The 72,089-nt window shown below is 40.6% G+C and overlaps 3 protein-coding genes and 2 pseudogenes across 3 annotated transcripts; 4 read left to right on the forward strand and 1 right to left on the reverse strand.

The window, feature by feature from the left end:
• The first annotated feature begins 3,159 nt into the window (after positions 1-3,159).
• On the forward strand, positions 3,160-3,756 carry RNASE11 (ribonuclease A family member 11 (inactive)). Its single transcript, XM_020898365.1, has one exon. It carries the CDS (start codon positions 3,160-3,162, stop codon positions 3,754-3,756), a length of 597 nt encoding a protein of 198 aa, XP_020754024.1.
• A 10,900-nt stretch (positions 3,757-14,656) lies between these two features.
• LOC110140090 (V-type proton ATPase subunit e 1 pseudogene) lies at positions 14,657-15,920 on the reverse strand (annotated as a pseudogene).
• A 2,675-nt stretch (positions 15,921-18,595) lies between these two features.
• Positions 18,596-19,657, forward strand: LOC110140092 (inactive ribonuclease-like protein 9; annotated as a pseudogene).
• Positions 19,658-30,386: 10,729 nt separating this feature from the next.
• LOC110140100 (inactive ribonuclease-like protein 9) lies at positions 30,387-31,013 on the forward strand. The gene has a single exon (XM_020898366.2). The coding sequence runs from the start codon at positions 30,387-30,389 to the stop codon at positions 31,011-31,013; it is 627 nt and encodes a 208-aa protein (XP_020754025.2).
• Positions 31,014-47,271: 16,258 nt separating this feature from the next.
• On the forward strand, positions 47,272-47,910 carry LOC110140093 (inactive ribonuclease-like protein 9). Its single transcript, XM_020898354.2, has one exon. It carries the CDS (start codon positions 47,272-47,274, stop codon positions 47,908-47,910), a length of 639 nt encoding a protein of 212 aa, XP_020754013.2.
• Positions 47,911-72,089: the final 24,179 nt, after the last annotated feature.

The raw sequence follows: 72,089 nt of genomic DNA on the forward strand, positions 1-72,089 counted from the left end.
TAATAGGCAAGTAAGGGCCAGGTTATAGGGTCACTAAATCTGAGCTATGACAGTTTAATCCTGTGAGAGCCAGACACTCATACACTGAGCTAAAGCAGACACAGGCAATGCGTAAGCTTTAGAGGGCCTGGTCTGTTCTTATCTTTTCAGTTGAGAGACTTCAAACTATTCCATTATTTATTTGTACTTAATTCAAGGTCAGATCAACCTATGCTAGTTGGTAACTCTGTCATTGTTAAACATCAAGTTCTAACAGACTGGTGACATTTTTGGAGGAAAGGGTGTGACAATCATTTGTAAAGAACACTTGGCAACCTTGTAAGTAGAGGCTTACCTCTCTGGGGTAGCCCTTTTGCAGCTGAGTTCCATTACTCATTTCTCTGCAAGTGATGAATCTCATGGTCCTTGTTTTTATGAAAGCATGGGTGTCACCAGGGAAGCAGAGCCCCCATTGTCAGAACAGATGCTGAGAGGGACTAGCTGGCCCCTACTGTGTGACAGGTTGGGTCCTGGTAGCAGAATCATTTCCTGGGAAAATGTAGCTGAAATGGGGTTTTGCTTTTTGCTTTTTTGAAATGCTTTAAGCCTATGTTTCTATGTTCTGATTTCTGATTCCTTTTTCTCCCTCTCTCCCTAGGCTTAATTGTCCTTTCTTCCCTTCTCAGTACTTTTCCTTCCCTTTCTCCCCTAACCTCCTTCTTTGTATTTAAAACCAAAATCTTGCAGATAATGCATTCTCATTAAAGTAAGTAATTATCCTTGGAGTATTTTCATTTTCCAAGCATCAAATCCCAATTCAAATGAACTGTGACATTTTAGACATTTGTAGTTTGAAAGGAGTCAGGTGCATATTTTTTAAAATAGGTACCAGCAACCCCAATCAAACCCAAGTGGCTGTGAATTCTTCCCATGTAAAATGTTTTTAGAAAAACTGGGTGTTTCTGTTCTGCTCTTCTTGTTTATTTTTATCCTTGTTGTCTCCTGTTTTCCTATTAGCACCTCACTATTGATGTGAGCTGAAACTCCAGTACTTTGGCCACATCATGCAAAGAGTTGACTCATTGGAAAAAGCCCTGATGCTGGGAGGGATTGGGGGCAGGTGGAGAAGGGGACAACAGAGGATGAGATGGCTGGATGGCATCACCAACTCGATGGACATGGGTTTGAGTAAACTCCGGGAGTTGGTGATGGACAGGGAGGCCTGGCGTGCTGCGATTCATGGGGTCGCAAAGAGTTGGACACGACTGAGCAACTGAACTGAACTGAACTGAACTGATTGGTATGGTGGTAGAGGATATTTAGGAAGCAGTTCAAATCCTTCTTCCCTCCTCCCTTCAACCTGTACCAAGTCTGTGCTCAAGGCACACACATGAAAACATCCACTGAATCCTTAATAATCTATCAATAATCAACCAACCCAATTACTAAGGCTCATGTATTTTTGGTACTGGGTGTTTGCTGTAATTTCACACACAGGACAGAATAGGGTGTACTCACAGGAGAGTGGGTCACACTGATTTGACTGGAACAGGTGTGTATACCAAAATAATGGGTGGTCATCCTTGAGAGGCAGGTTGGGATTAGATCAAATATCATTTTGACCAAGTGGACTCGGAAGATTAGATTACCTTGAAGAGACAATGAGAAATATCTCAATGTTCCTGAAATAGTGTCACTGCAAGTGTGTTTTTAGAAAAGTAGCATATTGAAGGAATTGGAGGGGCAAGGACTAGTGATTAGGAGATAATACAGTAGATACACGTATAAGGGAAGGAGGCTTTTAGAGGTGGGAGAGAAAAAAAGAGGGAAAAAAAGGGGATGGTCATTACAGAGCAAGAGAAAGAATTATTACCCCAAATAAGCATTCCTTCTGGGATTCTCACTGTGAATTTTCCAGCACTGACCTCAAGTAAAGGACTTTCTACAGTAGTCAAACCATGTTATGTTGTTGGCAAACATTGTGAGAAACTAGGACATATATAGTTCATTCTCCCTGTAGAGAATGAAAAGAAGCAGAGGCTATTTTCCAGGCTCAAGAAATTTCTAGACTCCAGGAATTGGTGACGGACAGGGAGGCCTGGCGTGCTGCAATTCATGGGGTCGCAAAGAGTAGGACACGACTGAGCGACTGAACTGAGCTGAACGGAATAAAAAGGAGAAAAACTATACCAACTAACTTCAAAAATTTTAAAAAATGTATAAAATCAAACGCAATGTTATCTATGCTGTAGGGTTTCCAAAACAACAAAAATTACTCTGGGTTGAAGTGGAAATAAACAAAGAAGATTTCACAAGAGAAGAAGCAATGGTACTGCCCAAGGGCACTGGGGTTCTGACAGCCAAGTGGGCACTGCATTCAGTTCTCTGAGCATCACTGGTTCCACTTTGTCTCCTCCTTCTATCGCAGACAATTCTGCCTTCTCCTTCTTGCACCCCCTTCCGTTGTTAGACCTAGTAAGAGGAACTCCCAGGAAATGAATACAATTTCACTTCCTGCCTTGCAACAAGCTGGAATCTTTCTCCACAGGATCAACTTGCCAAAAGAACTGGTAAAGACAGAAATTCCATGACTGAGAATCAGTGGGAAAAGAAATGAGAGATGGGAAAATATCATGGTGGTTTTTTCACGTGCCTGCCATGCACCAGGTACTGTGTGAGGCTGGGGGATCCACAGCAATAGTGAGGAATATGTTAAATGAGATCATTGGGACCCACTGCAGAGATTACAGACTTTACCAGTGAGATTATAGATGGGGTGAAAAGAAAGAGAAATGACTACTTGGTTCTGGGTACTTTAAACGTATTATCTTATATAATTCTCATATTTTCTTTTTTTTCACAAGAGGAAACTGAAGTTAGTTACATGAGGTGGAATAAATTGCTTATTACTGGATAAACAGGGATTTGAAGTTGGATCTTCAGACTACACAGCTGATTGTCTTTTTCCTATCTCATCCTTTCTTTAGTAGATGTAGGTGTCTTAGCTTACATGTAGGAGTCAACCCTGGGAATGTCATAAGGAAAAGACATTTTAATATTTTAATATTAATATTTTAATATTAATTAAAATTAAAATATTTTAATATTTTAATATTTTAAATATTTTCTTCATTTTTATCTTTTAGTTTTTACTGCAGAAGAGTTTGCCCTAGATCTGAGATGGAGATCTTCTTTCTGCTACTACTTGGCCTGGGGGTGATTTTTGCAGGAGTTTCAGAAAGTATAATGGAGATCATTAAAGGAGAATTTTTAGAGAAAGAAGTGCAATATGACATGGCAAAAAGTGACCAGGAAAAACAGACCATTGAGGTATTAATAAATTTGACTGTGTTATATAGAAACACCAGCCTCAGCATGTCCAAAGATGTGTCTTCCTCATTATTGACCTTCAGAAGATTACATGATAGCTTGCCCCCCAAACGCAATACAGGTAATAACAAACATTATTGCAATGACATGACAGTCTGGAGAAAAGTTTCAGAAGCTAATGGGTCATTCAACTTGAGCAATAACTTCATCCATGGCTCCATGGAAGTGGTCGACGGGGTCCCCAAAGCCCCCAGCTGCAAGTGTGGACAAACTTCATGCATAAGCTGCTCTGAGACTCCAGAACTAAGGACCACTACATGCCAGTTCACTGTGGGCAGACAATCCCCCAGTTGCCAACACCATGGTGTTACTTCATTAAAGAAAATTTTGGTAGTGCTGACAAGTCATTCTCTGATGAGCTGGTTAGTTAGTATCTCTAACTTGTAAATCCCACAGAACTTTTCATTATTGGTTATTGCTTTCTATTATCCACATCTATCCTTTCAGCACTATAGGAAACTTAATTATTTATAGCAACTGGAGAAATGAAACAAATTCACAGTTGTAGATAATTCAGTTGAAGGGTATAACTGATGCTGGAGTGTAGATGCATTCTCTTTTTCTCTCTCCCATATACATATATGCATGTACAAACTTTCTCTGAACCAAACTGAATTCCATCCTCACTCAGCTATAAAGCCAAGAAGCAGAGTTTACCCAACTTGACAAAATTAAGGAGAGAAGGCTCCAAACCAGTACAGAATATTGAAAGGTAACTGTACTGCCACTGAGATGATTCAGAGAAATAGTGAATGACAGGGGGATATTATTATCATTGCTTCTCTTCAAAGAAAATGTATGTTGATGCATGCACACAAGTGTGAGTGCCCACCTATGTAGCCATGGGATCTGCCTGCATCTAAAAGATGCCAAAAGAAAAGATCCTTTGGTTTAGCTGTTGCCTTCAGTCAACAGCTCTAGCCCTATTCAATCGCCATTCCTCCATCTTTTCCCCTATTTATTTCACAAGTTGCTACAGAGAGAAAAAAAAGCTTCCATTGTAATTTTTACTCAAGCATAGTCTTGATTTCCAGGGTCCCTGGGAGAGGAATGGCAAGCCATGGGGGGATAAAGGAGGTAGAAAGATGGGAAATAGCAAGTCTATGCCAAGTCTGTTTGTAAATCCTTATGGTTCAACACTCTACATAAAACTGGACAGTTATCTTGTTCATAAACGTGTGTGTATGCATTCTTGATTCCTCATCATACATCCTCCCTCTATCCTGAGACCCTTTTTAATGTCCTAATTTTATTTTAAGGCAAGGAATAGTGACTTTATTCAGAAAGCTGGCAGACTGGGAAGGCAGCAGACTGGTATACACAAAAAAGCATCTTCAATGTCCTAATTTTAAATAAATGCATGTAAATAGAATGTTGTACCTCACTCTCTCTATAAATTTTCCTAATGTTTTTCATATCTGGTACAGAATTCTCATTATACTGAAACTGCAAAACTCTGACAATCAACCAATATGCAACATTAGGGCAGATGTTTTTCTATCTTTTAGCTGAATTTTCCTTGTCAGTATGATAGCTGCTTAAATAAACAATCACTATGGTCTTGGCCAAATACTGATAGTTATGTTATCAGCAATTATTTTTCACTTGGCAGCTGGAGAAGAAACTTATAAAAGTGCCTGGAGTTTGAGATCCTCTTCTCTGTGGGAGGAGAGGTGTAGGTGGCCCTGGAAGGGAGCCATATCACTGGGTTCCATTCTAGAGCTAGTTCCATGTAGCCAGGCTGGAGCTACCACCCACTCACCAAACGTGAGATGGGCTCTGTCTGTAGTGGAGCAGTCTAGTAGGTCTCCCCTTGGCTCAAACTTGGTTCAAATTTGAGTAACTTCTTTCCTACTATAGAGTTCAGCTCTGGGAGGTGGGCATATTAGCCCCAGAGACAATAACTATACTAGCTCTGAGAGAGTTTTTTGGTAATATGTAAGAAAAAGTAAGGCGTCTCTTGTGGCTCAGTGGTAAAGAATCTGCCTGCCAATGCAGGAGACATCAGTTCGATCCCTGGGTTGGGACGGTCCCCTGGAGAAGGAAATGGCAAACTGCTTCAGTATTCTTGTCTGGAGAATCCCATGGACAGAGGAGCCTGGTAGGCTACAGTTCACGAGGTTGCAAAGAATCGGACATGACTTAGTGACTAAACAACAAGAAAAAGTAAATTCAGCCTAGTTCAGAATCTATTACAGATTTCTTCCTTTACCAGGAACTAAGAACAATGACTCGGCAGAACAGATACCACTTTCCAGGTCGGGAGCATTTTCTAAAGGGCCTTAATTAAGACCAAACCTTTCCAGTTCTTGGAAGAAATCAGGAGCTCTTGGTTCCAAGTCTTTGGTGCTTTGATCTCCCAGAATCTACCTAATCATCAAACTATGAAGTCTGAAAGATGTCAAATGTGAAGATGCCATAGACTGTCAGACCTTCCGAGTGCTAGCATTCCTCACCCTCAAAGTCAGTCACCCCTTCAACACGATAGCATCTGAAGATCCCTAATGGTGACAACAGACAGAGGATTTCAGATTCTACAACATTAAGTTTTCATCATGTTCCTTTTCTGCTTCCAAACCACAAGGGCCCCTGCTCCACTCCCACCCCCCGCCCCCTGCCTTTGTCTGTGGAAAAATTATCTTTCACAAAACCAGTCCCTGGTACCAAAAAGGTTGAGACTGCTGATGTAGATGATGATTTGTTTAAGGAATAGCCACAGAGAAAGGGGAGCAAAAGCCCATGCGCCCAAACAATTGTGTGAGGCAGAGTTATTTGGCAACCTGGATTGTTCAACTTGGGTCTGATATATGAGAGAAAAATCCACTGTACTTTGAGATTCCATTCCATCCTCTTAGCTTTACCCTAACACATTTTAAAACTTAAGGAACTGATATTAAATACAAATCCCTGGGCCTCAATGCAGAACAATTGAGTTCTGTATATTAGAGATAAGATTGGAGTTGCTCTGATGACTTTGAGTGTGGGACCTCATGGGCGAGTTTGAGTAGACCGTGGGGCTTGTCTTGCATAAGGTCAGAGAGCAGGGCCAGGTAAGCTGGCAGAGCCCTGGGCATGTGAGAGCTGCAGGCTATGCTGCTGGCGTGTTCTCTCCTTGTCTCCCCAGCTCAGGCTGTTCCAAGAATCCTGTGTTCTTCGTGATAGGACTGTGGGCTGAGCTCTTTGTCCTGCCACATTCACTGCCCTTTCTGAGAGCTCTGCTGGGCACGGGAGGCAGAGTCTGTCAGTGGAAGTATTGGGGGAGCAAAGTTGGGAAAATGGGCTCCAAAACACACCTCCACAAAGAGTAATGACTCTTACTTCTACCTTTCATCTTCTGTCCCTTCCTCACCTACCTTTCATGTTTTCTTCTGTTGATCAGATTGTGACCTCAACTTTCCTTCTCCCTTTTATGCCCTGTGTGTCTTCTGCTTATCTGGCTGCCAGGCTTTGCATCACTTAACTCTCTGTTTTCTTCTGTGTGTGTCTTGTATTCAAAGTCACTGTTCAGATAGAGAGTGACGAGTTGGACAGATTTCTAGAGCCAGGCCAATATTCAATCTGGCCTGGCTTTAACCCCAGTGGAGCAACCTGTTCATCCAAAGCTCATGGAACACATAGCCCTGAGTTGCCCAGGTGGAAAAGGACAAGAACAGTGCGGATTGCTGAACTCCCTCTGGGAACACATCCAGCCCTTTGAGAGGAGTGCCTCTGAATTGCTCCCAGGCCTGCTTTGGAGCAGGCCTCTCTTGTCTTCCTTTAGAAAATTCTGAAATTGCTCAGCTGTCTTTATAAAAACCATATTCATTGTTAACATTTTTATGAGTTGCTTCCTTTGGGGCCTATTTACCAGGCACTATGATAACAGCTGACTCATTTGAAAAGACCATGATGCTGGGAAAGATTGAGGGCAGGAGGAGAAGGGGACAACAGAGGATGAGATGGTTGGATGGCATCACCGGCTCAATGGACATGAGTTTGGGTAAACTCCAGGAGGTGGTGATGGACAGGGAGGCCTGGCGAGCTGCAGTCCATGAGATCGCAAAGAGTTAGACACGGCTGAGCGACTGAACTGAACTGAACTGATGATAATAGCGGGGCTTCCCAGGTGGCTCAGTGGTGGAGAATATACATGTCAATACAGGAGACACAGGAGATGCAGTTTCAATCCCTGGGTGAGGAAGATCTCCTAGAGGAGAAAAGAGCAACCCACTCCAGTATTCTTGCCTGGGAAATCCCATGGACAGAGGAGTCGGACAGGCTATAGTTCATGGGGTTTGCAGAGTCAGACACAACTGAGCACACACACATGATAACGGCTGTGAACATCTCTTAATGTGTGGCAAATTACATTGATGTAAATTTAATCACAGTTCAAAAATACATTCATTGTATTTTTTTTATTTTCTAGTTTTAGTCTCCAAGTCAGGCAGTCACCTGTAAATTATAAAAGTGAAGGTATGTTCATGTAGGCCTAGAGTGGCTGAGTAGACCTTTGGACCCAGTGGGGAGAAATGTGATGACATTATTTGAGATGGCCTGTTATGGAAGCACAGTAATAATAGAATGGTTAATGAGTAAAATGTATTTACAGGCAAGCAATTGAGAAACATTCATACGTAAGGCATTATACCAGCTACTGTGGGAAAAAGGCATAATGAAAGAAATGTGTACCTGGATACAGGCTAATAAGATGGTACCTTAAGAGAGGAACCTATCTCTGTTGCTTGAAGTGATCAATGCAGGCACTTGTGAAAAAAGACTTAAAATCTTGAACTTGTTGGACAATCCATTAAAATAGCTAAAAAATGAATAAAGAGAAAACAGTACTAGGAGTGGGAAGAAACATATGAAAAGAGTGGGTGGAAATATAGTTGTAGATAGATGAATGCTAGAATAAATAACTTGAATGATTTTTTTTCCTCCTAAGATTGCAGAAGGCCGAACGGCTCTCAAAGATATCCAGGTCCTAATCTATAAAGCTGGTGAACAGGGCTTCCCTGGTGGCTCAGTGGTAAAGAATCCACCTGCCAATGCAGGAGACAAGGGTTTGATCCCTGATCTGGGATGATCCCACATGCCAGGGAACGACTAAGCCTGAGGGCTGCAACTAGTAAGCCCGTGCTGCACAGCCTGAGAACCACAACTGCTGAGGCCTCATGACGTAACTACTGAAGCCTGTGTACCCTAGAGCCTGTGCTCAGCAACAAAAGAAGCCACTGCAATGAGAAGCCTGAGCACTGCAGCTAGAGAGTAGTCCCCACTAGCTGCCCACACAGCAACAAAGACCCAGTACAACCAATAAATAAATAAATAAAAATTATTAAAAAATAGAAATTGTCTCTGAAGTGTTGGGCACTAACCCCATTCATGAGGGCTCCATCCTCATGTCCTAATCACTTGCCTAAAGCCCCATCTCCCAATGCCGCTATATTAGGAATTAGGATTTCAACATATGAATGGGGAGTTACATAAAGATTTAAGTTGTTTAGATCTCTTTTTTCTGTATCCCTTTCAGTGAGGTTTTGTCATACAGTCAGATTTGAAATGTGGTCAGATTCACGCTATAAAAATTCATGTGCAGGTTTTTATGTGAACGTAACTTTTCAGGTCAGTTGGGTAAATACCCAGAAGCATGAATGCTAGGTTGTATGGTGGATCTCTGTTTAGCTTTGGAAGAAACTGTCAAACCATCTTCCATCTGTCAGTTCAGTTCAGTCGCTCAGTTGTGTCCAACTCTTTGCGACACCATGAATAGCAGCACGCCAGGCCTCCCTGTCCATAACCAACTCCCAGAGTTTACTCAAACTCATGCCCATCAAGTCGGTGATGCCATCCAGCCATCTCATCTTCTGTCGTCCCCTTCTCCTCCTGCCCCCAATCCTTCCCAGCATCAGGGTCTTTTCCAATGAGTCAACTCTTCACATGAGGTGGCCAAGGTACTGGAGTTTCAGCTTCAGCATCAGTCCTTCCAATGAACACCCAGGACTGATCTCCTTTAGGATGGACTGGTTGGACCTCCTTGCAGTCCAAGGGACTCTCAACAGTCTTCTCCAACACCACAGTTCAAAAGCATCAATTTTTCAGTGCTCAGCTTTCTTCACAGTCCAACTCTCACATCCATACATGACCACTGGAAAAACCATAGCCTTAACTACATGGACCTTTGTTGGCAAAGTAATGTCTCTGCTTTTTAATATGCTATCTAGGTTGGTCATAACTTTCCTTCCAAGGAGTAAGCATCTTTTAATTTCATGGCTGCAATCACCATCTGGAATGATTTTGGAGCCTCCCAAAAATAAAGTCTGACACTGTTTCCACTGTCTCCCCATCTATTTCCCATGAAGTGATGGACCAGATGCCATGATCTTAGTTTCCTGAATGTTGAGTTTTAAGTCAAATTTTTCCTCTCCTCTTTCACTTTCATCAAGAGGCTTTTTAGTTCCTCTTCACTTTCTGCCATAAGGGTGGTGTCACCTGCATATCTGAGGTTATTGCTATTTCTCCCGGCAATCTTGATTCCAGCCCAGTGTTTCTCATAATGTACTCTGCATATAAGTTAAATAAGCAGGGTGACAATATACAGCCTTGACGTACTCCTTTTCCTATTTGGAACCAGTCTGTTGTTCCATGTCCAGTTCTAACTCTTGCTTCCTGACCTGCATATAGGTTTCTCAAGAGGCAGGTCAGGTGGTCTGGTATTCCCATCTCTGGAAGAATTTTCCACAGTTTATTGTGATCCACACAGTCAAAGGCTTTGGCATAGTTAATAAAGCAGAAATAGATGTTTGTCTGGAACTCTCTTGCTTTTTCAATGATCCAGGGGGTGTTGGCAATTTGATCTCTGGTTCCTCTGCCTTTTCTAAAACCAGCTTGAACATGTGGAAATTCACGGTTCACGTAATGCTGGAGCTTGGCTTGGAGAATTTTGAACATTACTTTACTAGTGTGTGCTGCTGTTGCTGCTAAGTCGCTTCAGTTGTATCCGACTCTGTGTGACCCCATAGACGGCACCCCACCAGGTTCTGCCTGGGATTCTCCAGGCAAGAACACTGGAGTGAATTGCCATTTCCTTAGTCAATGCATGAAAGTGAAAAGTGAAAGTGAAGTCTCTCTGTCGTGTCTGACTCTTCGCGACCCCATGGACTGCAGCCTACCAGGCTCCTCTGCCCATGGGATTTTCCAGGCAAGAGTACTGGAGTGGGTTGCCATTGTGTGAGATGAGTGAAATTGTGCGGTAGTTTGAGCATTCTTTGGGATTGCCTTTCTTTGGGATTGGAATGAAAACTGACCTTTTCCTGCTCTGTGGCCACTGCTGAGTTTTCCAAATTTGCTGGCATATTGAGTGCAGCACTTTCACAGCATCATCTTTTAGGATTTGAAATAGTTCAACTGGAATTCCATCACCTCCACTAGCTTTGTTCGTAGTGATGCTTTCATTATTTTGCATTCCTACTAGAAATGTCCTAATTGTTCCACATCTTCACTTGTATCCCTTGAACTTTGACATCTCTTCTCATTATTCAGAAATATAGTGTTCAATAGTGAGAAAATGAAGTAGTGAATGCATACACTGGATGTAATACACTCTGTTTTAATCTTTTTTTTTTTCAGTTTGTTTCCATAATCAAACAGTAATATTCATTGAAGGGCCAGGACCTGGCAAAGCCTCTCTTTTTCTTTCTCCCCAAGGAAAAAGGATTAGGTAGTCACCCCTTTGAGAGTAAAGGATTTCCATTCCCTACTTTACTTTTTAACATATCTATGAGACTTTTGAATTATGTGCCATGTTGACACCCAATTGACATCTACACATAATTTATATAACTTTCATAGTCGTTCCAAATATATAGTCATCTGAGACATATGCTAATTCCTTTTATGATATATTTAAAGCTTATTTTTATTGAGTTTAAATTATAAAGCAATGCATGTTCACTGTAAAAATTTCAAAGCAGGAGAAAGTAAATGTCTGGTTTCACTCTCACATCTACTCTGGTGTCTAATTTTAAAATAGTCATTCTGGTTACTGCTCATGTCATTGAGCTTTTAAACATTTTGAAAATAGCTCCTGGAGATAATCAGGTCAATATGTTTATTGTGTATAATCATAGGCCTTTTCTTCCACATATGCATAGATTGGTGTACTCTCAGATAGATTTTTTTAAGCATAAATTGGATCATATTATACATTTTTAATTCTGAGACTTGTTTTTCCCATAAAAATATGTCCTGGTGCTCTTTCTACATCAATGGGAAGATCTATTCATTCACTGCTTTAAATTTATCATTTAAAAAATAATTTTAAGTCATAGGAAGCTGAATGATTGTACACAATCCCAGGTCCCTTTCATCCCAGCTTCCCTCAGTGGTAGCATGCTATGTAACTACAGTGCAATATCAAATAACAATACTGTTAACTAAACCGTAGGCCTCATTCAGATGTCATCAGTTTTTACATGCAATCAGTGTGAGTTTTAAGCAGCTTTTTGACTCTTCTCCTTCACTCTTATCAAGAGGTTCTTTCGTTCCTCTCCGCTTTCTGCTGCTAGAGTGGTATCATCTGCCTATCTGAGATTGTTCACATTTCTGCAGTCTTGATTCCAGCTTGTAACTCACCCAGCCCGGCATTTCACATGATGTATTCTACATATAAGTTAAATAAAAGGGTGATAATATACAGCCTTGTCATACTCCTTTTTCAATTTTGAGCCAGTCAGTTGTTCCATATAAGGTTCCACGTAAGGGTCTAAACTAAGATCATGGCATCTGGTCCCATTACTCCATGGCAAACAGAAGGGGGAAAAGTGGAAGCAGTGACAGATTTTCTCTTCCTGGGCTCAAAAATCACTGCAGATGGTGACTGCAACCACAAAATTAGAAGATGCTTGCTTCTTGGAAGAAAGGCTATGACAAACCTAGACATTGAATTAAAAAGCAAAAACATCACTTTGCTGACAATCGTCCATATAGTCAAAGCTAGGATTTTTCCAGTAGTCATGTACAGATGTGAAAGTTGGATCATAAAGAAGGCTCAGTCCAAAAGAACTGATGCTTTCAAACTGTGGTGCTAAGAAGACTCTTGAGAGTTCCTTGGACTGCAAGGATATCAAACCAGTCAATCCTAGAGGAAATCAACCCTGAATACTCATTGGAAGGACTGATGCTGAAGTTGAAGCTCCAGTACTTTGACCACCTGATACAAAGAGCTGACTCATTGGAAAAGACCCTGATGCTGAGAATGACTGAAGGCAAGAGAAGAGGGCGGCAGAAGATGAGATGGATGGATGGCTTCACTGATTCAATGGACATGAACTTGGCAAACTCTGGGAGATGGTGAAGGACAGGGAAACCTGGTGTGCTGTAGTTCATGGGGTCACAAAGAGTCAGACATGACTGAGCCTTGAAAGACAGATGTGTGAGTGTGGGTGTAGTTACATGTAATTTTATCTTGTATATAGATTCATGTAATCACTATGATAGTCAAAATACAGAACTGTTCCCTTACCACCAAGGAACTCTTCCACCCTTGGTAACTACAGATTTGTTCTCCATATCTATGATTCTTTAATTTTGAGGTAAAGGAATGCATATAGTGTGTAGCCTTTCTGTTTATGTTTTTAGGTTAAATATTTTATTTTGGGATTATTATATATTTACATGCAAATGTAATAAATAATCAAGAGTAATCTATGTACTGTTTACCTGCTTCTCCAATGACAATATTATGTAAAACTGTAGTACTATATCAAAATTGGGATATTGACATTAACACAGTCAAGCTACAGAACATTTCTGTCACTGCAAATGTCCCTCATGATCTCCTTTTATAAGCACATTACACCTCCCCTCACCCTGGCAGCACACACACACACATTCACATGTATTTTTCCCAGCTTTGTTGGGATATAATTGACATAAAATGTTGTGTGGCTTTAAGGTACATTTAAGGTCCCTGAATATCTTTTCATGGCTTGTTAACTTTTTTCTTTTTAGTACAGAATAATATTCCATTTTCTGGATGTACTACAGTTTATTTATCCATTCATCTATTGAAGAACATCTTGATTGCTTCCAAGTTTTGGCAATTGTGACTGAAACTGCTATAAATATCTGCATGCATATTTTTAAGTAGATATCCATTTTCATCTCCATTGGGCAAATACCACTGAGTACAACTGCTGGATCATATAATAAGTATGTTTAGTTTTGTAGGAAATGTGAAACGTCTTCTAAAATCATTGCCATTTTCCATTCCTTCTGGCTGCTCCTTTTCTTCTAAGGGATTCTTTCCCACAATAGTAGATATAATGGTTATCTGAACTAAATCCACCCATTCCCATCCATTTTAACTCACTGATTCCTAGAATGTTGATGTTCATCCCTGCCACCTGTACGTTTTCTTTGGAAAAATGTCTATTTAGGCCTTCTGCCCCTTTTTTAATTGGGCTGTTTTTTTTGTATTGAGTTATATGAGTTCCTTATACATTTTGGATATTAATCCCTTACCAGAAATATCATTTACAAATACCTTCTCCCATTTAATAGATTGTCTTTTCATTTTGTTGACAGTTTCCTTCACAGTTCAAAAACTTCAAAGTTCAGCCCCATTTGTTAACTTTTGAAATTTTTTTGGATCAGTCTCTTCAGACAAGAGAATCAATAGCAATGACAAACCTAGACAGTGTCTTGCAGAGACATCACTTCATCAACAAATGTCCATATAGTCAAAGCTCTGGTTTTTCCAGAAGTCGTGTACAGATGTGAGAGTTGGACCATAAAGAAGGCTGAGTGCTAAAGAACTGATGCTTTTTTCCCCCCGTAGAAAGCAGAAAAATAATTTATTCCAAAAAATGGCAGAAATACGAAATTTATCCTGAAATTCATTCATACTTTGGTATAATAAACTTTGCTATAAGTTTGTGGGACACCTACTGACTGCCCCACTGGAGACTTATAATCATGTAACAGTTTTTAAGCATTTTGCTGATTCTCGTATTGTGAGCAGGCAGGAGCCATCTTTAAATCCACAGAATTCCAAGGAGAGAGTAATGTTATTTCTCAGAAGAACAGCACTTTCGATCTCAGAAGAGTATACATAAATATTTTACAGAGGCAGCATAGTTTAGATTAAACAGGCACATCGTTCATCAAAGTGTAAAAAGGGTGACAGGAAAAAATTACTGTATTGTAGATTATGATATTCAAATGTGGGTGAAAATTTAAGGCAGCTGATGGCCACAGTGGGCGAGTCAAGGGTTGTGGTCTGGGTATGGAGGTGTTTTTTCATCTAGATGAGTTCTCTCCATGATCTCAATGACTCAGTACCGGTGAGCAAGCCAATTCCCCAAGGCCAATGATACTTGAGGTACCAGAGTGTTTCATTTTCAACTGTGGTCCAAAGAGAGGGTTGAGTTGGGCCTGAATTGCAATCAGCCAAAAGAGATAGCAGCAAACGGAACAGGTCACCAACATAGCGATAACAGCTCCCCGGTTGGGATCCTTAGGGATGAACCAGAGCATCTGGAAAGCCAATGATGCCCCAAAACACACTCATCATGGTAAGAGACACAGTGAGGCCAGTATATGCCGTGGTCGCTGTGGAAGGTGCCAGCCCTGCCAAGGTACTCACTTTAATCCCATCCTGAACTGATGCTTTTGAACTGTTGTGCTAGGGAAGGCTCTTGAAGAGTCCCTTGGGCTGCAAGGAGAACAAGCCAGTAAATTCTATAGGAAATCAACCTTGAATATTTATTGGGAGGACAGATGCTGAAGCTGAAGCACCAATATTTTGGACACCTGATGTGAAGAGCTGACTCACTGGAAAAGACCCTGATGCTGAGAAACATTGAAGGCAAAAGGAGAAGGGGGCAGCAGAAGATGAGATGGTTAGATAGCATCACTGACTCAGTGGACATGAGTTTGAGCAGCGGGGAGCAGCACTGGAGCAGGAGATAGAACAGGAGCCCCATGTGTGTTGGAAGGCATGCCAGATAGGTCCTGGCAGGCTGGTCAGAATACTAGGCAGTTAGTTATCAGTTTGGTGTCTCTGCACTGGGACTGAAAACAAGAACGTCTTTGTTCTGACTCTTTTTTTAAAAACATTTCTTTACTTAATTATTTAGCTGCACTGGATCTTAGTTGCTGCACGCAGGACCTTCGATCTTCATAGCAGCATTCAGAATCTTTGAACATTCAGAATCTTTGAACATTGCAAGCTCAGAGTCTTAGCTACTGGATCACCAGGGAAGACTCTTTGTTCTCACTCTTCAATAGCGGAAACTCAGTTTCTTAGCAGAGGACCAAGTCCCACTGGTTTTCAAACCAGCTAAAGGGGTTCATCTTTTCAGTGTCAGGCCCCAGTGCTAGGCTGTGTAATATATGACTCATTCTGTCCCTCCTCTGAGAGGATCTTCAAGTTTGTGATATCTCCTTCCTAGTCTGTGTCACTTACAGGTCTTGACGAGATTTGGTGCTGAAAGCTCAGCTTCTGTCTGCACCAGTGCCAAATCAAATCTCAGAGACAGTTTTGGTTGCCCTTTGGATAGCTTCATTACTTTGCCAGGCAAAGGGGAACACAGCTCCTGGCTTGAGAAACTATGTGTCCCCACCCAGGAAGAGTTGATGAAGAGTTTTATAACAACAGTCCTCAAGGATGGGGTTGCTGACAAGATTAGGGTGTGTGCAGGTCTCAGGGGGTTGGGTCTTTTAATCTTGATGAGTTTCTCAAGTCTTCAGGCATTTTCTTGGCTGCTTTTACCTTGATAACAATTTCTTTCAGATAATTTTTAGCAGAAAGAGAAACTGTGATAATGTCAAGCAATATTGACATAAAAAAAGACTAAATTTTCTGTTTTAGGACAAATTCAGGTGATGCGATTTTCCTAATTACGTATAAAAGAAAGAAGACACACAAATAAGAACTGAGGTAAATGCTGCCACTGTTGAGCTGGATTTTTGATGCAGATATATTGAGTTTATAGAAGAAATTTGTACTTTCCTTGTATTTAAGTTTGGAAAGTAATTTCGTATTATACATATTTAAGAATTGTTTTCTAAGCTAATGTTGGTTTTCAAAATTCAATTTTGGTGGTTTCTGCCATTAGAAAATATTGTTATGCAATATGTTTCAGTAAGATTTTCTGTGTACTCATGTATATGGGTATGTAATTCAGTCTATGTGTGTGTAAGGAAGTCTTTCATTCTTTATCTTTAATTTCTTTATTCTTATATGCCTGTTTTGTGTAACAAAGACATTCCTTACTAATTCCAAAATTATGAAAAATACCATAACATAATTGCATTAGTATCTTTAGTATTGTTTTCTAAATATTACTTTGATCTCTAGTCCACTATATATTGAGGAGTGAGTTTTTGTGTGTGTTTGTGTGTACGTGTGTGTGTGGTATATGGAATGAACACTGGAACCTGTGTTACTTTTTCTTGATATACAACACTTGTCTCACCGGATGTATTTTCCTTTTCTCAAGAAAATATGATATCCTCTATCCTAACATATTTGATACTTTCATATTCCTGCTATTCCTAATCTGTCAAGGAGCAAATTATAAAATCAAAACAAACCAGTGGCAATATCTTGGTCTGTACCTTATAAACTCACTTTGACACGATAGAGGAAAAAAATCTTTAAAATATTTTTCAGAATCATACAGTGAGCAACTAGGCAAGGCATGAGTGAGTATAGATTTGCAGGAAAATGCAATCAATTGAGAGATTTTTTTCATCTAAGACCTGGTTTTGATTCCATTTTGCTAAATAAGATGTTGAAATTACTCTGCATTTGTGCTCTGAAGGTTGATTTTCAGTTACTGGAGGCTTCTTATTTTGTGTCTGTCCATTCTGTGTACCTCTGCAAACTCAGATACTCAAGTCTTCACAGTGACCCTAAGGGGAAGACATGTGCTGAATTATGAGTCATGAGAATGACATTTCCTTCTAGGTTTTCTCAAACTAATCCCGTTTTCACTTTGGTTATAGATATGAAGGTCTGAAGCATAAATATTGCCTCCTTATGTTTGTGAAAAGTAAATTTAAAGCTGCCGAAGTTGCGATTTTTCTTCCTGAACTGAATGGAGAGATACTCTGGGATTTACTCACAAAAGTATGTCTGATTATAAGGATTGAGTGTTTGGACTGTCTTTGCTCAACCACTTAAACTAAGGAACTGATGTTTCCTGATGCTGATAAAGGATGGGAGTTTACTAATATAAAAATGTGGCATTCTGAGAAATTGGCGCTTGATATTGGATAACACCCAAACCAGCTCTTAAAGATACATGTCTTCAATGACACTTCCTCAGAATTATTTATTTTAACTTTGAGAATTTGACAACTTTCAAGACCACAATTAAAAATTAACCCTTCAGAAATAGTAGTTGAATAAGGTTTTGTTTAGGGCTCCCCCTCCTTCACCATATAATCTTTATTTTCATTATTTGGGACCAGGTTGCAGATTTTGATTTTTCCTTGACTTTTTCAAATGAGCATTTGCTGCTTTTGTATTTGTATCCATTCCTTTGTGGAGAAGGCAATGGCAACCCACTCCAGTACCCTTGCCTGGAAAATCCCACGGACGAAGGAGCCTGGTAGGCTGCAGTCCATGGGGTCGCTAGGAGTCAGATGCAATTGAGGAAACTTCACTTTCACTTTTCACTTTCATGCGTTGGAGAAGGAAATGGCAACCCACTCCAATGTTCTTGCCTGGAGAATCCCAGGGACAGAGGAGCCTGGTGGGCTGCCGTCTAAGGGATCACACAGAGTCCGACACGACTGAAGTGACTTAGCAGCAGCAGCACAGTGGAGTGAATAGACGTGGAGACACACACAGAGGAAAGGAAGGTCATGACTGTGCAATCTCTGATGATGAGATTTATATCTTCATAAGGGCACACAGGTGGGGAAGAATTTAGGAGTAGAAAACCTGAGAAGAAACCATGAAGTCTAACTTAAAAAAAAAAACAAAAAAGATGGGAAAAACACTCACAAGGTCAGTAATGCACCTTAGTGGAAGAGCTCTTCTGAGCAAGAAGAGGATGCAGAGGAGACCACAACATGGACCCACAATTCCAGGCAATGAGGTGATGGTAAGGGTATGGACACCAATCCACACAGCATTTGGTGCTCATGTGACATGATGGGTCTTGTTTGATCCCTTGTAAGGGCATTGATGGTCAGAAATGAACAAGAGGAAGAAGTCATAAGATCAAGAATGGTCCTCAGAAGAGCAGGATTTTGGTGAGGGAAGTGGGGATCAAGTCCACCTCTTTTCGGCACAAGTTCTTAATTCCAGGAAGAGAACAGATGCATTTACTTCAAAAGGAGGGAGCACATGGGCCTCCTCTCTGCCTCTCACCCCGCTGCCCTCTCCACTGCTTGTCCTTCTTTACCCTTCCCTCCTGGCCTTCATCTTCCTCTTGCTGTCTTCCTCAGTTCTTCCTTGTTACCTTCTCTCTCTCTCTCCTCACCTTTTTTCCCTCTCTCCCCCTTTCTCCTTTACTCTCCTTCTTCCTTCACCTTTCCTTCTCTTACCTACAGTCTTCTAGACTGATGTCCTCTAAGGTCACTTTTATTTTACAGGTATTAAAATAGATTTTGAGTTGTCAATTTTAAAGCAGTCAAAAGTCTTAGAGCTCAGAACAGCTAGAGGTAGTAAAAATGGGTCCTGCGCAGTGACAGAAGGCACAGCCTCACAGCGGACATAACTCCTTCTCTCTTGTGTTCCCTTCAGGGAAACATGGGGGCTCTGATCAACATGCAGCCCCTGTTTCTGCTCTTCCTGCTGCTGAAGCCACTGCAGTTCATGAGGATATATGATGAATCTTTATCAGACGAACAACGAGAAAGATTAGAAAACTTTTTTATACTTATACGCTACAGGGCTTATGAGACCACTTGCCAAAGAAACATTCAAATCTCATGTCATTATTGATTCTGAAAGAACCATTAACTGATCCAGGCCACTATAATGACGAAATGAGATGGAATGTGTTCACAATAGACTTCATTGTGTTAAAGAGCATTTCTTCCTCCAAGCATCACATGAGGACATCCAACCGATCTGTCACAACACATTTGTGCAGTGTAGCAGTGGAATTAGGAAATGTCACAGGAGCTGGAATGTAATAACCAGAGTGCATTGTGTTTTAACAAGTGGGATCATGATGTCATTTTGTGAATACACAGGGAGGGATGGGTCTTTATCACTTGTCAATGGAGAAATTATGTTGGAGGAATTATTCCTGATTCTGTAATTGATATTATTAAAATGTAAAGTGTCATCTACCAAGATAGTATCCTCTCCCTACAGTTCTAGAAATATATTCTTGAAGATGTTAAAGCAAGAAGATAGAATCTTATCCTTACTGATCCTTACAAGTCAAACTTGAGAATGGAAATTTTGATCCCATTCACTTTCATCATTCACTGCCTGCCTTTTTTCTCCTTAGACCAGGCAAAGTGGGCTGGATTAAAAGATAGTGCTCTGAGATGTGGTTTTAAACAGGTCACAGAGTTTAGCACATTTTGAATGTGATTTGAGGATGAATACCTGCAGGGAAAAGATAAACAGCACCAAGAGGAATTGGAAATGATTGCTGAGGTATGCTCCAAAGTTGTATTCATGTGAATTGTGGTTCAATAGAAATAATAAAGTGCATTGACATAGTGAAGTGTCTCTGGTATGCTTATGTGGAGTTTCTGGGTTTGGACTGATCTTTCTCTGTGACACAGTTTGAAACAAGAAGAATTGGGAGACACCTGAGAAATTGTGAAATTCTTCCTCCTAGTGCTACATTTGTAAAATTTCCACTTGTTTTCTTCTTTCTATACAACACAATATTCATGGAAACAGGATAGGATAGATTCTAACAAGAGCCATGTTAACATAAATACCTAAATATTCAGAATAGCAAACTCCCCAAAGTACTCTTACTGTCCAGTGCTACTTTCGTGGATTCCCACATTTTGTTTTAGCTTAGACATCACTGTTCACAAAACTACACACAATTCCTCACTTTCTGGCATAGTCACATTTATTCACTATTTCTTCTCCTCAGTTTCCTGTCACTGTGGCTTCATCTGAGAATATTCCACTTCCAAAAGAGACTGGAGATCCAGTGTGAGAAAAGAAATCAATCTGTCCTGTTTCAGTAATAACTTCTCTCTCTTTGTAAAACTCTTTATTATCTTTTTATCATTATTCTCTATAACTTACTGAAAATGGGACAAGGCATAGTGAGGAGAGATGGAGTGCCTGTCTCTCTTGCATGTTTCATTACAGTCCAATCTGCATGTATCTTCCATTCCCTATCCTTATCTTCAGACTCAGAGCTAATGTCCTCATTTATCAGTAAGGACCCAGAGCCTAGGGCCCAAGGCTACCAGACCCCATTCAGTGACTAAGTAAAGGACACCAGAAAATCAAGTCTCTTGATACAACTTTTCACATGGAAACTCAAGACTTTTGATTGTAATGTCTAGTGAATGAGGACCCCACCACCCTTTTGAGAATCACCATGACATCCTCTAGAAGTCAACCTTCTAGACATCAGCTGAAGAAGTTCTCCACATAGTCTAGCTTAGGTATGTGCTGTGGACTATCTCATCTAGGCCATATTCACCTCAAAATCTTGGGGTTCTGCAACATACAACATTCTACAACATACAAGAAATATATTTTTGAGAATATGGTGTAGTAACTAGTTATAGTAGTAACTAGGCAAGAAACCATCAAAATATATCTCTTTTTCTCAAGATGAAAGATCAGATCTTTACACATTCTATAATTAGAGCCATGGAAGTAGAACAATGATTATTTACACAGATTGTTCCTTTTATCTATTATAACAGATTATTCTTATTGCATAAGAAACCAGATCTTGGCCCTGACCTACTAGATTTTCTAAGATAGGTATAAACAGTAATTTGCAGCTTTATGCATATTAAGATTGCAATAGATTATTGTCCTCTGCCCATTAGCAGTCTCTCCTTGATAAAACCACACTAATAAAGTGAACATTATCCTTTCCTTAATTCCCGTGACAATTTATTTTTTGTTAAGAGCCCCTTGAGATAATGCACATTAATTTTACTTAACTGTGGGAAAATCATTCCTGCTTTTGTGCTTGTTTAGGTAAGCATTTCCTTCCTTTTGAGGGCTAAGATCATGGCATCCAGTCCCATCACGTTATGGCAAATAGATGGGGAAACAATGGCTGACTTTATTTTTCTGGGCTCCAAAATCACTGCAGATGGTGATTGGAGCCATGAAATTAAAAGACGCTTACTCCTTGGAAGGAAAGTCATGACCAACCTAGATAGCATATTAAAAAGCAGAGACATTACTTTGTTGACAAAGGTCCATCTAGTCAACGCTATGGTTTTTCCAGTGGTCATGTATGGATGTGAGAGTTGGACTGTAAAGAAAACTAAGCACCAAAGAATTGATGCTTTTCAACTGTGGTGTTGGAGAAGACTCTTGAGAGTCCCTTGGACTGCAAGGAGATCCAACCAGTCCATCCTCAAGGAGATCAATCCTGGGTGTTCATTGGAAGGACTGATGTTGAAGCTGAAACTCCAATACTTTGGCCACCTGAGGCGAAGAGCTGACTCATTTGAAAAGACCCTGATGCTGGGAAAGATTGAGGGCAGGAGGAGAAGGGAACAACAGAGGATGAAATGGCTGGATGGCATCACCGACTCAATGGACATGGGTTTGGGTAAACTCCAGGAGTTGGTGATGGACAGGGAGGCTGGCGTGCTGCAGTTCATGGGGTCACAAAGAGTCGGACATGACTGAGAGACTGAACTGAACTGAACTGAATATTTTATTAAATATATATGTCACATGTTGTTTACTCATCCTTCCACTGATGAACACTTCAACCATTTGTTTATTGTGAATAGTGCTGCTTTGAACATGCATGTACAAATATCTGTTCACGGTCTTGCTTTCAATTCTTCTGTGTATATACCAAGAAGTGAAATTTTAAATTAAATTTCTTTCATGTTAGAACCACTAACAGAACCACTGACTGTAACTGCCCACCCTGGTCCAGCATCGTAGTAACCACTTACAGGAGTTATCTTAAACTAGAGGGTCTAGTAAGGAATGCAAAACCAACAAGCTACCACCAACCAGAATTCAGGAAAAATCAAAAGGAGAGATGAGACTCCTGTCCATAAGACCCAGCAACCTCCCAGAATCCTTGCTGGACTCCATCTTGACTGACACATGTTCCACCAGGAAGGATCCAAAGGTAAGCCCAATTACCATAAAGCCCAACACTGCAATCCCATGGCAGAACATTTCTCCTGGGTTTCCTTACCCTACTACTCTCCATCCAGGCCCCTCTTCCCAATAAAGTCTCTTGCTTTGACAGCACATGTGTCTCCTTGGACAATTCATTTCTACTTTGTGTCTGTCCATTCGGTGCACCTCTGTAAGCTCAGATACTCAGGTCATCACAGTGACCTGAAAGGGAACACATGATTTGAACTGAGGAACAACTGTGTTTCAGGGGAACCATTGACCCTCTGGGACCTCCAAGTGGCACTGATGGTAAAGAATCCACCTGCCAATGCAGGAGACTTAAGAGACACAGGTTCAATCCCTGGGTTGGCATAATGCCCTGGAGTAAGAAATGGCAACCAATTTCAGTATTTGTGCCTGGAAAATTCCATGGATAGAGGAGCCTGGCAGGCTACAGTCCATGCGGCTGCAAAGAGTTGGACATGACTGAGCACACACACACACACACACACACACACACACACTTTGACCCGCTAATGATCCGTAAGGATCACATTGTTCTCCAGGTTTTCTCATTCTGACCCCATTCTCAGCTCAGTTATGGGTATGAAGGCCTGAAACATAAATATTGCCTCCACATGTTTGTAAAAGCATAAATTTAAATATGCCTAAGGTGAGACTTTCTTCCCCTGAATTTAATGGAGAGATACTTTGGGATTTATTCACAAAGCTAAGTCTAATTCTAAGGACTGAGTGTTTAGACTCTCTCTTTATTCAACCATTCAAGCTAAGGAACTGGCATTTCCTGATGCTGATAAAGGGTAGGAGTTCGCTGATATAAAAATGTGGCATTTTGAGAAACTGGCACTTAATATTGGAAAATATGCCCAAATCAGCTCTTAAAGGCACATTTCTTCAATGACACTTCCTCAGATATGTTTATTTTAACTCTGAGAAACTGACAACTTTCAAGATCACAATAAGAAATAAACTGCTCAGAAACAGCAGTTGAATAAGGTTATGTTTGGGGCTCCCCCTCTCTCACCATGTAATCTTTATTTCAAACATTATTTGGGACCACATTGTAGATATCTTCTGTGTTTTGATTTTCCCCCACCTTTTCAAATGGACATTTGCTACTTTTGTATTTGGTGTCCATTCCTTTGTTTGTATTGCAGGGGAGCAGCCTTTTGTCAGCAATTGTCAAGGTTTTAACTTTGCGGTTTTTCCTTTTCTTCTGAGAAAAAAGCATGAACTTCAGATGGACCGAAAAGGGGAACTCACATTCCTGGATTTATTCACATGACAAAAATGAGACCAATCAGAAAGGTTATTTTCTACGTTGGATGAAAGTTAGAGAGGATGGCACATCTTTCAGTGACCCTACATAGTCTTATAAAGGTGGTTAATGATTTACCCTGCCATTCTGTGGAGAGGCCCTGCCTGCACATGAACTTAGCATAGAAAGCAGCGTGGAGTGAGAGAGAAAACAATAGTCTAGTGGAGGATTGGATATCTTCATCCTGCTGTGTGTCCTGGACGTCTGTCTCTGTGAGTCAGTACAGGTCCTCTTGAGTTTGAGTTAATTTTTTGCACTCCTGCCCCTGGTCTGGTTAAAACCAGACATTCCCTTTGCTGTATTATGAATAATATTATGAATATTCTGCATCTGTAAAATTTCATTGATTAATATATTTGTATATTCTGGAAAATAATCCATTTTAAGAATCTATAAATTCAATGAATATAGAACACTGATTATCTCAAATATTAGCTCTTACAGTCACAACTGTAGTGGTGTTTTTGTTGTGTCCATGAATACATCCATGGCAACTTAAACTTTCCTTAAATTCTTGGACATTTATGTTTTCGAAGTTGAAATTTTTGTTCCTATGCAGTAAAACTTGCTGTCCATATCGCCATCTAAAATACGGTACATAGAATTCAAGCTATTGAAATTGGGGGGAAAGTATCAGATTAAAAAAAAATTTTTATTACACTTGCCAAAGTTTTCACTATAACCAGAAATATAGGATTGTTCCCCTTATTACACTCTCACCAGCAATGAATTTGGAAACTGTAATCATTCTTACCAGTTTGAAGGATATAAATTTCACTTTTATTCTGTGGTTGGGGCTACAAAATGATTTTATGATTATTGTCCATTGATGCATCATATTAAGCTGTATTTACAAATCCTGCTTTTCTTCTTTAAAGAGATTTACACTGAAAACACTTAATGACCCCTCATATATATATATATATATATTCATGTACCTAAGGAGTCTTTGACTAGTCTCAATTTTTTTAAAATTGTAAATAGAGTTCTGACCTGGGAGTCAAGACTCACACTTTAGGAGAAAATGCTCTAGACAGATAGCCTCTCTCAGGCCCCTCCCAGCCTATAATCTAAGCTGCCTTAACACTCCCAAACAAGTTTAAAAGTAAAGAGGAATAACCTTGTGAATTTGTTTAAAGCGCAAATTTCTGGGTCCATTCATAGACACAACAAAACGCTTTTTCACTCTCCTCATTCACCCTCATCAAAGAAGCTCTTTAGTTCCCCTACGCTTTCTGCCATTAGTGTGGTGTCATCTGCATATCTGAGACTGTTGATAGTTCCCCCGGCAATCTTGATTCCAGCTTGGGTTTCTCTAGCTCATCATTTCGCATGATGTACTCTGCATAGAAGTTAAATAAACAGGGTGATAATATACACCCTGGAGATACTCCTTTCCCAGTTTTGAACCAGTCCATTCCTTGTTCTACGTCTGGTTCTAACTGTTCCTTCTGACCTGCATACAGGTTTCTCAGGAGGCAGGTAAGGTAGTCTGGTATTCCCATCTCTTTAAGAATTTCCCACAGTTTGTTGTGATTTCACAGTCAAAGGCCTTAGCGTAGTCAAAGAAGCAAATGTAGATGTTTTTCTGGAATTCCCTTGCTTTCTCTATGATCCAATGAATGTTGGCAATTTGATCTCTGTTTCTTCTGCCTCTTCTAAACCCAACTTGTATGTAAGATAAGTTCTTGGTTCATGAACTCTGAAGCCTAGCTTGAAGGATTTTGAGCATTACCTTGCTAGCATGAAAAATGAGCACAATTTGAACATTTTTCAATGATAAAATTGAAAATTTTTAAATTTAAAAATTAAATTTACTATTTAAAAAATTTGTTTAAAGGTAGTTTGAACACTGTTTGACATTTGCCTTCATGTGTTTGGAATGAAAACTAACTTTTTCCAGGCCTGTGAATCACTCAGAAAAAGAATTATCAAATACATAAGTGAAAGTGTTAGTCGCTCAGTCTTGTCTGACTCTTTGTGACCCCATGGACTGTAGACTGCCAGGCTCCTGTTTCCATGGAATTCTCCAGGCAAAGATTTTGAAGTGGGCAGCCATTCCCTTCTCCAGGGATTTTCCCAACCCAGGGATAGAGTTGGGTCTCCTGTTTTGCAGGCAGTTTCTTTACCATCTGAGCCACAAGGGAAGCCCCTTTAAATACTTAAGGTAACTTTAAAAAATTAATTTATTTTTTAATTGAAAGATAATTGCTTTATAGAATCTTGTTGCTTTCTGCCAAATATCAACAAGAATCAGCCATAGGTATACTTTTGTCCCCTCCTTCTTGAACCTCCCTTTCATCTCCCTCCCCATCCCACCTGTCTAGGTTGTTACAGAACATAAGGCAAAATTTTAACTTAGAGGTGAGTGAATGAACTTTATTCTGCAAATAATCAGTACTGAAATTACATATAAACCACGTGAAAAAAAAAAAACCCACCACCTCTTATACTTCAATATAAATTCCAGATGGATGAAAGGCTTAAACTTTCTGAAAATCCATAAAGACATAAGATAGCGTGTGAGTGAAAACACATATACTTGGGGGTGAATGAAGATTTTAAGAAGCCTGAAACCACAGCATGAACTCATAAACAGAGGATGAAGAGCTCAGAGGACATACAAAATGAAGGCTGTCCTGGCCCTGGTGCTACAGGAGCCTCAACTCCACTGCCCATGCTCACCCTGTCCTGCTCTCTCCAGCCCAAGATGCCACAGAGACTCCAGGCTCCCCTTTCTGGGAATGTGTACAGAGGTCCCTGGTTTGTCCCAGTGGGATCACTCTGCTGAAGAGACACCTTGAGGAGGCTGATGAGAAAGTGAAAGCAGGAGTGTGAGGAATGACTTCTGAACGTGCTCACACACAGAGTGCCCTCTCTCACATCGACACTTAGGATCAGTTGTTTGTTTCTTGGCCTAATCTCCGTTTTCCCGTCTTCAGATTTCCTCTTCTCTCCACCTTGTGATGTGTGTCCCCAGATCGACCTGATTGCAGCGCCCCCAGATCGACCTGATTGCAAGGGGCTACAAACTGGATCCACCCTGGAGTCAAGTATTGATATCCGTCTCCACCTGTGTCATGGTCTCCGGGTTATTTTCGGTATTAGAAAATAACTTGAGTTTGCCGCATTGGAAGACTTCTCTTCTACCAAGAGTACAGTAGAGTAAACAAACAAAAAAAACCCCAGCAAACTGCCCTGCGCAGCACAGCCAGGCTTTGTGGGGAGTGGATCTGTTTTTTTACAGCTCTCCTGTGGCTCAGAGAAAGTTTTGTGCTGGCCCCTTTGGTGGTCTGTGTGTTTCTGGTAGTCTCTTCTAGAGTTACAAAGTCAGCCTAGGGAAGGAGGTGCATTCTAGAGTCAGGTGGGGAAGCGAGACTGAAGGAAGTCATACAGTAGCACTGAGGAACAGAGATGTGAAAATCAGACTGACTTGTGAAAAAGGTTTGAACCAAGATTCTGCCAGACCTAAAGTAAAATTTGAAGCAATGTCCCTTCACAAAGAGATACTGTTTACTATCAAAACAAAAACAAAACTATAAGAATAGCTTTATCATAAGCTTGTTTGGATGATGATGTATGTTAGTGCTGAACTCAGGGCTTGGTGTATACTTGCCTACAATCGTAGGCATTGTTATTTATGATTTTTATTTTTACTTTAAGGCAAGAATGTACTTAATTCAGCCGTTCAACTTTGCTCTTCTCTTTTTCTATTTCAAGCTCTGGCACTCTTACGGGAGGTCAATATTCCCAGTATCAGCATGTCTCCAGCCCCGTCCTGAACATATCCACTCTCTGAAGCTTTGACCATACAGAGAATAAATGAGGCAAAAGACCATGGGCAAAGATAGGCCAAGAAGCCTGCTCTCTAGTGTACCTAAGGTACTTGCCTTCCCCTGGGAAGAAAGCCTCCTTGGAGAATTGTTGCTTAACAGTCAGATCTGGACAGGGATAAAAAGTGACCAATAGACCCAAGAATCCTCTATAAATGATGACACTTTTCACTAAATAGTAGACTGTGCCCTGTTGTTTAGCACTTGGGCCTATTTTCTGGACCACAGGTCACTACTGCTCAGGCTCCCTTGTTGTTGACATTGTTGTTATTGTTGTTTATGGTCACCTAGTCATTTTCGACTCTCTGTGGCCCTGTGGACTGCAGTAAGCCAGGTCTCCCTGCCATTTACCATCTCCTGGAGTTTGCCCAAGTTCATGTTCATTGTGTTAGTGATGCCGTCCATCCATCTCATTCTCTGACACCCTCTTCTCCTGCTCTCACTCTTTCCTAGCATCAGGGACTTTTCCAATGAGTCATCTGTTCGAATCAGATGACCAAAATACTGGACATTCAGCTTCAGCATCAGTCCTTCCAGTGAACATTCAGGGTAGATCTCCCTTGAGATTGACTGCTTTGATCTTGCTGTCCAAGGAACTTGCAGGAGTCTTCGCCAGCACTGCAGTTTGAAGGCATCAACTCTTTGGCATTTTGCCTTCTTTACAGTCCAACTCTCACAACCATACGTGACTACTGGGAAGACCATAGCCTTGACTATATGGACCTTTGTCAGCAGAGTAATGTCTTTGCTTTTGTCTCTAGATTTGTCATCACTTTCCTGCCAAGAAGCAATTGTCTTCTGATTTTATGGCTGCAGTCACTGTCCACAGTGATTTTGGAGTCCAAGAAGAGGAAATGTATCAACTTCCATATTCCCCCTTCTATTTGGCATAATAAAAGGGGAAATTTTCTCATGGGGCCACGTGCCATGATCTTAGTCTTTTGTTTTAATATTTAGTCCTAAGCTGGCTCTTTCACTCTCCTTCACCGTTATCAAGAGGCTCTTTAGTTCCTCTTCACTTTCTGCCATTAGAGTGGTATCATCTGCATATCTGAGGTTGTTGATATTTCTCCCGCCTATCTTGATTTCAGCTTGTAACTCATTCAACCCGGCATTTCTCATGATGTGCTCAGTGTATAGGTTAAACAAACAGTGACAGAAGACAGCCCTGTCTTACTCCTTTCTCGATCTTGAACCAATCAGTTGTGCCATACAGGGTCCTAACTGTTGCTTCTTGACCCCCATATAGGTTTCTCAGGAGACAGGTAAGATGGTTCCCTTAAGGAATGTTTTTCTTAAAGTTCCTTAAAGTGATTAGCATGAAGTGTTAAAAAGATGTGCCTCAGAAGTAGGTGCTATATTAAATATTTCCATTTATTTTTAAGTAGTAGAATTCTTGAAAAAATATAAGGAACTACCCAGTTTCCCATATTTGTGTGGTAAAGACACTTGTTCATGTATATGACAGGTATTGGGGAAATACTAGTGCAGCCTCCAGTGGGGTGAATAGACATGGAGACACACACAAATGGAAGGAAAGTTGTGACTGTGAAGTCTCTGATGATGAGGGTACCATGATGGCACATAAGCACACAGGATGGGAAGAATTTAGAAACAGGAAAACCTGAGAAGGAATCATGAAGTCTTCCTTAAAGAAAAGATTAAAAAAAGGCTCACAAGGTCAATAATGTACCTTAGTGGAAGAGTTCTTCTGAGTGGGGAGAGGAGGCAGAGGAGACTGTAACATGGACCCACAATTCCAGGCAATGAGGTGATGGTAACAGTATTTACACCAATCCACACACATTTGGTGCTCATTTGACATGATGGGTCTTGCTTGATCCCTTGTGCAGGGGTATTGGTGGTCAGAAATGAGCAAGAGGAGAAAGTCAGAAGATGAAGAGTGAAGTGAAGCGAAATCACTCAGTAGTGTCCAACTCTTGCGACCCCGTGGACTGTAGCCCATCAGGCTCCTCCATCCATGGGACTCTCCAGGCAAGAGTACTGGAGTGGGTTGCCATTTCCTTCTCCAGGGGATCTTCCCGATCCAGGAATCAAACCCGAGTATCCTGCATTGCAGGCAGATTCTTTACTGACTGAGCTATGAGGGAAGCCCAAGATGAAGAATGGTCCTCAGGAAGGCAAGATGTTGGTGAGGGGGAAAAGGGGATCATGTGCAGCTCTTCAGAGCAAGTTCTTAACTCCAGGAAGAGAACAGATGCATTTACTTCAGAAGGAGGGTGCACGTGAGCCTCCTCTCTGCCTCCTGCCCCACTGCCCTCTCGACCTCTTGTCCTCGCTTACCCTTCCCTCCTGCCCTTCAGCTCTCTCTTGCGCTCTTCCTCAGTTCTTGTTTCCTTCTCTCTCTCTCTCTTCACTGTTGTCTCTCCCTGCCTTTCTCCTCTTCTCTCCATTTTCCTTCACCTTTCCCTCTCCTACCCACAGTCTTCTAGATTGAGTATAGCTCCCCTAAGGTCACCTTGGAGTAAATATTTTACAGGTATTGAAATAGATCCTGAGTTGTCAATTTTTAAATGGGCCAAAGTCTTAGATCTCAGAACAGCAAAAGGGGGTAGAAATGGGCCTGCCCAGTAACCGAAGGCACAGCCTCACCGTGGACATAACTCCTTCTCTCTTGTGTTCCCTTCAGGGAAACATGGGGACTCTGATCAACATGCAGCCCCTGTTTCTGCTCTTCCTGCTGCTGAAGCCACTGCAGCTTGTGAGGATAAATGATCCATCTCTATCAGATGAACGACGAGAAGAATTAGAAGACTATTTAGAAGACTTATATGCTACAGGGCCTACCAAACCACCTACCAAGGAAATGTTCAAAACCCATGTCATTATTAATTCTGAAATGCCGTTAACTGATCAAGACTACTGCAATCAAGAAATGAGGATGAAACGTGTTCACAATAGGCTTTATTGTGTTAAACAGCATTTCTTCCTCCAAGCATCATATAATGACATTCAAGAGATCTGTCATAACATTTTTGTGCAATGCACAAATGGGGTTAGGAAATGTCACAGGAGCCAGCAAATAATATCCGGAGTGCATTGTGCTTTAAAAAGTGGGACCATGATGCCATTTTGTGAATACACATCATCTTACAGAGAGGGATGGGTCCTTATCACTTGTCAATGGGACGATATTGTTGGAGAAATTATCCCTGTGTCTGTAATTGATATTTTGGCCATATAAAGAATCATCCACCAGGAAAATCTCTTTTCCTCCACCCCTCTAGAAGTATATTCTCTGAGATGTTACAGCAAGAAGATAGAATCCTATCCTTACTGATCCTTACAAGTCAAACTTGAGAATGGAAATTTTTATCCCATTCACTTTCATCATTCGCTGCTTGCCCTTTTTCTCCTTACACTAGGCAAAGGAAAGGTGGGCTAGATTAAGAGACAGTGCTCTGAGACGGATTCAAACAGGTCACAGAGTTTAGCACACTTTGAATTTTTTATGTGGGTGAATGCCTGCAGGGAAAGGCTGACCAGCACCAAGAGGAATAAGAAATGTTTGCTGATAAGTGTAAGTGAAAGCCCCTCAGTCATGTCCGACTCTTTGTGACCCCATGGACTATACAGTCTGTGGAATTCTCCAGACCAGAATAGTGGAGTGGGTAGCCTTTCCCTTCTCCACGGGATCTTTCCAACCCAGGGATTGATCCCAGGTCTCTCACATTACAGGCAGATTCTTTACCAGCTGAGCCACAACAGAAGCTCCAAAGTTGTATTCATGTGAATTTCTGGTTCAGTAGAAATAATAAAGTGCATCGATGTAGTTAGGTGTCTCTGGAATGCTTATGTGGGGTTTTTGGGTTTGCCTGACCTTCCTCTGTGACACAACTTGAAACAAAAAGAATTGAAGGGACTTTCATGGTGGTCCGGAGGCTAAGATTCTAGGCTCCCAATACAGGGACCCTGCGTTCCAGTTCTGGTGTTGGAATTAGATCCCGCATGCCGAATCCAAGAGTTTACATGCTGCAAATGTAAACATGCCACAAGCTCCAACTAAAAATTGGATGTCACAAAGAAGATCAAGATCTCAAAAGCTACAAGAAAAACCTGGCACATTAAGTAAATAAATAATTTGTTTTAAAGAAGAGTTGGGAACCCCCTCTGACATTGTGAAATTCACATTCATAGTTGGTATATTTGTAGAATTTTCACTTGTTCTCTTCTTTCCATTCAGCACAGTACTCATGGGGACAGAAAAATGTAGATATAACAAGAACCATCTCAGTATAAATACCTGATATTCAGAATAGCAAACTCCCCAAAGTACTTTTCAGCTGTCCAATGCTGCTTTTGTGAATTCCCACATCTTGGTTTCTTTTCTTTTCACTATTTATTAGATTATAGTTGATTTGCTATATAAATGTCAGTTACTTTCAGGTATACAGAAAAGTAAATCTGTTACGCTTATACATAATATCCACTCCTTTTAAGATTCTTTTTGCTTATAGGTCATTATAGAGTATTGAGTAGAGTTCCCTGTGTTATACAGTAGGTCCTTATTAGTTATCTACTTTTTATAGCAATGTGTACATGCCAATCCCAATCTTCTAATTTGTCCCTCTCACATCTTTGTTTTAGCTTAGCCATCACTATTTATACAAATACAAACTTTCTGGCATAGTCACATTCATTCACCATTTCTTTTTCTCACCTTGCTGTAGCTGTGGCTTCATCTGAGAAAATTCCACTTCCAAAAGTGGCTGGAGATCCAGTATGAGAAAAGAAATTTGTCCAGTTTTGGTAACAACTTCTCCCTCCCTTTGTAAAATTCCTTGATATCCTTTGATCATTATTCCCTATAACTTACTGAAAAGGGAATAAAAAGGAGTGGGGAGAGATGAGAGGGAGAGTGCCTATCATTCTTACACATTTCACTGCAATCCAGTCTGCACATGTCCTCCATCCCCATCTCCACAGGGACATGCATGGAACATCCCCATCTCCATGTCCCATTCCCTATCCTTGTCTTTAGACTCAGAGATAGGTCCTAATTTATCAACAAGGGCCTAGGGTTCAGTGCTGCCAGACCCCAATTCTGTGACTAAGAAATTCAAGCCTCTAGACAGCACTTTTATGTGGAAACTCATAACTTTTGATTGTAATTTCTGAGGGAATGAAGATTCCATCAAACATTTGAGGTCACCATGATACCTTCCAAAACCACCTTTCTAGACATCAGTTGAAGAAATTCTCCACATAGGCTAGCTTGCGTATGTGCCCTGGACCATCTCATTTGCGTCATGTTCATCTCAAGTATCTAGGGGTTCTACAACATACAATAAATATATTTATTTTTAATGTAATCATCATAATGTATTTCTTTTTCTCCAGGTAAATTATCAGATCATTACACATTCTGTAATTAAAGCCATGGAAATAGAACAATGATTATTTACACAGATTGTTCCTCTTACAGAATATTGCATAAAAATCTAGATCTTGACTCCTACCCACCAGATTCCCTAAGATAATACAGTTTGTGAGGATATTTGATGAATGTTTATCAGATGAATACATTTACTTTCTGCTGTGTCTTTGTACTAAACTTTTGAATAAAAGAGGAATGAATGTGGATTGCTTCATTACATATTCACATTCTTTATTAATAATATTCCAGCTTTATGCATCTTAAGATTGCAAAAGATTATTGTACTGTGCCCGTAGCACAGTCTCCTCTCAATGAAACAAAACTACCAAGGTGAACATTATCCTGTTACAATTTATTCTTTTTGTTAGTGTCCCTTGAGATGACGCATACTAATTTTACTTAACACATAACATATGTTGTTTATTCTTCCATTTACTGATGAACACGTCCACCATTTGCTATTGTAAATAGTGCTGCTTTGAACAGAGATGTACAAATGTCTGTTCCAGTTCTTGGTTTCAACTCTTGTGGGTATATACCAAGAAGTGAAATTTTTAGATTTTTATCTGTTTGAAATGTGAGAGTCAAACAACACTACGTTCAATATACTGATAATTTATAACAGAATGAGAAACTGTAATGATGCCAATCAAAATACACACACACAGAAAGAAACTGAACTTTCTGTTTTAGTAACACAAATTTCAGATAATTTTACTTTTTAAATTATGTAAAATAGCTTGGACGTGAAAGTCACTCAGTCGTGTCCAATTCTTTGTGACCCCATGGACTATACAGTCCATGGAATTCTCCAGGCCAGAATAGTGGAGTGGGTAGCCTTTCCCTTCTTCAGGGGATCTTCCCAACCCAGGAATCATACTCAGGTCTCCCACATTGCTGGTAGATTCTTTACTAGCTGAGCCACAAGGGAAACCCAAAATAGGTTGAATGTGTGTATGTGAAGGTCGCTCAGTTGTGTCCGACTCTCTGCGACTCCATGGACTGTACAGTCCATGGAATTTTCCAGGCCAGAATACTGGAGTGGGTAGCCTTTCCCTTCTCCAGGAGATCTTCCCAACCCAGGTATAGAACCCAGCTCCCCTGCATTGCAGGTGGATTCTTTACCAGTTGAGCCACCAGGAAAGCCAAATATTTTGAAGGAACCTAAAATAACAACCAAGGTGAATTTTGCTGCCACCCTTGAGAGTTGAAATTTTGATGCAGAAATGTTGAATTTAGAAAAAAATTCACACTTTTCTTGCATCTGAGTTTGAGAAGCACTTTCACACTGCACATATTTTAAAATTAAATGCAATTTACTTTAAACCAGATGTAACTAGGTTTGTAAAAATTCTTTTTGGTGTCTTTTGCCATAGGAATCATTATTATTATGTGATTTGTTTCAGGTAAAGTTTTCTGTGCACTTGTGTATATGGGTATGTAATTCAGTGTCTGTGTGTAAGCAGGTCTTTCAATCATTTTCTTAATGCCTGTGCACCTCTTTCGCATAATAAAGACATTCTTGGTAGTTTCCTGGTAGTCTAGTGGCTAGGATTCCATGCTTTCACTGCCATGTTCTGGGTTTAATCCCCAGTTGGAAAACTGAGATCCTGTCTGATGGGCAGCATGGCCAAAAGAAAAGAAATGAAAAACATACCTTACTCAATCTTAAATATGAAAAAAATATGCTACTGTATTTGTATCAATATCCTTAATGTTTTCTAAATATTACTTTGATCTCAAGTCCAACATACTTTGGGGAGAGAGAGAGAGTGTTTGTGTATGGGCTACATGGAATGAACACTGGAACCTATGTTGGTGTTTTTACTGATATGCAGCCAATTGTCTCACTAGATTTATCTTTCTCTTCCCAAGAAAATCTATGGGATAATCTATCCCACCATATTCCATACTTCTATTTTTCTACTAATCCTAATCTGTCAGAAGGACAAGATAATGAAATCAGTCAAACCAGTGGCCATGCCTTGGATATCTTAGTCATTTCCTTCTAAACTCACACTGAAGGACATTTCAGGTGCTCTAGGCTTTTGGCTCAGACAGTAAAGAGTCTGCCTGCAATGCAGGAGACTCGGGTTGGGTCCCTGGGTCCAGAAGATACCCTGCAGAAGGAAATGGCAACCCGCTCCAAAATTCTTGCCTGGAAAATCCTGTGGATGGAGGAGCCGGGTAGGCCACAGTCCATAGGGTCACAAAGAGTTGGAGACGACTCAGTGACTTCACTTTCATTTTCAGTGATTAAAACTCAGCACTTCCACTCCAGGGGGCACTGGTTCAACCCCTGATCAGGGATCTAAGATCCCGCCTGTGCCTGGCATGTCCAAAACTAAATGAATAAATACTTACATTGTCATCTGATCTACAAAAATCCTTTAAACTAAATAAATTCACATTTACATTACATGAAAATATAGTAAATATCAATACAGCAAATCTATAAACATTTTTGCAAAATCATACAAAAAAGGCTAAACAGGGTATGAACAAATATAAATTTGCAGAAAGCTACAACCGAGAGAGAGTTCTGTCATCTGAGACCTAGCTTTGACTCCATTATTGCAACATAAGATGTTAAAATTACTCTACATTTGTGCTCTGGAGGTTGATTTTCAATTACTGAGAAACTCTTACTTAGTGTCTCTCTACTCTCTGCACTTCCGGAAGCTCCAGATACTCAAGCCATCATAGTGACCCTAAGGAGAAGAAATGTCTTGAATTCACCAAAAGGTGTGCATTTCAGTGCACCCATTGATCCTCTAATGGCCCGTAAGGATCACATTGTTCTCCAGGTTTTCTCATACTGATCCCATTCTCAGTTTGGTTATAGGTCTGAAGGTCTGAAGCATAATTATTGCCTCTGCTGCTGCTGCTGCTAAGTCGCTTCAGTCACGTCTGACTCTGCGACCCCTTAGACGGCAGCCCACCAGGCTCCCCCGTCCCTGGGATTCTCCAGGCAAGAACACCAGAGTGGGTTGCCATTTCCTTCTCCAATGCGTGAAAGTGAAAAGTGAAAGTGAAGTCGCTCAGTCATGTCTGACTCTTAGTGACCCCATGGACTGCAGCCTACCAGGCTCCTCTGTCCATGGGATTTTCCAGGCAAAGTACTGGAGTGGGTTACCATTGCCTTCTCCAGTTATTGCTTCTATATGATAGTAAAAAGTATAAACTTAAAGTTGCTTAAGGTGAGATTTTTCTTCCAGAATTTAATAGAGAAATACTCTGAGGTTTACTCACAAAGGTAAGTCTAATTGTAAGGACTGAGTGTTTAGACTCTCTCTTGTGTTTAACTATCCAAACTGAGGAATTGACATTATCTGAAGCTGACAAAGGGTAGGAGATCGCTGATACGAGAATGTGGCATTCTGAGAAACTGGCACTTAATATTGAATAACATGTCCAAACAGGCTCTTAAAGATACATTTCTTCAATGATGCTTCCTCAGAATTATTTTAATTTTGAGAAATTGACAGCTTTCAAGATCACTATAAGACATTAACCTTTCAGAAAGAGCAGTTGAATAAGGTTATGTTTAGGGCTTCCCCTCCCTCACCATGTAATCTTTATTTCAAACATTATTTGGGACCACGTTACAGATATCTTCTGTGTTTTGATTTTTTTCCCCAGCTTTTTCAAGTGGACATTTGCTACTTTTGTATTTGGTGTCCATTCCTTTGTTTGTGTTGTAGGGGAACAGCCTTTCTGTCAGCAATTGCAATTCTACTTGGGTTTTAACTTGTGGTTTTGCCTTTTCTTCTCAGAGAAGGATCTGAGCTTCAGGTGGACCAGTCAGGGGAGTTCACATTCAAGGATTTATGCATGTGACAGAAATAAGGCCAATCAAAAAAGATATTTGTTATGTTGGATAAATGTCTCTGCTAGTCTGTGGAGAGGCCCTGCCTGTACGTGTAGCTAGCATAGAACGCAGAGTGGAATGAGAGAAAAAACAAAGAGTGAAGGATTGGATTTCTTCATCCTGCTGTGTGTCTCAGACATCTGTTTCTGAGTCAGTGCATGTCTTCCTGGCACTCCTGTTGCTAGTTTCTTTGGCACTCCTGTCACTAGTTATTTTTTTTTTCTCTCTTAATATATATATTTTATTGAAGCATAGGTGACTTAAAATGTTTCAGGTACACAGCAAGATGATTCAGTTATACATATACACATATATTATTTTTAAAATTATTTTCTACTGTAAGTTATTACAAGATATTGACTATAGTTTCCTGTGCTATACAGTAAACCTTGTTGGTCATTGCATATCTATTTTTTTAATTAGAAATCTGGCCTTCTGTTCATACTAAGTCAAACAAGTGGAATCAAAATGTCATAAAATCTTTAGTTAGGCAAAAATTTATAAGTTTTCTAAAGTATATATTGTACATATTATTTATATATGTGTATACAAAAGCTTTTCTACTACTCTTCATAAAGGCTTGAGAAAGAACATTAAAAAAAGAGTTATGATTTGAGAAAATAGCATTGAAACATGTATATTATCATGTGTGAAATAGATCACCAGCCCAGGTTGGATGCATGAGACAAGTGCTCAGGGCTGGTGCACTGGGATGACCCAGAGGGATGGGATGGGGAGGGAGGTGGGAGGGGGGATCGGGATGGGGAACACATGTAAATCCATGGCTGATTCATGTCAATGTATGGCAAAAACCACTACAATATTGTAAAGTAATTAGCTTTCAACTAATAAAAATAAATGAAAAAAAAAAAAAAGAAACATTTTCCCCTGTGGTGACTAAGCACTACAAAGGATCCATGTATCGGATGTGGATGTGGAAGAACTCAGGGCAGAGGTGGTGGCAACATCATTGACTGTGGAGTTAGAGGACTTGGGTCGAATTCTGCCTTACACGTGTGGCTGTGGGCAAGTCAGTCAGGCCTGTGGCACCTCAGTGATCCTCGCTATGAAACAGGACAAAGAATTCAGGCCCTCACTGAGCTGCTGTGTAGCTCCAACCAAGTAATGAATACTGAACAGCTTTGTAAACTGAAGACACCTTACAAATATTTAACCAGAAATATCCTGCACTGTATGCACACTTAAGTAGCTGCTACATCTTATCTATAACACAGAATGCTAAGAAAAACCTTAGGCTGGGAAAAAATTCAAATATGTTAATTATCTTAACATAAATAAACCTATCATATTGTTCAATATATAAAAAAATAAAAATAAAAATAAATTAAAAGTGATTACAGGTTTTTCTGTTAAATCGTAGTTTTGGTGATATAGAGTTCTATTATTTTTCTGTTGATCAATTATGATACAATGGTATTGAGTAGTAGTTACATAATCACAATAGGAAAAGATATTTATCAGTTTTCACAATCTATATCCAGACAAAAACAAAAAGTAATAACAGTTGCAAGCCATGATGGGAACATGATTAACCTAACAATATAAAATAATTGCATATAATTTGGGGGGTCAAACAGAGTGATATGGTAAGTGGAAGTGCGCACATGCACGTTTTCATCTTCCCAGCTGGTCTCCGTCTTTTGGTTGGTGCATTTAATCCATCTATATTTAGGGTAATTATTGATATGTATGATCCTACTACAGTTTTCTTAATTGTTTTGGGTTTATTTTGTGTAGGTTTTTTCCTTCTCTGTGTATCCTGCCTAGAGAAGTTCCTTTAGCATTTGTTGTAAAGCTGGTTTGGTGGTGCTGAATTCTCTTAACTTTGCTTGTCTGGAAAGCTTTTGATTTCTCCAGCAAATCTGAGCAAGGGTCTTGCTCAGTAGAGTTTTCTTGGTTGCAGGTTCTTCCCTTTCATCACTTTAAATATATCCTGCCATTCCCTTCTGGCTTGTAGAGTTTCTGTTGAGAAATCAGCTAATGGGAGTTTCCTTGTATGCTGTTTGCTGTTTTTCCCTTGTTGCTCTTAATATTTTATCTTTGTTTTTCATTTTTGTCAGTTTGATTACTATGCATCTCAGTGTGTTCCTCCTTGGGTTTATCCTGCCTGGGACTCTGTGCTTCCTGGACTTGGTTGACTAGTTCCTTTCCCATGTTAGGGAAGTTTTTAGCTATTATCTCTTCAAATATTCTCTCAGGTCTTTTCTCTTGTCTCCTTCTGGGACCCCTATAATGTGAACGTTTGGTGTGTTTAATGTTGTCCCAGAGTTCTCAGGCTATCTTGTTTCTTTTCATTCTTTTTTCCTATATTCTGTTCTGTGGCAGTGATTTCCACCATTGTGTTCTCCAGGACATTTATCTGTTCTTCTGCCCCAGCTATTCTGCTATTGATTCCTTCTAGTGTAATATTCATCTTTATTTGCTTGTTCTTTAGTTCTTGTAAGTCTTTGATAAACATTTCTTGCATCTTCTCCATTGTTTACCCAACTGTGCCTCAGTTATATCTGGGACATAACTTTCTCCTTTTCATCATGGTTAATTTTCTGTAATGTGGTTTTCATTTTAGTTGCTGTGAGACTGTGCTTTTTGCTTCTTCTGTCTGCCCTCTGATGGAAGAGGTCAAGCAGCCAGTATAAACTTCCTGATGGGAGGGACTGGTGATGGGAAAAACTGGGTCTTGCTCTGGTGGGCAGGGCCTTGCTCAGTGAAGCTTTAATCCAATTATCTGCTAAGGGGTGGGGTATCACTCCCTCCCTGGCAGTGGTTTGGCCTGAGGCTCTATGGCAGGGTTAATGGCGACCTCCAAGAGGGTTTATTCCAAGGGGGACCTTCCTGGCCTGTTGCTGCCAGTGCCCCTGTCCCTGTGTTGAGCCCCTGCCAACCCACATCTCCCCAGAAGGCCCTCCAACACTAGCAGGTAGTTTTGGTTCTACCCTCCTGTGGACTTACTGCTCCTTTCCTCTGGGTCTTGGTGCTCATAAGATTTTTTTTGTGCCCTCCAAGACTGGCATCTCTGTTTCCCCCAGTTCTGTGGAAGTCATACAGTCAAATCCTGCTGACCTTGAAGGCCAGATTCCCCGGGGATCCCCAGTCTCTGTGTCAGATCCCAGTTTCTTTGTCGGATCCCCAAACTGGGAAGCCTGACATGGGCTCAGAACCTTCACAACAGTGGGAGAACTTTGGTATTATTGTTCCCCAGTTTGTGGGTTACTCACCTGGCTAGTATGGGATTTTATTTTATCATATTGCACCCCTCCTACAATCTAGCTGCAGCTCCTTCTTTGTCTTTGGACCTGGGGTATCTTTTTTTGGTGTTCCAGCATCCTCCTGTCAGTGATTGTCCAACAGCTAGTAGCAATTTTGGTGCTCTCACAGGAGATCAGCGCATGTCCTATTCTGCCATCTTGAACAGCCATACTCCTGTCACTTGTAACCGGACATTCCCATTGCTATATTATGAATATTCTGCATCTGTAAAATTTTATTGATTAATATATTTGTATATTCTGGTAAGTAAGCCATTCTAAGAATATATGATTCTGTGAATATTGAACACTGATTATCTCAAATATTAGCTCTTATAGTTATGATTGTAGTGGCATTTTTGTCATGTCCATGAACATATCCAAGGTAATTTAAACTTTCCTTAAATTCATTGACATTTATGTTTTCAAAGTTGAACTTTTTGTTCCTATGCAGTAAAACTTGCTGTCCACTTTGCTATCTAAATTATGGTACTTAGAATTCTGGCTATTAAAATGGGGGGAAAGTATCAGATTAAAAAAAATTTTATTATACTTGCCAAGGTTTTCACTGTCACCAGAATATAGGATGTCCCCCCTTATCACCCTCTCACCAGCAATGAGGTTGAAAGTGTAATAATTACCAGTTTGAAAGATGCAAATTTAGTTTTTCTCTTCTGTGGTTGGGGCTATATAATTATTATATGGTGAATGTCTATTAATGACTCATACTAAATTCTATTTACAAATCTTGTTTTTCTTCTTAAAGTAATTTACATTGAAAATACCACTGAATATTCCCTCAGAGATATATATTCATGTACCTAAGGAAACTTTGACCCATCTCAATTTTTAAAAATATTTTGGATAAAGAGTCCTGATCTGGGACTCAGTACCCACACTTTAGGAGGAGATGCTCTAGATAGACAGCCTCTCTCAGGCCCTTGCCAGTCTGTAAACCTAAGCTTCCTTAAAACTCCCAAGCAAGTTTAAAAGCAAAGAAGAAAAGTTAGACCTAACCAGCTGTTTGTACACCCACGTTCAAAGCAGCCTAATTCAAAACAGGCAAAAGGGGAAAAGAATTCATCTCAATCTCTATCCAGAAACATTTACTGAAAAAGCCTCACACTTTTGCCACTTTAGGAGGATGTTTTCTTCATAATAAGTACACTTTATGTAGAGTAAGAAATCGATTCTCAAACTCTAGTGGGTTGAGTATCACCTCGTGAATTTGTTTCAAGTGCAAATTTCTGGGTCCATTCATAGAGATCCTGACCAATCAGGTAGGATGAAAAACCATCAAGTATAAATTACACAGGAAGTAAAGTGATTTTGCAGCGTGAGGTTACCAGAAGAAAGCTTAAGAAGCATTGCATGAGTGTACTTCACACTATCTGGTCTGTGCTCTCTGTCTCTATGTTTGTCTTTGTCCTTGTCTGTCTGTCTGTTTCTCTGACCATTGATAGCTAATCTCTATTCCTACCTTCAGCCCTAATCTGCCACTAATTTACTTTCTGCTGTGTCCCTGTACTAAATTTTTGAGTAAAAAGAGGAATGAATGTGGATTGCTTCATTACATATTAACATTCTTTATTAATGATAATAAGTAAAAGCTTATAGTTGGCATATGAATAGTAAACATAGGATCAAAATATAATATATTCAGAAAAAAAGAATTATTAAACACATAGGTAACTTTTAAGCTAGAGATGAGACAATAAACATTATTCCCTGAAGAATTGGTGCTGAGATTACATAGAAACCATGTGAAAAAAACCCCACCTCCCATTATACTTCAAAATAAATTCCAGATGGATGAAAGGTTTAAATTTTTAAAAATCCATAAAGAAATAAGATAGAGTGAGTAAAAATGCATATACGTGGGGGTGAGCAAAGATTTTAAGAAGCCTGAAACCACAGCATGAACTCATAAACAGAGGATGAAGAGCTCAGAGGACATACAGAATGAAGGCTGTCCTGGCCCTGGTGCTACAGGAGCCTCAGCTCCACTGCCCATGCTCACCCTGTCCTGCTCTCTCCAGCCCAAGATGCCACAGAGACTCCAGGGTCCCCTGGATGTGTGCAGAGGTCCCTGGTTTGTCCCAGCGGGATCACTCTGCTGAAGAGCCATCTTAAGGAGGCTGATGAGAGAGTGACAGCAGCAGTGTGAGGAATGGCTTCTGAACGTGCTCACACACAGAGTGCCCTCTCTCACATCGACACTTAGGATCAGTTCTTTCTTTCTTGGCCCATTCTCTGATTGCCTATCTTCAGAGTTCCTCTTCTCTCCGCTTTGTGATGTGTGCCCTCAAATCAACCTGATTGTAGCACCACCTGTCTGCTCACATGTCTACAAACTGGATCCACCCTGGAGTCAAATATTAATATCCATCTTCACCTTGGTCAGGGTTTCTGGGTTGTTGATATTAGAAAATCACTCAGGTTGTCCCAGTGAAGATCTTCTCTTCTAGCAAGAGAACAGTGGAGTTAAAAACAAAACAAAACAAAAGCAGAAAACTGTCCTGCAGCAGCACAGCTAGGCTTTGTGGAAAGTGGATATGTTTTTTTTAACAGCTCTCTGCTGCTAAGTTGCTTCAGTCGTGTCCGACTCTGTGTGACCCCACAGACGGCTCTCTAGTGGCTCAGAAGTTATTTTAGTACTTGTCACTTTGGTGGTCTGTCTGTTTCTGGTAGTCTCTTATAGGATTACAAAGACAGCCTAGGGAAGGAGGTACACTCTAGCGTCAGGTAAGGAAACTAGACTGAAGGGAGCCATAGAATAGCACTGAAGAACAGAAATGTGGAAATCGGGCTGACTTATCACAAGGGCTTGAACTAAGATTCTGCCAGACTTACATGTACACACTGCTATATTTAAAATGGATAACCAATAAAGACCTATTGTATGGAACATGGAACTCTGTTCAATGTTATGTGCCAGCCTGGATGGGAGGGGTGTTTGGGGGAGAACGGTGGTGGTGTTGCTTTAGTCGCTAAGTCGTTTCCAACTCTTGCAACCCCATTGACTGGGGCCTGCCAGGCTCCTCTGCCTATGCAATATGCAAGAATACTGGAGTGGGTTGCCATTTCCTTCTCCAGGGAATCTTCCTGACCCAGGAATCGAACCTGAGTCTCCTGCTTTGCAGGCAAATTCTTTACCGACTGATCTATGAGGGAAGCCCGATGTATATATATGGCTAAGTTCATTTGCTTTTTACCTGAAACTATCACTACATTGTTAATTGTCTATACCCCAATACAAAATGTTTTTGGTGTTAAAAAAATAAAAATTAAAAAGCAAAACAAAAAAACAAACAAAAGATTCTGCCAGACCTAAAGTAAGATTTCAGACAACATCTCTTCACAAAGAGATCCTAAATACAGTCAAAGCAAAAACAATATTACAAAGAATATCTTCATCATCAGCTTGCTTGGATGATGATGACCAGGAGGAGGAGGATGTAGAGTGCTTAATTTAGTGCTTGGCACATAATTGCCCTTGGCCTTAGCCATTGTTATTTATGATTTTTATTTTTACTTAACAGCAACCTCAAAAATATACTTACCTCAGCTGTTCAACCTTGCTTTTCTGTTTTCCTATTCCAACCTCTGACACTCTTAGGGGAGGTGAATATTCTCAGTATCAGAATCTCTCCAGCCCAGTCCTTAACACATCCACTCGCTGAAGCACTGATGATGCAAGTGAAACCGTCTGCCTCAGACTGGGACTTGAACTCATGTGCTGGGACTCAAACCCAGCCAAAACCCACGGTACCTGGTTTCAGGGCCTAATGAAGTTCAGATTCTTGATGTCTCATCCCAGAAAGAATTCAGTGAGAGACAAAGTGATAGGTAAGAAATGGATTTATGCAGATTCAGAGAGAAGCATACTCCACAGACACAGTGTGGGCCATCACAGAGGGCAAGTGAGGCTGTGAAATGTGGCATGATTAATTTTTATAGGCTGGGTAATTTCATATGCTAATGAGTAGGAGGATTATTCCGACTATTTTGGGGAAGGGGTGGAGATTTCCTGGATTCTGGCCACTGGCCCACTCCTTGGTCTTTTGACAGTGCTTTGGAACTGTCCTGGCACCTCTGGGTGTGCTAGTTAACTTGCTGGTTAAAGATCAAGGTCTAGTCTTGCCTGCCATCTTGGTCCCATTTGATTCTAATTGTTTTATATTGTGTCCTTGGTCTATGTCATTCTTTCAAAAGTTGTGCTCTGCCCCTTTCCCTCCTGTTACACAAGGACTCAATGAGGCAAGGAGGCCATGCGCAAAGAGAGGTCGAGAAGCTTGCTCCCTAGGATCATCGAAAAAGCAAGAGAGTTCCAGGAAAACATCTATTTCTGCTTTATTGACTATGCCAAAGCCTTTGACTGTGTGGATCACAATAAACTGTGGAAAATTCTGAAAGAGATGGGAATACCAGACCACCTGACCTGCCTCTTGAGAAACCTGTATGCAGATCAGGAAGCAACAGTTAGAACTGGACATGGAACAACAGACTGGTCCCAAACAGGAAAAGGAGTACATCAAGGCTGTATATTGTCACCCTGCTTATTTAACTTATATACAGAGGACATTATGAGAAACGCTGGGCTGGAAGAAGCACAAGCTGGAGTCAAGATTGCTGGAAGAAATATCAATAACCTCAGATAGGCAGATGACACCACCCTTATGGCAGAAAGTGAAGAGGAGCTAAAAAACCTCTTGATGAAAGTGAAAGAGGAGAGGAAAAATGTTGCCTTAAAGTTCAACATTCAGAAAACTAAGATCATGGCATCTGGTCCCATCACTTCATGGGAAATAGATGGGGAAACAGTGGAAGCAGTGTCAGGCTTTATTGTTTGGGGCTCCAAAATCACTGCAGATGGTGATTGCAGCCATGAAGTTAAAAGACGCTTACTCCTTGGAAGGAAAGTGATGACCAACCTAGATAGCATATTAAAAAGCAGAGACATAGTTTGCCAACAAATGAGCATCTAGTCAAGGCTATGGTTTTTCCAGTAGTCATGTATGGATGTGAGAGTTGGACTGTGAAGAAAGCTGAGCACCGAAAAATTGATGCTTTTGAACTGTGGTGTTGGAGAAGACTCTTGAGAGTCCCTTGGACTGCAAGGAGATCCAACCAGACCATCCTAAAGGAGATCAGTCCTGGGTGTTCATTGGCAGGACTGATGCTGAAGCTGAAACTCCAATACTTTGGCCACCTCATGCGAAGAGTTGACTCATTGGAAAAGACCCTGATGCTGGGAGGGATTGGGGGCAGGAGGAGAAGGGGACGACAGAAGATGAGATGGCTGGATGGCATAACCAACTCGATGGACATGAGTTTGAGTAAACTCCAGGAGTTTGTGATGGACAGGGAGGCCTGGCGTGCTGCGATTCATGGATTGCAAAGAGTCGGATACGACTGAGTGACTGGACTGAACTGAGTGTACCTAAGGTACTTGCCTTTCCCTGGGAAGAAAGCGTTTTAGGAGAATTAATGCTTAACAGTCAGATTTGAATTGGAAATAAAAAATGATCAATAGACTCAGGAGTCCTCTCTGAACGATGACACTTTCCACTATAGTAAATTGTGCCCTGATGTCTAGCACTTGGGTCTGTTTTCTGGGCCACAGGTCACTACTGCTTAGGCTCCCTTAAAGAATGCTTTTCTGGCCGCCGGGCAGCCGGGGGGGAATCCGTCCGCATCGCCGGCCGCGGGGCCCGGAGCGCCGGAGGCCGGGGCTGGGGCGGCACCGCGCGGCGGCCTCCGGGACCCGCTAGAGCAGCCCCAGCGGCTATGCCGAGGGCCCGGAGCGGCCGGCGGAGCGAAACTAGAACACTTTCTAACACCATACACAAAAATAACTCAAAATGGATTAAAGATCTAAATGTAAGACCAGAAACTATAAAACTCCTAGAGGAGAACATAGGCAAAACACTCTCCGACATAAATCACAGCAGGATCCTCTATGACCCACATCCCAGAATGTTAGAAACAAAAGCAAAAATAAACAAATGGGACCTAATGAAACTTAAAAGCTTCTGCACAACAAAGGAAACTATAAGCAAGGTGAAAAGACAGCCCTCAGATTGGGAGAAAATAATAGCAAACGAAGCAACAGACAAAGGATTAATCTCAAAAATATACAAGCAACTCCTCCAGCTCAACTCCAGAAAAATAAGTGACCCAATCAAAAAATGGGCCAAAGAACTAAACAGACATTTCTCCAAGGAAGACATACAGATGGCTAACAATCACATGAAAAGATGCTCAACATCACTCATTATCAGAGAAATGCAAATCAAAACCACAATGAGGTACCATTACACGCCAGTCAGGATGGCTGCTATCCAAAAGTCTACAAGCAATAAATGCTGGAGAGGGTGTGGAGAAAAGGGAACCCTCTTACACTGTTGGTGGGAATGCAAACTAGGACAGCCACTATGGAAATGAGCAAGAGGAGAAAGTCAGAAGATGAAGAATGGTCCTCAGAAAAGCAGGATGTTGGTGAGGGGAAGGGGGGATCATGTGCAGCTCTTTTCAGGGCAAGCTGTTAACTCCAGGAAGAGAACAGATGCATTTACTTCAGAAAGAGAGAGCACATGAGCCTCCTCTCTGCCTCTCGCCCCACTGCCCTCTCGACCTCTTGTCTGCATTTACCCTTCCCTCCTGGCCTTCATCTCTCTCTTGCTCCTTCCTCAATTCTTCCTTGTTACCTTCTCTCTGTGTTTCTCTTCACCGTGGTCTCTCTCCAACCTTTTCTCCTTTTCTCTCCTTCTTCCTTCACTTTTCCCTCTTACCCAGTCTTCCAGACTAAGTATAGGTCCTCTAAGGTCACTTTGGAGTAAATATTTTCCTGGTATTGAAATAGAACTGAGATGTCAGTTTTAAAACTGTCCGAAGTCTTAACGCTCAGACAGCAGTAGGTGGTAGAATGGGCCTGCACAGTAACAGAAGGTATAGCCTCACAGTGGACATAACTCCTTCTCTCTTGTGTTTCCTTCAGGGAAATATGGGGACTCTGATCAACATGCAGCCCCTGTTTCTGCTCTTCCTGCTCCTGAAACCACTTCAATTCGTGCTGATAACCAATGGTTCTTTAACAGATAAAGAATTTGAAGAGCATTTAGATGGTACAGGTCCTACCAGAGCACCTACCAAGGAATTATTCAAAGCCCATGTCATCGTTGATTCTAAAAGACCATTACATGATCCAACATACTGTAGCGATGAAATGAAGATAAAAAATGCTCACCATAGGCTTTATTGTGTTAAGGAACATTTCTTCCTTCAAGCATCACATGAGGATATTCATATGATCTGTCATAACACGTTTGTGTCCTGTGGTGAAGAAGTTGAGATGTGTTACACGAGTAAGAAAAAAATAGAAGCAGTGCATTGTGTTTTAACAAGTGGGATCAAGATGCTAGATTGTGAATATACTTCCTCTTATGAGAAGGGATGGGTCTTTATCACTTGTCGATGGCAAAATGATATCAGAGAAGTTATCCCTGAATCTGTGGTTGGTATGTTGACATCCACCGGGAAAGTTCCTTTCCCCCACCATTCTTAAAGTGTATTCTGAAAGATGTTAGAGCTAGAAGATAGAAACTTATCCTTACTGATCCTTACAAGAAAACTTGAGAAAGGAAATTTTGATCTCATTTGCTTTAGTCATCCACCACCTGCCCTTTTTCTCCTTACATCAGACAAAGGAAAGGTGGGCAGGGCTAAGATATAGTGCTCTGAGATGTGATTTCAAACAAGTCATACAGTTCAGCACATTTTGAATGTGTTGTGAGGATGGATGCCTGAAGGGGAAGGATGACCATCAGCAAGCCATTAGGAAATGGTTGCTGAGGTGTGCTCCAAAGTTGTATTCATGGAATGTCTGGTTCAGTAGAAATAATAAAGTGCATCATTGTAGCTAGGTGTCTCTGGTATGCTTATGTGGGGTTTCTGGGTTTGGACTGATCTTCCTTGTGACACAATTTGAATCAAAAAGAATTGGAGGGACTTCCACGGTGGTCCAGTGCCTATGACTCCAGGCTCCCAATGCAGGGGGCCAGGGTTCCATTCCTGGTTATGGAATGAGCTCCTAAATGCCAAAACTAAGAGTTTACATGTTGCAAATATAAACATAAAAATGCCCCAACTAAAAATTCAGCATGCCACAGAGAAGATCGAAGATCTTGTGAGCAGCAACTAAAACCTGGTGAAGCCAAATAAATAAGTTATTATTTTTTAAAAAAGAAGAAATATTGGGACTGCCTTGAGACATTATGAACTTCATCTTCCTAGTGCTATATTTATAGAATTTCCATCTGTTTTTTTCTTTCCATGCAACACAATACTCATGGGATCTTGAAGATGTAGATATAACAGGAGCCATCTTTGCATCCCCCGGTGGTTAAGCTGGTAAAGAATCTGACTGCAGTGTGCGAGACCTGGGTTCAATCCCTGGTTTGGGAAGATCCCCTGGAGAAGGTGATAGCTACCCACTCCAGTATTCTGGCCTGGAGAATTCCATTGACTGTATAGTCCATGTGGTCACAAAGAGTGGGGCACGACTGAGTGACTTTCACTTGCCTATCTTAGCATCAACATCTAAATATTCAGAATAGCAAACTCCTCAAAGTACTTTTCAATTGTCCAATGCTACTTCTGTGGATTCCCACATTTTTGGCTTTTTTTCTTTTCTTTGTTTTTTTTTAAACTATTTATTGGATTATAGTTGATTTACAATGTTATGTTAGATTCAGGTGTACAGAAAAGTGAATCTGTTACACTTCTACATAATATCCACTCCTTTTAAGATTCTTTCCCCATAAAGTTCATTAAATAGTATTGAGTAGAGTTCCCTGTGTTATACAGTAGGTCCTTATTAGTTATCTATTTTTTATGGTAATGTGTATATATCAATCCCAATTTTCCAAATTTATCCCTCCCACATTTTTTTTTTTTTTAGCTTAGTTATCACTGTTCACAAAACAATTCCAAACTTTTTGGCATAGTCACTTTCATTCACCATTTCTTTTCCTCACCTTCCTGTAGCTGTAGCTTCATCTGAGAAAATTCCACTTCCAAAAGAGTCTGGAGTTCCAGTGTGAGAAAAGAATGCTATCTGTTCAGTTTTGGTAACAATTTCTATCTCTCTTTGTAAAATTCCTTGTTGTTTGATGATTATTCCCCATAACTTACTGAAAATGGGATAAGGAGGATTGAAGAGGGGAATGGGAGCCGGAGTGCCTGTCACTCTTGCACACTTCATTTCAGTCCAATCCATATGTGTCCTCCACCCCCTTCCTTGTCTTCAGACTCAGAGCTAGGTCCTCACTTATCGATAAGACCCTGAGCCCAGGGCTGCCAGAACCCATTCAGTGACTAAGAAAATCAAGCCTTTAGATACCATTCTTCACATGGAAACTCCTGGCTTTTGATTGTAATATCTGAGTGAATGAGGATTCCATCAAACTTTTTGAGAATCGCCATGACTTCCTCTAAGAGCCAACCATCTAGACATCAGCTGAAGAAGTTCTCCACATAGGCTACCTTGGGTATGTGCTCTGGACCATCTCATCTGGGCCATGTTCATCTTAAGTATATTGAAGTTCTACAACAAACAATAAATATATTTATGAGAGCATGGTTTAGTATAGTAACTAAGGCCTGAAATCATCATAATGTATTCATATCTCTTTTTCTCCAGATAAATGATCATATCCATACACATTCTATAATTAGAGCCATGGAACTAGAACAATGATTATTTACACAAGTTGTTCCACTTACCTAATATTGCATAAGAAATTCAGATCTGGCCACTATCCACTAGCTTTCCTAAAATAAGTCAAAACAGTAATTTCCAGGTTTATGCATATTGGGATTGCAAAAGATTATTGTCCCATGTCCATTTATACTCTCTCCTTAATAAAACCAAATTAATAAGGTAAGCATTATTGATTCCTAAATTCCCATCACAATTTATTCTTTATGTAGGTGTCCCTTGAGATAATGCACATTCATTTTACTTAACCATTGTAAAAATTATTTATCCTTTTGTGCTGGCTTATTTCCCTTAGAGTAATGTCTTCAAGTTTCACCCATACTGTAGTATATGTTAGAATTTTCTTGCTTTTGAAGGCTGAATAATATGTCATTAAATGTACATACCACATGTTGTTTATTCTTCCATTCACTGGTGAACACGGCCACCATTTCTGAATAGTGCTATTGTGAATAGTGTTGCTTTGAACATAGATGTACAAACATCTGTTCTAGTTCTTGGTTTCAGTTCTTCTGTGTATATACCAGGAAGTGAAATTTTTAATTTATTAGCTGTTTGAAATGTGAGAATCAAACAACACTATTTTCAATATTCAGATAAATTATAACAGGGTTAGAAACTGTGATGATGCCAATCAGGGCACACACACACACAGAAAGAAACTGAACTTTCTGTTTTACTAGGACAAATTCTGATAATTTGAGTTTTCTAATTATGTAAAAGAGCTGGAAGACACCTAAAATAAGAACTGAGGGAAGTTTTTCCTGCACCCTCAAGAGTTGGAATTTTGATGCAGACACTTGAATTTAGAAAAAAAAAATTTCACACTTTTCTTGCACCTGGGTTTGAAAAGCATTTTCACATTGCACATATTTTTGAATTTATTTTTATAAGAAGTTGCTGGTTTTTGAAAAACTTGTGGTGTCTTTTGTTATTAGGAATTATTATTATGTGATTTGTTTCAGGTAAGGTTTTCTTCGTAGTCATGTGTATGAGTATGTAATTCAGTCTCTTTGGGTAAGCAAGTCTTTCAATCATTTACTTTATGTCTGTGCTCCTCTTCTGTGTAATAAAGATATTCCTGGAAGTTTTCTGGTAGTCAAGTAGTTAGGATTTCATGTTTTCACTGCTATGTACCAAACTCAATCCTTGGTTGGGAAACTGAGATCCTGACTGGACATGGCCAAAGAAAGAATCTCTGAGCTTGAGCATATCTCAATAGAAGCATTTAAAACTGAAAAGCAAAAAGAACAAAAACTGAAAGAGAAACAATAGTTACCAGGGACTTGGGGGAAAAGGAGGATGTGAAATTATTGCTTAATCAGTACAGAGCTTTAGTATGGGATGATCAAAATATTTGAGATGAATAGTGGTTACAGTTACACAATAATGTGAATGTCCTCAATGCCACTATACTGTATAGTTACAGACTCTTAAAATGTTAAGTTTTATTATGTATATTTTACCACAATAAAAATAATGGGAAAAATTTACTATAAAAGACAAGGCAGGGACTTCCCTGGTAGTCCGGTGGTTAAAAATCTGCCTGCCAATGCAGGGCACAAAGATTTGATCTCTGGTTGGATTCAAAAAATGAAGATCATGGCATCCGGTCCCATCACTTCATGGGAAATAGATGGGGAAACAGTGGAAACAGTGACAGACTTTATTTTCTTGGGCTCCAAAATCACTGCAGATGGTGACTGCAGCCGTGAAATTAGGAGATGCTTGCTCCTTGAAAGAAAAGCTATGACCAACCTAGACAGCATATTAAAAAGCAGAGACATTACTTTGTCGACTAAGATCCATCTAGTCAAAGCTATGATTTTTCCAGTAGTCATGTATGGATGTGAGAGTTGGACTATAAAGAAAGCTGAGTGCCGAAGAATTGTGCTTTTGAACTGTGGTGTTGGAGAAGACTCTTGAGAGTCCCTTGGATTGCAAGGAGATCAAACAGCCAGTCCTGAAGGAAATCAATCCTGAATACTCATTGGATGGACTGATCCTGAAGCTGAAACTCCAATACTTTGACCACCTAATGCTAAGAACTGACTCATTGGGAAAGATCCTGATGCTGGGAAGGGTTGAAGGCAAGAGAAGAAGGGGACAACAGAGGATGAGATGGTTGGATGGCATCACAGACTCAATGGACATGAGTTTGAGCAAGCTCTGGGAGTTGTTGATGGACAGGGAAGCCTGGCATGCTATAGTCCATGGGGTCGCAGAGTCGGACACAGCTGAGTAACTGAACTGAACTGAAGTGAACTGAACTGGGCTTCCCTGGTGACTCAGATGGTAGAGAATCTGCCTGAAATGCAGGAGAACAAGCTTTGATCCCTAGGTGGGGAAGATCCCCTGAAGAAGGAAATGGCAACCCACTCCAGTATTCTTGCCTGGAGAATTCCATGAGCAGAGGAGCCTGATGGGCTACAATCCATGGGGTCGCAAAGAGTCAGAGACTACTGAGCAACTAACACTTTCACTTTTTCCATCGGGAACTAAGATCCTACATGCTACAGAGCAACTAAGGCCACATGCCAGAACCGCCAAGCTGACACTCTAGAGCCCATGAGCCACCCAGTGCCCTAGAGTCTGTACTGTGCGTCAAGAGAAGCTAATGCAATGAGAAGTCTGTGCACAGCAACTAGAATAGTTTGCTTGCCACAACTAGAGAAAGTTCACAGGTAGCAATGAAGAACCAGCACAGCCAAAAGTAAACATTTAAAAATACATATATATTAAAAAAGAAAAAAGAAGGGATTTTTTTTTTTTTTAAAGGAAGATATGTCCTCTGTCTTAATGATGTAATGGGTAAAAGCAAAACTCTTGGTATGAATCTAGCCTCTCTTGGCACTCTAGGACTGTTAGGTAGCCAGTCAGATGAGTAGGTCCCACCCCATCCTGGACAGTTTGTCTTTCTCTCTCCCACCTGGACACTGGTGCTTGGAACATGCCTAGAGATCCTCCCTCTTGTGGTCAAGGACCATGACAAGATTTCCAGCCACATCAGGACTAAGCAAGATAAAACCACCAGCACAAGTTGGTGCAAATGGACCAAGACTTAAAAGATGATTCAACGTAATCTGAGATTCATTATGTCATATCTGTAGTAAATTAGCATTATGGTTTTTGCCTCCCGCTCAACCCCCTTGGGTTTTGCTTGAGTGCTTATGGGTGAGGACTTGCACACGAGGGGAAAATTATATAACCTAAAGATGTCAAAAAATTTGTCAATGCAGGACACAAGGAGGAACCACCACTCTAAAAAACTCAACCCTACCCTATTGCAAGCCTGCTTCTGGTTTCCAAACAACCTGCTCTCATCCTTTCTGCAGAGTGTGCTTTCCCTCTGATTAATGAAACTCTTGCTACTTAAAACTGCTGGATACCTCTAGACTGAATTCTTTTCCTTTGAGAAGGGCAGAAACTGAGGAAACCCCCGTTTTGCCAGGGACAGGACTACATTCAGATCAGCCCTCATAATCCTGTATCTCTGAGCCTTTGGCAGCTTTCCTGGTAGCATCTTCCCACCCTCGATGATCAATAGAAAGAAGAATTAGGATCCTCTCTTCCCATGCACTGCCTACACTGTACTAGGCAAGAACTTTTAAGTGACTACCATTGGTCCCAGTTAATGCATCCACTTCCTATATACTTCCTGAAGCTAGAATAGCAGTGAACATCTCAGAGTTAATGTCAAAATATCAGACACATATTGCTAATTTTTCTCCAGGAATAATTACATCGATTCATATTGTCATCAACAGCATATAAGCCTCTTTTTTCAAGAATGCCTTCAAAACTGGTTTTGTTTTTGTTTGTTTAAATCTCTGTTAATTTGACAAGTGACACATTGTGCGTCCTTCATTGATTTTATCTACACACATAGGATTGTTGACCCTAAATGTCTTCACTTCAAAGTTATTGTAAGGCCTTGATCCCCTAAAGTTAGGTCTTTCTCTTTCAATTCTGTGAGGAAGGGGGAAGAGGACACATATTTCAGAAATTTAACAATAGGATGTAGAAAGGTTTGACCCAGTTCTGAATATCCACATCTTCCAGCCTCTACAAACTACTTTCCATTATAATTTCACAGTTGTTTCTATTTTCTCCTATGGTGTTATGAATTCCTAATCTTCCCAAGATAGACTGGGAAATGGGGTCCTCCTGATAGCTATTAATCTCAGTACACTTAGGCACACTGTAGTTTCAAGATGATCTTTATTTTCTCCCCCATGAAATGTTACATTCTAACTCTCTGAATTTCAGAGGAATACAGAAAAGCTAGCACCTCATTCCTGGTGGCTCCAAAACTTCACAGACCTGGCTCAGAGATTGCAATCTGGTTGGAAAGAAGAACTAGAGGATTTGAATTAAAATTGAATTTGCATAGTATGAAAGAATTCTCAATGAATTTATAGTGAGCATACATCAAAGTTTATTTTACTTTTTAAAAAAACTATTTTTATTTTTGGCTGCACTGGGTTTTTGTTGCTGCATGCGGGCTTTCTCTAGTTATGGTGCTTGGGCTTCTCATTGCACTGGCTTCTCTTGTGGCTCTCAGGCTTTAGATCATGCAGGCTTCGATGGTTAAGGTGCATGGGCTTAGTTGCCCCTTGATATGTGGAATTTTCCTGGACCAGGGATTGAACCCATGTCCCCTGCATTGACAGGTATATTCTTAACGACTGGGCCACCAGGGAAGCATGATTTTTAAAAATTCTTCATAAGAAGCATATTACTCTGCTTTGTTCTTTACCTTAGACTGTGTGTCTATTTGGGGATGGCAGAAGTGCTCTGACTGAGATTATGAGGGCACTATCCAAGGCATTGCAAGTAGGATCTGTGATCCTACTTAATCATATGTTCATTCATTTACTCAGTAAGTATTTATTTAGTGTCTACATATTCTGGTTACTTTAACAGCTATTGGGCACACAAAGTGAAATATGAGTGTGTGGTTATAGGTTAAATTATTTCTAAAAGCAGAATTCAAAGATTCAGACATACATGGTTAACTGCTAAGGCAGTGTTTGAAAGGTTCTAGCTACAACAGGAGAATTGCTGGAGAGAAAGGATTCTGCACGATAGAAAAGAAAATAAAAATTGGAGTAGAGAAGCAAGAATGGTCTTTCACCATCCACCTCCCCATCCCACTCTTCATATAAACTTTAGCAAACACTTGGCCTTTTTGACTAGTGTTTGAACACTATGGGAAAAGAAACTTCAAGTATGATAGAGCTATTTTGATGAGAGACTAAGGAACAAACAATGCTATCTGGGGGCTCATGGACTGAAGGGTAACATATGGTGATAAAGACATAATCTCTACATTCTCCAGAGAAAAAGCACACACTTTTAGGACCTCCACCCAAACAGTTTTGGCACTGTTGGAAGGAAGCACATCTTTGTATAGAAGTCTAGTGTCATGGAGACACAGGAAGCCATGACATTGATCCAGCTCCCAGAAGTGTCTTCACGGGTAAAAGATACTATCAAAAAGACTAAAGTTGGAAGAAAAAGACATCACCTGGTACATGTGACCTACTGGTCTGGGAACATCTTGCCACCTCCTTTGGAGAATCCTAGATGTGAGAGTTATTGATAGGGACAGAGTGAACGGATGAAGTAGGTGATTAAATAGTTAAACCAATGAGGAGATTATAAGTAGAGAAAATATGGGAGACCCCTGTAAGTTAATGATTACTCAAGATGCTTAATCACAAAACCAAGCAGTCTTGCTTAGCAATAAAACCATGCGACAGAAGCACGAGCCCTGCCCCCAAACAATAAAACAATGGTGGCATTAGAGCTCAGTAAGTTACTGATCCATAGGACATGCTCTCTGCATACATAGAAAGCAATAGTTCGTGGACCTAGCTTGACCATGTATGGACAAGAAAACTCCCCTGCTCAACCTGGAGGAGGAACTGATGATAGAAGCACAACGTCTACTTAAGAAAGACAAAGAAGTTCTTCTCCTTCACTTCCACTTTTCCTTTGATTATAAAACTGTAGCCTAGTAAATTTTGGGGGCACGGCGCTTTTTGCTTACCACTTGTAAGCCTCACAAGTGTCCTGTTCTAACAATGACTGAGATATAAAGGAGCTCTTCAGAGCCCCCAAAATGACACCAAATGGTTTCCCTATGACATGGGAGAGATTTTTAAGAGCATCTGGAGGGTACATAGTAGGGTAGACACGACCCATTGTCCCTCAATATCTGTAATGCCTTTCTTCCCCTGGGAGTTGTAAAAGGAACCTCAAACTTTACCTGAGCACATAGCCAACAATAAAAGAGATATTTTCTGTTTTATTTGCAAGTAAAATTTGTGTTGTTCTGCCCGATGTCCGAATCCCTGAGTGGGAAGAGAGAAGGCTTCCAAGACAATGCAATTCACAAAAAGGGAAGTTTATTACTGACTCGAGTCAGGGCTTTCTGCTGCAACCAACACAGTGGCGCAGGGTCAGAAAAGCCTTGAGCAGAGGCTGTTATCCAAATTTATAAGGTATGCATAAGCAGTTAGTAGCTGGCTTAAGCGGATTGGTTACATGTTTGCAAAGCAATTTTATTGGTACAAACTTTCGCGGGCTTTTTTCAAACCTGGGCGTTCGCGGGCTTTTCAGCTCTCCCTTTGTTTCTTACTGGGTGCATATTGGCTGGCTCCAGGTTACCTGATGGGGGTAGGGAATCTTACCATTTCGGGGGAAGCCAAAACTTAGGCCGCCTGTCATGGTATTAACCCTGGCAGCCTCACAGTGTGTGTGTGTGTGTGTGTGTGTGTGTGTGTGTGTGTTAGTCGCTCAGTTGTGTCCATGTACTGTAGTCCGTCAGGCTGCTCTGTCCATGGGATTCTCCAGGCAAGAATACTGGAGTGGGTAGCCATTTCCTTTTTCAGGGGATCTACCTGACCCAGGGATCAAACCCAGGTTTCTCACTTGCAGGCAGATTTTTTACCATCCACACCACCAGGGAAACCTGCAAGTAAAACTGGCCATGTGAATGATTTCTAGACAATGAGACGTCTATAGAAAATAAAAGAAATGAGTGAAACTTTGGGGACACATCCTTGAAGGTGTGAAATGGAATATCTCCTGCCATTAGCAATTTCTGGCCTCCAAGTGTGAATTTCTGAGCCCAGAGGGTCCCTTAAGAAGAAAAATGCTGGCCGGTGGCAGCCATCAGCCATTCCCTGTAATTAAAAAAAAACAAAAAACAAAAAAACAACAAAGGATGCTGGCTCCAGATAGCTGAGATGCATATGAAAGGAATGACTTCAACAATCCCAGTCTCTTGCATCTTCCCATACATAGATGCGAGCTAAATTCCTTAACTTGAGTTATCTGGTTTTCCTTAATTAACAATAGCCTTTGATGTTCAGACTATCTGCCCCCTTTTGTTCAAGCTTCTACATATCCTGACTCCTTCCCCTGGCTCCTCAGAGCAGTTTCTCAGGGTTACCTGTGATGCTGCTTCCTGGGCTTGAAGTCCTAAAAACTCCCCGAGTAAAACAACTCTCTACTTGTAGGTTCTGACTACTTTTTTAGTTGATAAAATGAACTTTTTTCTAATGGCTGGAATATGGAAATGATGGCTGAAGCCAGAGAAGCCATCCTGAACCCTGACATACGCTGGATTTGGCAGAGCAAAAAATAGAAAGAACCTGCATAGCTAATACCAGGGAGCACCATAAGAGCGGATTTGCCTATCCTTGGACTTTAGAAGAGCTTCCCTGGTGACCCGATGGTAAAGAATCTGCCGCAATGCAGGAGACCTGGGTTCGATCCCCCAGAGAAGGGCATGGCAACCCACTCCAGTGTTCTTGCCTAGAGAATCCCACGGACAGAGGAGCTTGGTGGTCTACAGTCCATGGGGTTGCAAGGGAAAGAACTATGAGAAATAAACACCTATCCTGCTTTAGCCACTGATGTATGAAGTTTCTTTCACTGTCTAACCAATTCTACTTAGTACATTCAGGAATTGAGAAGGTGTTGCCAGTCAAAATCTTGGCTTTCTCTGCTCACTAAAGCTGAGTAAAAAAATACAGACGCAGTCTGGAAGAAATAGAAAGGTGACTTTAGTCTTCAGCTGTCGGAGCAGGGGAACACAGTAGGCTCATGCCTCAAGAGCTGTGCCCCACCCGCCACTTCCATAAGGAATCTAGGGGCTTATATAAGATGAGGGCTTGTAGTTAGGGTTGGTGATTAGGAACAAAGGCGTCAGGATCTTGTTTTCTTCCTCTTCAATATATCAAGTACAGTCATATGTTGGCATCAGGTAGCCTCTGGCAGTCTGGTTGCCTGGTTTGGGTTCATTGTCTTTTGTGTATTGTATTGCGACTTTCTTTCTGTAATGTAAAAGGAGAAAAACTACAAGCGGTGGTCTGCAACGAGAGTGCTGTAAAGGAGAGCACCAGATGCAAGATGTAATTAGCATAGAATCAAAGCATAATAGGTGCAAAACATAGCTCATGCAGAGTTAAGGGGCAGAAAAGTGAATTCAGTAACAGACTACAGATTAGGAACAGTCAAAGTAAAAACTGGGGTCCCAGGTGGCTCAGTGGTAAAGAATCTGCCTGCCAATGCAGGAGACACAAGAGATGCAGGTTCAATCCCTGGGTCAGGAAGATTCCCTGAAAGAGGAAATGGCAATCTACTCTGGTATTCTTGCCTGGGAAATCCCATGGACAGAGGAGCCTGACAGGCTGTACCATCCATGGGGTCACAAGGAGTCAGACACGACTGAGTACACACACATGATAATGGCTATGAACATCATCCAATATATGGCAAATTATAGATTACTAAAGTGATAGCTAGGACCTGCTCACTGTTCTATCTTCTTTGTTCTCAGGAAAGGGCAAGAAAAACTCATTTTTCTTTTTCTCTTTTCACTGCACAGAGTGGGGATAAAAATCATGTGAGACAGAGGTGGTTACTAGTAAGTGATCCCATCCATAACCTCAAATTGATGAGGCCTAAGGAGATAGAGGTAGACCAAGCCTAGGCCTCATGTGAGTTTTAAGGATTACATGTAAATATATAACAGAGGTACAGAGCAGACACTATGGTAGAGAAATAGAGAATCTCATCTTCTAACTACTTTTTACTCCCCAATCTTCACTTCAAAGGCTCTGGCATGGAAAAACAACAAAAGAAAATTCAAATGTAAGGATCAGTAGATACAGTTCTTATGTTGGGAATTACAGTTTTGGGTGCATTACTGACCTGTTTATAAGCTTGGAGGACCACAGAAATTATTTGCATTTCATTAGCCTCACATGACTCTTTGTAATTTTAAGACTATTACAGGCAGAAGGTAGGCTCTTTGGCAAACTTTCAGCTCTCTTAAGCCGCAACCATGACCCAGACTGAGATTCCCAGTGCACTGCATCCTTTATATCCATCTCATAATTTATAACCACAGGTTACAAGGAAGCTTTGTGGGATACTCAAAATGCAGTCAAGTATTGACTGAATTTCTACAGTCCATAGGGTCACAAGGAGTAGGACATGACTGAGCAACTGAGCATTCAAGCACATGAAATGAATAAAAAAAAATTCAAGTTAAATTCAAAAGCCTGTGGAATAACTATGAGTTTTCATTTTTTAATATATTAACCAATTTAATGAAGATAATGGCAACCTCCTTCAAAAGGTCCCATGCAAACATTACCACACTCAGTGTCCCTGACCCTATAGCAGGCCACCAACAATCCACGCCTCTGCCAGAGACTCCTGGACACACACAGGCAAGTCTGGGTCAGTCTCTTGTGGGGTCACTGTAAGGTATAGTTTGGGCTGAGGCAGAAAAGGAAAGATGACCTCAACAGAAGTAGGTTACCTTTATTCAGGCAAGGAGGAGCGACAGTCGGCCTAACAACCAGGCTGAGCGCCGAAAGGGATCAGGGAGGCTTCATACTTAAAGGGAGGTTTGTGGAAACGATAAGGGAAACGTTAATCCGGTGGGATATTTTGAGTATTCTTTAGTTGAGATAACATTTGTAGTTGGGCAAGGGATGATAAGTCTTCTGGGCAGGTGTAGGGGGTGGAAGGTTCCGGACAGGGGGTGATAAGTCCCAGATAGATGCAACCGGCCTGGAGCATCAGGGCAGGACCTAAAGTTCTGTTTTCTTTTCTCTGAAGTTAGATGATTCAGCAAGGGCCTTTGAGACTGTTGCTTTCTTTTTTTTTTTTTTTTTTTTTGAGACTGTTGCTTTCTTTTCTAGGCCCAAAAGACTCCTTCAGTCACTGCTCCTTTCTCCTGGCTTCCGGTGCACCCAAGGTTTTGTTTGTGCCCTCCAAAAGTCTGTTTCCCCAGTCCTGTGTAAGTTCTGTAATCAAATCGCACTGCCCTCCAGAGTCAAATTCCCTGGGGGTTCTCAGACCCTTTGCCAGATCCACAGGTTGGGAAATCTGTTGTGGGTCCCGAAACTATGCTAACAGTTCGAAAATTAATTTGGTATAATTGTTCTGCAGTTTTGTGGGTTGTCTGCTTGGTGGCTCTATGGTGGGGTTAATGGTGACCTCCTGCAAGAGGGCTTATGTCACGCTCAGGACGGCTGCAGCCAGAGCCCTTGTACCTGCCCTTGCGGCAGACCACTGCTGACTTGTACTTCTGCAGGAGACACTCAAACACTCCAAGGCAGGTCTGGCTCAGTCTCTGTGGAGACTCCTAGTGCACGCAAGGTTTTGTTTGAGCCCCCTGAGCATCTCTAGTGGGTATGGGTTTTGATTCTAAATGCGATTTTGCCCCTCCTAGCATCTTTCTGGGGTTTCTCCTTTGCCCTTGGATGTGGGGTATCTTTTTTTGGTAGAATCCAACATTCACCTGTTGATGGTTGTTCAGCAGCCAGTTTTAATTTTGGAGTTCTCACAGGAGAAGATGAGTACACATCCTTCTACTCCACCATTTTGAAGGGATTCTTTATCTGCTTCTGACAAGTGTGATCATCTATTTCAATATGTGTTTTGATTTCTGTTCCTAGAATAAAGCAGGTAGATATCCACACACTTGAGATATACACCTGCAATGCAGGGGACACAGGTTCGATCCCTATAGGGTGGGAACATCCCCTTTCTCTTGAGCTCCAAATCAGTCCTCCAGTGCCTCCATTCTGATGGTTCTTTTGAACTTTTTGAATAAGTCTTTATCTGACTCTTCCCAGGGATTATCTATGTGGAAACTTCTAAAAGAGATGGGACTACCAGACCACCTGACCTGCCTCCTGAGAAATCTGTATGCAGGTCAAGAAGCAACAGTTAGAACTGGACATGGAACAACAGACTGGTTTCCAAATTGGGAAATGAGTATGTCAAGGCTGTATATTGTCACCCTGCTTATTTAATTTATATGCAGAGTACCTCATGAGAAATGCCAGCCTGGATGAAGCACAAGCTGGAATCAAGATTGCTGGAAGAAATATCAATAACCTCAGATGTGCAGATGACACCTCTCTTGTGGCAGAAAGCAAAGAACTCAAGAGCATCTTGATGAAAGTGAAAGAGGAGAGTGAAAAAGTTGGCTTAAAACTCAACATTTAGAAAACTAAGATCATGGTATTCGGCCCCATCACTTCATTGCAAATAGATGGGGAAACAATGGAAACAGTGAGAGACTTTATTTTTGGGGGCTCCAAAAGTCACTGCAGATGGTGACTGCAGTCTTGAAATTAAAAGATTCTTGCTTCTTGGAAGAAAAGCTATGACCAACCTAGACAGAATATTAAAAAGCAGAGACATTACTTTGCCAACAAAGGTCTGTCTGGTCAAAGCTATGGTTTTTTCATGTATGGATGTGAGAGTTGAACTATAAAGAAAGCTGAGTGCTATTGATGCTTTTGAACTGCGGTGTTGGAGAAGACTCTTGAGAGTCCCTTAGACTGCAAGAAGATCCAACCAGTTCATCCTTAAGGAAATCAGTCCTGAATATTCATTGGAAGGACTGATGCTGAAGCTGAAACTCCAATACTTTGGCCACCTCATGCGAAGAACTGACTCATTGGAAAAGACCCTGATGCTGGGAAAGATTGAACGCAGAAAAAGAAGGAGACAAGAAAGGATGAGATGGTTGGATGGCATCACCAACTCATTAGACAGGAGTTTGAGCAAGCTTCAGGAGTTGTTGATGGTCAGGGAAGCCTGGCATGCTGTAGTCCATGGGTCACAGAGTCGGACACAACTGAGCAACTGAAGTGACTGACCAAACCAATTAAATTCTCATTGTTAAAACCAAAATAATAGGTGATCTGGAAAAACTGCTTTGAGGGCAGCGAAACACATCTACCCTTTCAGCTTCTGTTCCCCAATAACCTGATACCATCAGCATGACCAAGCTTTTTGTTTTTCCTGAGGACCAGGAAAGTAGAATAATGACTCCAGTTCTTACTGGGAGATCTTGTGAAACCCATGGGTCACAGCTGGCGCGTGACCAAAGGACAGAGTTGACAGGTTAAAAAAAAAAAACAGTACAGAACATTCTGTGTGTATTCCATGCATACAGTGACCTTATTTTCACTCATTATTCAAAACACTTAGAGGTCGACTTGAGGTAGGAGATAGATGGGCCCCAGGCTAGGCAGTTACAACTGACCCTCGGTTTACATTTTGGGGGGCAAGAAAAAGACTGGCTTCAGACCAGACACTTACAACTAGTCTTCTATTCGCATTTCCTGAAACAGAGATAGGTGGGCTCCTGTTAGACATGTACAACTAGTCTCCTGTTTGCTGTCTGAAATGCAGGTAATGACTGAAACGGTAAAAAGCCAGGCTTTGTCTCTGAAGGTATGGACACCTTAAGGTAACAGTTGTGGCAGGAACAGGGAGGGACTAAAGCTTGTTTGAGTAAAGGATCAGAAGTTCATATATTTCTTACCCTCCAGGCAAGGGAGACATTTCGCACATGAAGAAAGACTCCTTGGGGGTCAAAAGGGGACACCACCACATACTATGTGATGCTAGTACATGACCCCATAGGCCTCTGGGCTGGAATTCATCTTGAACAAAAGTTCTGTGTGGATGTCAGGAGGGCCCTAGGGTAGATCAGGTGTGGAAAAAGAACCTAGATAATTGGCAGGGGGTGGGGTGGCGCGTCCACACCCTTTCTCTCTGGATGTTCATCTCTGCTTTGCTTCTATCTTAACTAAACAAACTGTGTCTCTGTATGCTCTCCCACTTGCTGTTGTGCTATCTCTAATAATAAACTCTGTACCTGCATTTACAGTTTTTGCTTCCATAAGAAAAGTCTTTTTCACTGGGGGCAAAAATCCATTGAAAAATAGCTTCCGCCTCTAACCTGTGCTAGTCTGCTGGCAAGGATTACTGGTTTTTATCCAGGCTACTCAGGTTCAACTCCTGAGCAGGAAATTAAGATCTTGCTTCACACCACTGCTTACTGCTGCCTCTCTGAAATCAAACTGTTCTCCTTAAGTAGGAATGGGTACTGATAAAAATCATGAAGCAGCATATCTAGGCTTCAGGATACTTACTTCAATATACTTCCAGCCTGTAAGTACAAAATAAGGTTACACTGACACTGAAAACAAATTTTAAAGATTTCAGATGCTCACGTTCCCCAAATAGGAATATTGTTGCTGTTGTTTGTCACTCAGTCATGTCCGACTCTTTGTGACCCCATGGACTGCAGCACGCCGGGCTTCCCTGTCCTTCACCATCTCCCAGAGCTTCCTCAAACTTATGTCCATTCATTGAGTGGTGATGCCATCCAACCATCTTGTCCTTTGTTGTCCCCTTCTCCTCCTGCCTTAAATCTTTCCCAGCATCAGGGTCTTTTCCAATGAGTCAGTTCTTCACATCAGGTGGCCAAAGTACTGGAGCTTCACCCGCAGCATCAATCCTTCCAATGAATATTCAAGACTGATTTCCCTTAGGATTGAATATTTGATCTCCTTGCAGTCCAAGGGACTCTCAAGAGTCTTTAACACCACAGTTCAAAAGCATCAGTTCTTCAGTGCTGAGCCTTCTTTATGGTCCAGCTCTCACATCCATATGCGACTACTGGAAAAACAGAGATTTAGTATTCCTTTGGAAGCTATGGGGGCAGCTATGGGGCTTCCCTCATAACACAGTCAGTAAAGAATATGCCTGCAATGCAGGAGACCTGGGTTTGATTCCTGGGTCAGGAAGATTCCCTAGAGGAGGGCATGGCAACTCCACGTATTCTTGCCTGGAGAATCCCATGGACTGAGGAGCTTGGTGGGACACAGTCCATAGTGTCGCAGAGTCGGACACAGCTAAAGCACTGAGCAAAAACACACAATATTTGTTTAATGGGTAACTTCTGAAGCCCCTGATGGTGCTGACTTCATATATTCTCAGAGTTCTTTCAGCTCCTTCTCTCTGCGCTCTCTGGAGGGGTCACGTGTCCTGACTGTTGTGTCTGGGGATGTCACAGGCCCGTCTTCCCAGCTGTGATGCTGCTTCCAACATTACCCCAGCTTCAGGGGTAATGCTTCCTCTCTACCTACAGGTCTGTCTTTCCCTTAACTGTCCAGAGCAGAACTATGACTAGATAGAAATATATTTAAAATTAAATTTTAAGAGAGTATAAATGTTTAAAAACATAAACAATAATAAAATATTCAGATATTCATATCCTTGTGTAAACTCTCTTTTTGCTTTTGGGGATATTTTCAGAGGGTAGAGTCCTATAAGTAAACTTCGTGGGTTACATGAGTATTTGATTTGTTGTTGTCACTAAGATGTACATCTATGTGTTGTGCACTTTTCTTTGTGTTATACTTCGACTTTAATATGTTCAATTTTTTTTCTTCTGGATCAAAGTGAAATTGCGTTTAAAACTTAATGTGACACTTCCCTGGTGCCTCAGTGGTAAAGAATCTGCCTGCCAATGCTGGAGGCCAGGGTTCAATCCCTCACCCAGGAAGAACCCACAAGCTGTGGAGCCCCTGGGCCACAACTGTTGAGCCTGCACTCTGAAGCCCAGGAGCTGCAGCTACTTAGCCCACGTGATACAATTACTGAAGCCTATGCACCCTAGAACCACAAGAGAAGCCACCACCATGAGAAGCCTGCACACCGCCGCTGGAGAGTAGCCCCCACGCACCGCACCTAGAGAAAGTCCACGCAGCAATGAAGACCCAGCGCAGCCCAAAACAAAAAAAGCTCATCTTTGGCTGTGATTGCAATCACTGACTACAACACCCTTTGTTTACTTATATCATGGCAATATTTTATTTCTCATCCTTCTAGTATATGCTGCAAATAAATTTTCCCTGGATAATTCTGGATATTTGGGTATTTTACTTACCAATTTTTATGATATATTTTCTCTTCCAGAGGTCTTAAAATTTATACACTGAATTATGACTGATAGCTTGCATCTCATTTGACATTTTAAATACATTTTCTTGCATTTTCTGCTTTGTTTTTGAATTGTGATTTTTAAACAGCTTACATTTAAAACATTTAATTCATGCAAGATTATTTTTAGGGTATGATGTAAGGTAGAAATCCAGCTCTACTAACTTTCGAAAGATAGTCCAATGTGTCTTCACTAGTTTGAAATTCCTCTATTTCAGCTTCTGGCAAAGTAGAATAAGTGATTTTGATAGGGACAGAGTAAAGGGGTAAAATACATGATTAGATAGTTAATCCCACTAAGAGATTATAAGTAGAGAAAAAAGTATGGGAGACCCTGTAAGTTAATGATTACTCAAGAAAGCAGGTTTACTTAACCATAAAACCAAGCAGATTTGCTTAGCAACAAAACCATGCAACAGAAGCATGAGACATGCCCCAAACAATAAAACAATGGTGGAGTAAGACCTACATTCTGCCCAGTGATGTCAACAAGTTAATGACCCCTAGGACAAACTCTCTGTACACAAAAATAATGGTTTATGGAAAGGTGACATTTGAAAGTGAAAGACCTTCATTATACTGAGACCTGAAATCATCTTTCCATAGAGCCATGACCATATAGGGTCCAAACCTCTACCACTCAACATGTAGAATGAGATAATGATGGAAGACTTGAAAAATGAGGAAGAAGGTGGCCTACTCCCCCTCCTCACTTAACCTTTGATTTTAAAACTGTAGCCTTTAAGTTCTCAGGGCACAGCACCCTCTTGCCCACCTACTTGTAAGCCTCACAAGCATCCTATCCTAATAACTCACTTCTTATCTATCATTTTGCTTCTCACTGAATTCTTTCTGAGTTGAGACATAAAGAACTGGAGATCCTCAGAGCTCCCTGAGACACATTTCTGAGGTTTCAGCTTCACACCAGTCTTTTACTAAAATAACTGGAAGAGCTGCAGGGAGAAAAAAAAGATTTTAGATCTCTTTGAGGGCATCACAGAGTGTAAAGTTAGTGATGAATTGTTGACCCAAATTTTAGCAAAGTGCTTGTGCTGAGCCTGAGACTTGGGGTAACTTTACCCTCCTCAAGGCAACGCCAACTTCAAAAGTGGCATATGAGAAGGCAAGAAAAGCTTCACTCAGAATTGCAGGCATGAGGGAAAAATGTTAAAATCTGAGACCTCAGGGTAAGGAGACACCTGTCAATAGCTAAAGTTTTTAGCTAAAATATTGAGATATCCTAGGAGTGAGAATGAACTGAGAGTATACCTGTCCTCTCAGAAACTAAATCCAAGCCTTGAAGCACTTAGAACCCTGATGAATAAGTTTACCTAGGATTGCTAATGGTCTAAGCCCTCCTCCTTGCAAGAAGCGAAAAGAAAACCTCATAGAGGAAAATAATATCTTCCAGATCTCAAAGTTATCTTTACAGCTTTCTTATGCTATATTCAACACACCACAAAAAAAAACTGTATCCAAGAAGAAAAGTCATGATCATGAAAACCAACAAAAGACAGAAAATAGATGATATCTATATAATCCAGTAAGCAGAGTCATTAGACAAGAATTTTAAATTACAAATAAGTCCAAACACATAAAAATATGCCCATACACAAATGCAGTGTGATAGGCCCACTCCTTTTATGCGTGTCCTGAACAATCTGCTCTGCCTGAATGTGGCAGGACTTGTGAATATGATGGGATGATGTTGTGGTTTGCAAAGTAGTTGACTTTCCTTATTGGACCTGATTTGATTAGGGATCTTCTCTTTTTTTTTTTTTAATTTTTGAGACTGGGATTTTCTAAAAGAGATTTGAAGCTTGGGAGAGATTTGATAGAATGGAATTACCATTGCTGGCTTTACAATGGAAGGGGAACATGACAGGGAAGAGCAAATGGTCTCTGGTCTCTAAGAATGACTCCTGGGCAACAACCAGCTAAAAGACAGGGACCTCAGTCCTACAATCAAAAGGAAACAAATTCAGCTGACCACCTGGATGATTTTGGAACTAAATTCTTCCCCCAAGTCTCCAAATAAGAATGCAGCGAGCTGACTTCTGAAATAAGACACTGGTCAGAGAACTCAACTGAGCCAAATTCAGACCTGCAGAACTACGAACTCATGAGTAGGTGTTGTTTTAAGCCATCACATTTGTGGTAATTCATTAGACGGCAATAAAAAATGAATACAAAGAGGTTGAGAATTTTGGCAGGCAACAAAAATCAACATCAAAAATAAATGGAATACCAGAACTGAAACCTGCCGATGGTGCGGGAAAAAGCCCTCAGTTCATAGGTTTAAAACCAGATAGACACAGTGGACCCTACAGTGTAGGAGGGTTCCAATTCCTTCACATCCTCAACAACACTTGCCATTTTCATAGTTCTTTTGGTGATGAATAAACAAATTGTGGGATGTGCACACCATAGAATATTAACAGTTATATAAAAGAAAGAATTACTGGTACATATTGCAGTGTAGAAAAACTTGGAAAACATTATGCTAGGTGAAAGAAGCCAGACATGAACTGTTAATACTTTATGACTCCATTTGTGTGAAATATCCAGAATAGATAAATTCAGAGACATAAAACAGATTGGTGTTTAACAGGAGATGAAGAGAGTAAAGAATCAGGAATAACTACTTAATGGTTCAGGTTTTCTCTTGTGATGTGAAATATTTGGGATCCATAAAGGGTTAGTGGTTACATAACAATGTGAATGTACTAAATATCACTGAATTGTACGTTTCTAAATGCTAACAGTGTGTTATGTGAACCTTACTTCAATTAAAAGAATCAGTTGCACTGGTAATTGCCAGAAAGGACCTTTAGAAAATAAAAAATTACATTACTGAGACAGTAAATTGTGAATAAAGTTTTTAGCTTAGACAATATTATTATAGCATATTAATCTCCTGATTTTGATAATCATAGGTTTTTAAGTGAAAGTCTTTGTCCTAGGAAATTCATAGAACCATTTAGTAACAATAGAGAGACATTATGTCTGAAACCTTCTTTCAAACCATTCCCCTCAGTTTTACAGTTTACAAAACTGTAAAAACAAAAAGTGGTAAAATGTTAACATAAATAAAATGTTAACAAGGGCTTCCCTCATAGCTCAGTCAGTAAAGAATCTCCTGCAATGCAGGAGACTCTGGTTTGATTCCCGGTCTGGAAGATCCCCTGGAGAAGGGAATGGCTACTCACTTCAGTATTCTTGCCTGGAGAATCCCATGGGTAGAGAAGTCCGGCAGGCTACAGACCATGGGGTCCCAAGAGATGGACACGACTTCATGGCTAAACCAACAACAAAATGTTAACTGGGGAAAGGAAGAGCTTTTGTTTTTGCTTTTGCTAATTTTATGTGTTTTTTCTAAGTCTGATAAGAACTAGCAATTTTCAGAAGTGACAGAAGGGGTTATGTGAATTGTCATCAACACTTGAATCTCACTGGTAATATGGGAAATGTGAACTATTATGACAATGAGATATAATTGCATCTGTATCATAATTTGGAATTCTTAGTATAGACAAACACCATGTAGGCAAAGGAGGATGCACAGAAAAGTTCATTAAGGCATTATTTACATAAAAAATATTTGGAAAATTAAATGCCCATTTATAAAGGAAAAATAAACATCCCAGTATACTTGTAGAATATAGCAGTAAAAATTAATGAACAAGATCTACATATCTTAGTGTTTATAATCTCAGTAACAATGTTGATTGTTAATTGCAAATAGCAAAACGATATGCATAACAAGATAATTTACATATATCTTGAAAACACAAAATATTATGCTACATGCATATATATTATTTACAGTACATGCATAGCTAATAAAAGAATAAAAATGTCTATGGGAAGAATAGTCACCAACATCCCTTTCCTAGTTACTTCTGGAAAATGGGGAAAAGAGAATGGAGGAGTAGTGTTAGATGTATTTGCATCCCTTTAATTCTTTTCAAAAAAATAATTTTGTTACCGAAAGAGGTGGGGGTTTCAGAGATTGCCACTCAAAAGCCAATAAACAGGCAGGTTGGTGGAAAGGAAAGTTTACTTTATTTCAGATGCCAGCAACTGGTGGCAAGTGGCAGGATGGGAGAGAGGGGTGGCAGGCATCTGTCCAAAACCCTACTCTCTTCCTATAAACAGGGAGTGAGAGCTTTTGTAGACAGAGTTGGGGTGGGGGGACTACATGCAGAAATAGCACAATCATCTTCAAATCTGTCCTCAGTGGTCTGACCGGTACCATCTTGGTTTTTTCAGGTACAGTTAATCTTCAGTTCCAGCATCCATTTGTTCCCATTACTTTGCAGCCAGTTCTCGGAACTGCGGCAGCTCATGTCCTGGGTACAGTCTGCTCATCATGTAGTTAACTTCTCGATCTGGTGTTTTAGTATCTATAAGACAGCTCACAGGATATGGCTTAGAATATTATCTATAGCCCTTGAGAAAGAACTAAAGGTCCTTGACTATGCTTAACGACTCCGTTATTATTTAATCTCCTTTGACTGTTTTCCTTTGTTTCTGCATCTCTCATTTCTCTGATTAAACTTATTTTTTGACTAAAGTTTTGCACAGACAAAAGGCAGGCAGAGGACATGGTGGGGTGGCAAGGACCTGCTCTATTTCAGTTTTAATAATCTGAACCAAATAAAGCTTAGCATTAACATTTTTAAAATGTTGATGGAGATGTGCAATTATTTTTTATTCTTTTCTATGTGTTTGACATTATTGTTAAAAAGAAATCAAAGAGATTATAGATTTCTTAAATGTGGATATGGGAAATGGAGGAAAGAGGAGTGTTTAATTTTTTTAATGATATTAGAAAATAAGAAACATTCTAATGAGTCTGTTCATGAGATTAGTTTAGGAATAATAATTTATAATACAAACAGGAAAAAACTAGTGAATCACCAACAATTTGTACCTATATGTTAACTTCTTTCTGTACCAAATATTAATAGTTATATATTGTAACATCTAATGTTGAAATTTAACCACTGTACAGAGACACATCATTTTGATTTTTATCCCTCAAATAATGCAGATTAATTGGTAAAGACTAAGAAAAGAGTACTATTCAAAAATTAATCATATTCATCCACAGAAAATTATGATTCATTTATTGGTTCATATCTTTCCAGATTTTATTTCATAAATAAGTGCTGGAGCGCTCAAATTTATTACAAAAGATTGAGCCAGGTAAAAGCCAAGCACCTACCTCGCAGATCCTGATCACAAGACTAGTGCATTGGCGCCATCTGGTGGCACATCTCACACATGTTGTAGCTGCTGGCGGTTTTGTTTTTGGGGGGGGGGGTGTTATTTTTGAGAAATAAATACACATAGGAGGAAAAATTAGGCTCTACCATTCCCTTGTTAATATGTATACATACACATATCCTTTTAGCAACATTGAATTATCTTTATTTTAGGAAGAAATGTACCTGCCCAAGGCTACACGATTAGTTCTATTTGTTTGCAAAGTTCTTTTTTTTTTCACATACTGAATCTATATCTCTTTGTAGACTGCACCTACAAAACATGAAGTGAAAGAAAAAATTAAAGCAAAAGCAAGAGGGATAAAGTCTTAATAATTAATAATTAGAGGCTAAGATCTCAAATTAGTGTATTTTGAGTTATTTGAGAACTGTTTTGTTGTTTTGTAAAAAAAAGCCAGAATGCTTTGAAAAAGTAACAACAGAAAAAGAAAAAACACTTGGAAAATAAATATGCTGATGTCAGGAGGAACAAAAGAATCAGTAATAGGGTCAAAAGATAAGTCAAAGAAATTTCTAAGAAATTCATTCCAAAATAAGAGAAAAAAGAATAGATAAGAAAGTCCAAAAGATCCAATATCTGACACTTGGTTGTTGTTCAGTCACTAAGCTGTGTCCTATGCTTTGTGACCCCATGGACTGCAGCACATCAGGCTTCCCTGCCCTTCACTATCTCCCAGAGTCTGCTCAATTCATGTCCATTGGGCCAATGATGCCATCCAACCATCTCATCCTCTATTGCCCTCTTCTCCTCCTGCCCCCAGTCTTTCTCAGCATCAGGGTCTTTTCTAATGAGTTGGCTCTTGGCATCAGGTGGCCAAAGGATCAGAACTCCAGCTACATCATCAGCTCTTGCAGTCAATATTCAGGATTGATTTCCTTTAGGATTGACTGGTTTGATCTACTTGCAGTCCAAAGGACTCTCAAGAGTCTTCTCCAATACCAGTTTGAAAGCATCAGTTCTTCAGTGCTTAGCCTTCTTCATGATCCAACTCTCGTAGAGTTCCAAAAAAAAAAAAGAGAGAGAGAGAAGAAAGAAAATTTAAAATTTAATGAAATTAGTTTCCCACATCTGAAGGTTTGATTTTGCAAATTAAACCCTACCACCAGATCAAGAATTTCTTTGTAGCTCAGTTGGTAAAGAATCGGCCTGCAACGAAAGGAGACCCAGGTTCCATTCCTAGGTTGGGAAGATCCCCTGGAGAAGGAAATGGCAGCCCTCTCCAGTATTCCTGCCTAGAGAGTCGGATACGACTTAGAGACTAAACCACCACCACCACCAGTTCAGTTCAGTTCAGTCACTCAGTCGTGTCTGACTCTTCGCGACGCCATGAA

The sequence above is a fragment of the Odocoileus virginianus genome, chromosome 6 (assembly GCF_023699985.2).
Source record: "Odocoileus virginianus isolate 20LAN1187 ecotype Illinois chromosome 6, Ovbor_1.2, whole genome shotgun sequence".
Classification (NCBI taxonomy): domain Eukaryota; kingdom Metazoa; phylum Chordata; class Mammalia; order Artiodactyla; family Cervidae; genus Odocoileus; species Odocoileus virginianus.

Bases quoted from the DNA above. Each gene is read 5' to 3' on its own strand.
- RNASE11 (XM_020898365.1), top strand. From the start codon at position 3,160: ATGGAGATCTTCTTTCTGCTACTACTTGGCCTGGGGGTGATTTTTGCA.
- LOC110140100 (XM_020898366.2), top strand. From the start codon at position 30,387: ATGGGCCTGCCCAGTAACCGAAGGCACAGCCTCACCGTGGACATAACT.
- LOC110140093 (XM_020898354.2), top strand. From the start codon at position 47,272: ATGGGCCTGCACAGTAACAGAAGGTATAGCCTCACAGTGGACATAACT.